The 72,089-nt window shown below is 41.8% G+C and overlaps 1 protein-coding gene across 2 annotated transcripts; it reads right to left on the bottom strand.

Annotated features, from left to right (window-relative positions):
* Positions 1–38,193: 38,193 nt before the first annotated feature.
* LOC139565644 (bromodomain-containing protein 1-like) lies at positions 38,194–64,731 on the bottom strand. Of its 2 annotated transcripts, none has more exons than XM_071386114.1 (14): positions 64,278–64,731; positions 62,415–62,980; positions 60,495–61,318; positions 58,977–59,130; positions 58,553–58,684; positions 58,229–58,357; positions 57,204–57,516; positions 56,626–56,916; positions 52,559–53,110; positions 52,131–52,269; positions 51,651–51,781; positions 50,080–50,189; positions 41,654–41,808; positions 38,194–41,411 (listed from the first exon to the last, which is right to left on the bottom strand). In XM_071386114.1, the coding sequence occupies exons 2-14, from the start codon at positions 62,961–62,963 to the stop codon at positions 41,228–41,230; spliced, it is 3,663 nt and encodes a 1,220-aa protein (XP_071242215.1). In that variant the 5' UTR covers positions 62,964–62,980; positions 64,278–64,731; the 3' UTR covers positions 38,194–41,227. The 2 variants fall into 2 exon arrangements, with proteins under 2 accessions (XP_071242215.1, XP_071242214.1); XM_071386113.1 differs by having other exon boundaries at positions 51,651–51,784; positions 64,278–64,729.
* Between the last annotated feature and the right edge of the window lie 7,358 nt (positions 64,732–72,089).

Below are 72,089 nucleotides of genomic sequence, written 5' to 3'. Positions count from 1 at the left end.
TCAGAAAAATAACAATATACTCGCATAAACTGATATAAATCGGTTTCAAATAACTTCGTTATGATGTTTCTAACACCTATATCGAATTAAATCACAGAAGGATAGATCTTTGATCAATAACGAGAGCTTTTGAGCATGCGATTCTGATGTCCTCCCTTGCGTCCTGGCGAGCGTCAAAAAGATGGGTCATCTCACTCCATTCCCTTTTATAACCTCTGAGAACCACCTAGAGACACCATTCCACTTCTCATTGGTTACTGACATCCAGGGGAAGGCGGGTGCAGTTCATTTCGATCCATAGGGCATACACAGAGCTTAAAACTGATCCGAGATCAGAGACTATTTTTCAGAGCTTCGCATGTCCTGTCATGGGTTTCGCTGTAGAAAGAGTTCTGGTTCACCCACAGACATAATTCAAACGGTTTTAGAAACTAGAGATTGTATTCTATCCAATAGTAATATTAATATGCATATTGTACGAGCAAGAATTGAGTATGAGGCAGTTTAATTTGGAGACGATATTTTCCAAAGTGGAAACAGCACCCCCTGTATTTTAAGGCAGTTCATACAATTTTAAAAACATTACAATTCATTCACAGATTTCACAACACACTGTGTGCCCTTAGACCCCTACTCCACCACTACCACTTATCTACTGCACTAAATCCGTGTGTGTGTGTGTGTATGCATTTGTCTATGCCAATGTTTGTGTTGCTTCACAGTCCCCGCTGTTCCATAACCTCTCTAGGCTACGTGAGACGGTAGCGTCCCACCTCTTCAACAGCCAGTGAAACTGCAGGGCGCCAAATTCAAAATAACAGAAATCCCATAATTAAAATTCCTTAAACATACATGTATTTTACACCATTTTAAAGATACACTTGTTGTAAATCCAGCCACAGTGTTCGATTTCAAAAAGGCTTTACGACGAAAGCAAACCAAACGATTATGTTAGGTGAGTGCCTATTCATAGAATAACACAGCCATTTTTCCAGCCAAAGAGAGGATTCACAAAAAGCAGAAATAGAGATAAAATTAATCACTAACCTTTGATCTTCATCAGATGACACCAATAGGACTTTATGTTACACAATACTTGTATGTTTTGGTTCGGTAAAGTTCATATTTATATCCAAAAACAGAGTTTACATTGGCGCTTTACGTTCAGAAGTTCCAAAACATCCTTTGATTTTGCAGAGAGCCAAATCAATTTACAGGAATACTCATAATAAACATTGCTAAAAGATACAACTGTTATGCATGGATTTTTAGATGCACTTCTCCTTAATGCAACCGCTGTGTCAGATTTCAAAAAAGCTTTACGAAAAAAGCAACCCATGCAATAATAAGACACAAATATAGCCGCCATATTATGCAGTCAACAGAAGTCAGAAGTAACATTATCAACATTCACTTACCTTTGATGATCTTCATCAGAATGCACTCCCAGGAATCCCAGTTCCACAATAAATGTTTGTTTAGTTCGATAATGTCCATTTATGTCCAAATTCCTCCTTGTTGTTTTAGCGTTCAGTACACTTTCCAAACTCACGACGCGCGGACAAGTCCAGCGGAAAGTACGGACGAAAAGTTAAAAAAGTTATATTACAGTCTGTAAAAACATGACAAACGAAGTTTTGAATCAATCTTTAGGATGTTTTTAACATAATTCTTCAATAATGTTCCAACCGGAGTATTCCTTTGTCTTCAGAAGTGCAATCGAACAGAGCTCGCTCTCACGTGAACGCGCATGGTCAGGGCATGTTCAGGTCATGATAGACCTTACTCATTCCTCTCTCCTTCGACCTCACTTCACAGTAGAGGCATCAGCCAAGGTTCTAACGACTGTTGACATCTAGTGGAAGCCTTAGGAAGTGCAACATTACCAATATCCCAATGTATCTTCAATAGGAGCTGAGTTGAAAATCGACCAACCTCAGATTTCCCACTTCCTGGTTGTATTTTTTATCAGGTTTTTGCCTGCCATATGAGTTATGTTATACTCACAGACATCATTCAAACAGTTTTAGAAACTCCAGAGTGTTTTCTATCAAAATATACTAATAATATGCATATTCTAGCTTTTATGGCTTTGTCGCAGGCCGTTTACTCTGGGCATGCTTTTCATCCGGATGTGAAAATACTGCCCCCTATCCCAAAGAAGGTGTATTTGTATCAGTTTTTTTAATCTGTATTTTACTGCTTGCATCAGTTACTTGATGTGGAATAGAGTTCCATGTAGTCACGGCTCTATGTAGTACTGTGTGCCTCCCATAGTCTGTTCTGGACTTGGGGACTGTGAAGGGACCTCTTGTGGCATGTCTTGTGGGGTATGCATGGGTGTCCAAGCTGTGTGCCAGTAGTTGAGACAGACATCTCGGTGCATTCAACATGTCAATACCTCTCATAAATAAAAGTAGTAATGAAGTCAATCTCTCCTAAACTTTCAGCCAGGAGAGATTGATAGCATATTACTAATATTAGCTCTCTGTGTACATCCAAGGGCTGTTCTGAGCAAATTGCAATTTTCCTAAGTCCTTTTTTGTGGCACCTGACCACACGACTGAACAGTAGTCAAGGTGCGACAAAACTAGGGCCTGTAGGACCTGCCTTGTTGATAGTGTTGTTAAAACCTCTACCGCTTCTCTCTCCCGGATCCGGGATCCTCCTCATCAAAAAAGCTGACTAGCATAGCCTAGCCTAACGCGACAGGGATATCATATAATATAATTTTCATGAAATCACAAGTCCAATACAGCAAATGAAAGATAAACATATTGTGAATCCAGCCATCATTTCCGATTTTTAAAATGTTTTACAGCGAAAACACAATATGTATTTCCATTAGCTAACCACAATAGCAAAAGACCGCATATTTTCACAATTTTTCTACCGCATAGGTAGCTATCACAAAACCGACAAATAGAGATATAATTAGTCACTAACCAAGAAACAACTTCATCAGATGACAGTCTTATAACATGTTATACAATAAATGTATGTTTTGTTCGAAAATGTGCATATTTGAGGTATAAATCATAGTTTTACATTGCAGCTACCATCAAAAATATCACCAAAGCAGCCAGAATAATTACAGAGAGCAACGTGAAATACCTAAATACTCATCATAAAACATTTATGAAAAATACATGGTGTACAGCAAATGAAAGATAAACATCTTGTGAATCCAGCCAATATTTCCGATTTTTTAAGTGTTTTACAGCGAAAACACAATATAGCATTATATTAGCTTACCACAATAGCCAAACACACAAATGCATTTATTAGCAGCAAAAGGTAGCGGTCGCAAAAACCAGCAATAGATATAAAATGAATCACTAACCTTGACCAACTTCATCAGATGACAGTCTTATAACATCAGGTTATACAATACACTTATGTTTTGTTCGAAAATGTGCATATTTAGAGCTGCAAACCGTGGTTATACATTGTGAATATGTAGCATCGATTCACCAGAATGTCTGGAGCTATTTTGGACACTCACCTAATCTGACCAAAGAACTCATCATAAACTTTACTAAAAAATACATGTTGGACAGCAAATGAAAGATACACTGGTTCTTCATGCAACCGCCGTGTTAGATTTTTAAAAATAACTTTACCATAACAAACAGCTTACGTTATAGCGAGACAGCGCCCGCCAAAACGGCGGATAATAGGACTCAACATTTTACACAGAAATACGAAATAACATCATAAATTGTTCTTACTTTTGCTGAGCTTCCATCAGAATCTTGTACAAGGAGTCCTTGGTCAAGAATAAATCGTTGTTTGGTTTTAGAATGTCCTTTTCTCCTGTCGAATTCGTGCCACAATGCTAGCCAATGTTGATGACGTTCCCAATTTCTCTCGACGCAGAGAAAGGAAAACTCCAAAAGTCCCAATAAACGTTAAATAATCTGATAAAACTCGGTTGAAAAAACATACTTTACGATGTTATTATCACATGTATCAAATAAAATCATAGCCGGAGATATTAGCCGTGTATACCGAACGCTTGTCATAAGACAATATGGAGGTGCTTCCCGCGCCTAGGTAGAGAAAGGAAATAGTGGTCACGTCATTCCAAAAGCTCTTGTTCGACCTCAGATCAAGCTAGACACCCCATTCCACCTTCCACTGCCTGTTGACATCTAGTGGAAGGCGTATGCAGTGCATGCATATCCATAAATATAAGGCAATTCAATAGGCAGGCCCTGAAACAGAGCCTCGTTTTCAGATTTTTCACTTCCTGTCTGGAAGTTTGCTGCCAAATGAGTTCTGTTTTACTCACAGATATAATTCAAACAGTTTTAGAAACTTGAGAGTGTTTTCTATCCAATAGTAATAATAATATGCATATTGTATGATCTAGAATAGAGTACGAGGCCGTTTAAATTGGGCACGATTTTTTCCCAAAGTGAAAACAGCGCCCCCTATTCACAAGAAGTTAAGAAGGCAGAGCATTGCTTTATTATAGACAGACTTCTCCCCATCTTAGCTACTACTGCATCAATATGTTTTGACCATGACAGTTACAATCGAGTGTTACTCCAAGCAGTTTTGTCATCTCAACTTGCTCAATTGCCACATTATTTGTAGTGTTGGGGCCAAGCTTCCTGACATCCAGGACCTATACACTAGGCGGTGACAGACGAAGGCCCAAAAAATTGTCAAAGACTCCAGTCACTCAAGTCATAGACTGTTTTCTCTGCTAACGCACGGCAAGCGGTACCGAAGCGCCAAGTCTAGGACCAAAAGGCTCCTTAACAGCTTCTTCCCCTAAGCTATAAGACTGCTGAGCAATTAATTAAATGGCCACACGGACTATTTACATTGAACCCCCCCTTTGTTTTTACACTGCTTCTACTCGCTGTTTATTATCTATGCATAGTCACTTCACAAATTACCCCAACTAACCTGTACCCCCGCACATTGACTCTGTACCGGTACCCCCTGTATATAGCCTCGCTATTGTTATGTAATTTTCTTGTTACTTTTTGATTTGATTAGATTTTTTTTAACTTTAGTTTATTTAGTAAATATTTTCTTAACTCCATTTCTTGAACTGCATTGTTGGTTAAGGCCTTGTAAGTGAGCATTTCACGGTAAGGTCCACACCTATTGTTTTCGGCGCATGTGACATAACATTTGATTTGATTTAAATGAGTTTGACACCCCTTGTGTAGGCAATCAATGCCTTTTATACTGCTGAGAACAGAGGCCCTGGGCTCTCCTCTCATCTTCTCCTCCACTCCTCTCATTGTCCTCCCCCTCCCTTCCTCTCCACTTTCCTCTACACCATCCTCTCCTCAGACCAACCACTCCTTAGACAGATCCACCACTCCCCTCTCTTCGTGTGAGAATGCATGACACATTCTCTCACCCTCTCCTGTAATTGGTCTGGTAAACGGGCTGGGCCCCAGCCAACGCCGACAGCCCAGAGATTGATGCCCACCGGCTGTCTGCAAGGAGCCGATGGGAGAATCCAGGAGATTCACGTGCCTCAGGATGTGACAAAACCACTCCTAGGCAGAAAGCATCCTGGACCGAACCACAGTGTGTGTGTGGGTGGGTGGGGATGGAGCGTGCATGCGTTTGTGTGGATAGGACAAGAGGCAGGGGCAGAATACAAAATGGTTGGCCTGGAGAATCTGTTCTAACTCTCAATCTCTCCCTCCCTACCTTCAAATGACTCAGAGATCTTCGCCTCCCGTTGGAGTCCATTCCAAACACTCTCTCTCCCACCCATTCTGCTGGCCATTTCGCCAAGGCCACAGGTTAAGAGTCCAGAATCTGTTGTAGGCGTGAATATGGTAGAGCAGAGCAGACACATACAGTGGGGAGAACAAGTATTTGATACACTGCCGATTTTGCAGGTTTTCCTACTTACAAAGCATGTAGAGGTCTGTAATTTTTATCATAGGTACACTTCAACTGTGAGAGACAGAATCTAAAACAAATATCCAGAAAATCACATTGTATGATTTTTAAGTAATTAATTTGCATTTTATTGCATGAAATAAGTATTTGATACATCAGAAAAGCAGAACTTAATATTTGGTATAGAAACCTTTGTTTGCAATTACAGAGATCATACATTTCCTGTAGTTCTTGACCAGGTTTGCACACACTGCAGCAGGGATTTTGGCCCACTCCTCCATACAGACCTTCTCCAGATCCTTCAGGTTTGGGGGCTGTCGCTGGGCAATACGGACTTTCAGCTCCCTCCAAAGATTTTCTATTGGGTTCAGGTCTGGAGACTGGCTAGGCCACTCCAGGACCTTGAGATGCTTCTTACGGAGCCACTCCTTAGTTGCCCTGGCTGTGTGTTTCGGGTCGTTGTCATGCTGGAAGACCCAGCCACGACCCATCTTCAATGCTCTTACTGAGGGAAGGAGGTTGTTGGCCAAGATCTCGCGATACATGGCCCCATCCATCCTCCCCTCAATACGGTGCATTCGCCCTGTCCCCTTTGCAGAAAAGCATCCCCAAAGAATGATGTTTCCACCTCCATGCTTCACGGTTGAGATGGTGTTCTTGGGGTTGTACTCATCCTTCTTTTTCCTCCAAACACGGCGAGTGGAGTTTAGACCAAAAAGCTATATTTTTGTCTCATCAGACCACATGACCTTCTCCCATTCCTCCTCTGGATCATCCAGATGGTCATTGGCAAACTTCAGAAGGGCCTGGACATGCGCTGGCTTGAGCAGGGGGACCTTGCGTGCGCTGCAGGATTTTAATCCATGACGGCGTAGTGTGTTACTAATGGTTTTCTTTGAGACTGTGGTCCCAGCTCTCTTCAGGTCATTGACCAGATCCTGCCGTGTAGTTCTGGGCTGATCCCTCACCTTCCTCATGATCATTGATGCCCCACGAGGTGAGATCTTGCATGGAGCCCCAGACCAAGGGTGATTGACCGTCATCTTGAACTTCTTCCATTTTCTAATAATTGCGCCAACAGTTGTTGCCTTCTCACCAAGCTGCTTGCCTATTGTCCTGTAGTCCATCCTAGCCTTGTGCAGGTCTACAATTTTATCCCTGATGTCCTTACACAGCTCTCTGGTCTTGGCCATTGTGGAGAGGTTGGAGTCTGTTTGATTGAGTGTGTGGACAGGTGTCTTTTATATAGGTATCGAGTTCAAACAGGTGCAGTTAATACAGGTAATGAGTGGAGAACAGGAGGGCTTCTTAAAGAAAAACGAACAGGTCTGTGAGAGCCGGAATTCTTACTGGTTGGTAGGTGATCAAATACTTATGTCATGCAATAAAATGCAAATTAATTACTTAAAAATCATACAATGTGATTTTCTGGATATTTGTTTTAGATTCCGTCTCTCACAGTTGAAGTGTAACTATGATAAAAATTACAGACCTCTACATGCTTTGTAAGTAGGAAAACCTGCAAAATCGGCAGTGTATCAAATACTTGTTCTCCCCACTGTACGTAGGTCAAGGGTTGAGGTAGTCTACAGGAAAGGTCTCTGCTGGTCCATCACACAGGGTTATATAGAGAGGAGCCATAGCTGAGGGAGAAATAGGAGGACGGACTCATTGTTGCTCAGCCTTTACAATGATTCCATCCTCCGATTAAAAGTGCCTTATAGAGGCAGCATGTTGACCTAAAGCACGACAGGAGACAATATTACTCTGACAATGATGCACCTTAGCGGGGGAGCACTTTGTCGTTTGAAAGCCAGTGTCATTTTGGCAGCGGAAACATTTTGTGAATTTTAGTGGGGAGTGCAAATGAGCTTTATTTGCCTTTTCTAAAGAGATGAAATATTGTGAGGCTAGGAGGAGCTAAATGGGAATATAAATGTGTCAAAGCACACTGGCACCTAGATGTTGGAAACATTTAATGGAAAATAAATTAAACTTCCATGCAGCTCGTAAATGAAAATATGTGTGACTCCTCTGACATTGAAAGAGCTGTGCCTGGCAAATGTAAAAAATATTAGCACACATATGCAAAGAATATTATTTTTGAGTACTACTTTTTTCTTCAAATCAAATGTTTTGTCACATCACCGAACACAACAGGTGTAGACCTTACAGTGAAATGATTACTTTGCAAGCCCTTAACCAACAATGCAGTTAAGAAAAATAACACAAAAAATATAAAAGTAACAAATAATTGAAGAGCAGCAGTAAAATAACAATAATGAGGCTTTATACAGGGGGTACCGGTACAGAGTCAATGTGCGGGGGCACCGGTTAGTCGAGGTAATATGTACATGTAGGTAGAGTTATTAAAGTGACTATGCATAGATAATAAACACAGAGTAGCAGCAGCGTAAGCCATTTGATTAGATGTTTAGGAGTCTTATGGCTTGGGGATAGAAGCTGTTTAGAAGCCTCTTGGACCGAGACTTGGCGTTCCGGTACATCTTGCCGTGCGGTAGCAGAGAGAACAGTCTATGACTAGGGTGGCTGGAGACTTTGACAATTTTTAGGGCCTTCCTCTGACATCGCTTGGTATAGAGGTCCTGGATGTCAGGAAGCTTGGCCCCAGTGATGTAGTGCCTTGCTGTCGGAGGCCAAGCAGTTGCCATACCAGGCAGTGATGCAACCAGTCAGGTAGAACCTTTTGAGGATCTAAGGACACATGCCAAATATTTTCAGTCTCCTCAGGGGGAATAGGTTTTGCCCTCTTCACGACTGTCTTGGTGTGCTTGGACCATGTTAGTTTGTTGGTGATGTGGACACCAAGGATAATAACTCTCAACCTGCTCCACTACAGCCCCGTCGATGAGAATGGGGGTGTGCTCGATCCTCCTTTTCCTGTAGTCCACAATCATCTCCTTTGTCTTGATAACGTTGACGGAGAGGTTGTTGTCCTGGCACCACACGGCCAGGTCTCTGACCTCCTCCTATAGGCTGTCTCGTCGTTGTCGGTGATCAGGCCCTCCACTGTTGTGTCATCTGTAAACGTAATAATGGTGTTGGAGTCGTGCCTGGCCATGCAGTCATGAGTGAACAGGGAGTACAAGAGGGGACTGAGCATGCACCCGAGGGGCCCCTGTGTTCAGGATCAGCATTGCGGGTGTGGTACCTACCCTTACTACCTGGGGGCGGCCCGTCAGGAAGTTCAGGATTCGGTTACAGAAGGTGTTTAGTCCCAGGGTCCTTAGCTTAGTGATGAGCTTTGATGACACTATGGTGTTGAACGCTGAGCTGTAGTCAATAAATAGCATTCTCACATAGGTGTTCCTTTTGTCCGGGTGTGAAAGGGCAGTGTGGAGTGCAATAGAGATTGCATCATCTGTGGATCTGTTGGGGCGTTATGCAAATTGGAGTGGGTCTAGGGTTTCTGGGATAATGGTGTTGATGTGAGCCATGACCAGCCTTTCAAAGCACTTCATGGCTACAGATGTGAGTGCTACGAGTACCCACTTGTCATTTAGACAGGTTACCTTAGTGTTCTTGGGCACAGGGTCAGTGTGAACTGGTTTTGTGTTTGCATGCAAAGGATATTCTCAAGTGTGTTCTTTAATTATTTTCTCGGAAATGTTCATGTCCTCTTTTCACACAAACATTATGCATATTATTAATTGCCAAGAGTAACATACTGAACCACTACATATAAAACAGTACAGCTACTGTATGTTAGACTACATCTAACATATGAATCTGCAATTTCGATGTTGATATCACATGAAAATCAAAACCGAATCATGTCAGGCTTGTTAACACTTTATTAATATCTTCTCTCTTGAGGGTTGATCCACATGAACACAGAGGCTCCAGGAGACCTCCAGCTGCACTAACCTAAAAAGCATCCGCTCTAATTCATTAATTAGCATTTGACGCTAACCAGGTGGCTCCTTTCCAAAGGGCCTTGGCTCATATTAAAGGGCCTACGGTGGTGTAGAGAACATAACCCCGGAGGACGCCCTGCTGGGCTGCCCACTGAGCAGAGCTATAGAAACTTTCTTTAGAGCTATTCACAAAGGCCTGAGGCATATACTGTGTGTGTGTGTGTGTGTGTGTGTGTGTGTGTGTGTGTGTGTGTGTGTGTGTGTGTGTGTGTGTGTGTGTGTGTGTGTGTGTGTGTGTGTGTGTGTACACACACACACTACGTTCAAAAGTTTGGGGTCACATAGAAATGCATGAAAACATACATGAAATGAGTTGCAAAATGAATAGGAAATATAGTCAAGACGTTGACAAGATACTAAATAATAATTTTTTATTTAAATAATAAATTTGTCCTTCAAACTTTGCTTTCGTCAAAGAATCTTCCATTTGTAGCCTTGCAGACCTTTGGCATTCTAGTTGTCAATTTGTTAAGGTAATCTGAAGAGATTTCAGCCCATGCTTCCTGAAGCACCTCCCACAAGTTGGAGTGCCTTGATGGGCAGTTCTAACATACCATAGGGTCAAGCTGCTCCCACAACAGCTCAAAAGGGTTGAGATCCGCTGACTGTGCTGGCCACTCCATTATAGACAGAATACCAGCTGACTGCTTCTTCCCTAGATAGTTATTATATAGTTTGGAGCTGTGCTTTCTGTCATTGTCCTGTTGTAGGAGGAAATTGGCTCCATTTAACTTCTTATGGCTGGGATCCCATTTACGGAATCGATATGACAACAGCCAGTGAAAGTGCAGGGTGCCAAATTCAAAACAACAGAAATCTCATTATTAAAATTCCTCAGACATACAAATATTTTACACCATTTTAAAGATAAACTTGTTGTTAATCCCACCACAGTGTGCGATTTCTAAAAAGGCTTTACGACGAAAGCACAACATATCATTATGCTAGGTCAGCACCTATTCACAGAAAAACACAGCCATTTTTCCAGCCAAAGAGAGGAGTCACAAAAAGCAGAAATAAAGATACAATTAATCACTAACCTTTGATGATCTTCATCAGATGACACTCATAGGACTTCATGTTACACAATACATGTATGTTTTGTTCGATACAGTTCATATTTATATCCAAAAATCTTAGTTTACATTGGCGCGTTATGTTCAGTAATGTTTTGCCTCCAAAACATCCGGTGATTTTGCAGAGAGCCACATCAATTTACAGAAATACTCATAATAAACATTGATAAAAGATACAAGTATTATACATGGAACTTTAGATAAAACTCTCCTTAATAACTTCTTTGGGATAGGGGGCAGTATTTTCACGTCCGGATGAAAAGCATGCCCAGAGTAAATAGCCTGCTACAAAGCCATAAAAGCTAGAATATGCATATTATTAGTAGATTTGGATAGAAAACACTCTGAAGTTTCTAAAACTGGTTGAATGATGTCTGTGAGTATAGCAGAACTCATATGGCAGGCAAAAACCTGAGAAAAAATCCAACCGGGATTTGCAAATAAATTCATTAAAAATCCTACAATGTGATTTTCTGGAAATGTTTTTCTCATTTTGTCTGTCATAGTTGAAGTGTACCTATGATGAAAATTACAGGCCTCTCTCATCTTTTTAAGTGGGAGAACTTGCACAATTGGTGGCTGACTAAATACTTTTTTGCCCCACTGTATGTATACACAAACACACACACAATTGCATGTATACACACACACACTTGTATATACACACACATACTTGTATACACACACACACACACACACACACTTGCATGTATAAACACACACACACACACACTTGCATGTATAAACACACACACACACACACACTTGTATACACACACACTTGCATGTATACACACACACACTTGTATATATACACACACACACACACACATATACGTACACACACACACACACTTGTATACACACCCACACACTTGTATACACACACACACACGTATATACACACACACACTTGTATACACACCCACACACTTGTATACACACACACACACTTGCATGTATACACACAAACACACTTGTATAAACACACACACACACACATACACACACTTGTATTTTCCCACACACAAACTTGTATATACACACACACACACACAGACACACACATGTATATATACACACACACACACACACGTATATACACACTTGTATATACACACTTGTATACACACAGACACACACACACACATACGTATATACACACACACACACACAGCCACTTGTATATACACACACTTGTATACACACAAACACTTGTATATACACACACACACACACACACACACAAACGTATATATACACACACACACACTTGTGTATATACACACACACACACTTGCATACACACACACACACACTTGTATACACACAACACTTGTATATACACACACACGCACACACACACTTGTATATATACACACACACACACATTTGTATATACACACACACAAACACACTTGCATACACACACACACTTGTATACACACACACTTGTATACACACACATAGGTGTATATACAGAAAATATATACACACACACACACTTGCATACACACACAAACGTGTATACCCACACACACACAGACACACACTTGTATACACACACACATATGTCTATATACACACAAACACAAACACACACGTGTATACATACACACACACACACACACACACATAAATACACACACACATATTTACACACACAAACTTGTATGTATATACACACACACACGTATGTATAAACACACATGTATGTATACACACACACAAACACACACACTTGCATTTATACAGACACACAGACACTTGTATATACACACACAAACTTGTATACACACACACACTTGTATACACACACACATACTTGTATATACAGACAAACACTTGTATACACACACACACACACTTGTATATACAAACACACTTGTATAAACACACATACACACACTTGTATACACACACACACACACTTTTATATACACACATACACACACTTGTATATTCACACACACAAACTTGTATATACACACACACACACACATGTATACACACACACACACACGTATATACACACTTGTATACACACACACACACACACACACGTATATACACACACACACACACACACAGACACTTGTATATACGCACACACACACACATACACACACACTTGTATACATACACACACGTGTATATATACACACACACACACAAACGTATATATACACACACACACACTTTTATATACAGTATATACCCACACACACTTGTGTATATACACACACACACACACACACTTGTATGTACACACACACTTGCATGCACACACACACACACACACACACTTGTATACACACACACATGTGTATATATACACACACACACACGTATATGCACACACACACACAAACGTATATATACACACACACACACTTTTATATATATACCCACACACACTTGTGTATATACACACACACACACTTGCATGCACACACACACACACTTGCATGCACACACACACACACACACACACACTTGCATACACACACACACACACTTGTATACACACACAACACTTTTATATATACACACACACACAGACACACACTTGCATACACTCACAAACATGTATACACACACACACTTGTATACACACACACACATACGTGTATATACAGACAAACACTTGTATACACACACACACACACGTGCATATATACACACACACACACACTTGTATATACAGTGGGGAGAACAAGTATTTGATACACTGCCGATTTTGCAGGTTTTCCTACTTACAAAGCATGTAGAGGTCTGTAATTTTTATCATAGGTACACTTCAACTGTGAGAGACGGAATCTAAAACAAAAATCCAGAAAATCACATTGTATGATTTTTAAGTAATTAATTTGCATTTTATTGCATGACATAAGTATTTGATCACCTACCAACCAGTAAGAATTCCGGCTCTCACAGACCTGTTAGTTTTTCTTTAAGAAGCCCTCCTGTTCTCCACTCATTACCTGTATTAACTGCACCTGTTTGAACTCGTTACCTGTATAAAAGACACCTGTCCACAACCTCAATCAAACAGACTCCAACCTCTCCACAATGGCCAAGACCAGAGAGCTGTGTAAGGACATCAGGGATAAAATTGTAAACCTGCACAAGGCTGGGATGGGCTACAGGACAATAGGCAAGCAGCTTGGTGAGAAGGCAACAACTGTTGGCGCAATTATTAGAAAATGGAAGAAGTTCAAGATGATGGTCAATCACCCTCGGTCTGGGGCTCCATGCAAGATCTCACCTCGTGGGGCATCAATGATCATGAGGAAGGTGAGGGATCAGCCAGAACTACACGGCAGGACCTGGTCAATGACCTGAAGAGAGCTGGGACCACAGTCTCAAAGAAAACCATTAGTAACACACTACGCCGTCATGGATAAAAATCCTGCAGCGCACGCAAGGTCCCCCTGCTCAAGCCAGCGCATGTCCAGGCCCGTCTGAAGTTTGCCAATGACCATCTGGATGATCCAGAGGAGGAATGGGAGAAGGTCATGTGGTCTGTTGAGACAAAAATAGAGCTTTTTGGTCTAAACTTCACTCGCCGTGTTTGGAGGAAGAAGAAGGATGAGTACAACCCCAAGATCACCATCCCAACCGTGAAGCATGGAGGTGGAAACATCATTCTTTTGGGATGCTTTTCTGCAAAGGGGACAGGACTACTGCACCGTATTGAGGGGAAGATGGATGGGGCCATGTATCGCGAGATCTTGGCCAACAACCTCCTTCCCTCAGTAAGAGCATTGAAGATGGGTCGTGGCTGGGTCTTCCAGCATGACAACGACCCGAAACACACAGCCAGGGCAACTAAGGAGTGGCTCCGTAAGAAGCATCTCAAGGTCCTGGAGTGGCCTAGCCAGTCTCCAGACCTGAACCCAATAGAAAATCTTTGGAGGGAGCTGAAAGTCCATATTGCCCAGCGACAGCCCCGAAACCTGAAGGATCTGGAGAAGGTCTGTATGGAGGAGTGGGCCAAAATCCCTGCTGCAGTGTGTGCAAACCTGGTCAAGAACTACAGGAAACGTATGATCTCTGTAATTGCAAACAAAGGTTTCTGTACCAAATATTAAGTTCTGCTTTTCTGATGTATCAAATACTTATGTCATGCAATAAAATGCTAATTAATTACTTAAAAATCATACAATGTGATTTTCTGGATTTTTGTTTTAGATTCCGTCTCTCACAGTTGAAGTGTACCTATGATAAAAATTACAGACCTCTACATGCTTTGTAAGTAGGAAAACCTGCAAAATCGGCAGTGTATCAAATACTTGTTCTCCCCACTGTATACACACACACACTTGCATACACACACAAACTTGTATACCCACACACACACATACACACACACTTGTATACACACACACACACAAACGTATATATACACACACACACACACTTTTATATATATACCCACACACACTTGTGTATATACACACACACACTTGTATATACACACACACTTGCATGCACACACACACACACACACTCTTGTATACACACACACACACACACTTGTATACACACACACATGTGTATCTCCTTTTTTGGCATCAACAGGAAGACCCATCTGGGGACCAAGTTCCGACCAACTAGTACCATCTGGGGACAATAGTGTAGACTATTGTTTAGGGCACAAGGGGAAGATGGATTCTGATCTAGATAGTTTTGAATTGCTAGCCTTTCAGCATATCAGTACCCACTAGAGAATGTTGCTGGGTGTTCTCTTTAGCATATGCATCACATACATATCAACCTACAAGGTGTGCAAACATGTTTGATAAATAGCTTTATAAATAGTTTATGCACTATTGTAAATGATTAATAGCATGAAGAAATAATATAAATATATTAATAAAAAAACAATAGTTATTTGTTTAGAGTCAAGGATACGTGTTGTATAATTCTACAGTCCTAGAAACACATAGGCCTATAGCCTATTTTTGTTTCCCTTACAATAAAACACTACAGTGGAATCCATTTGATTAACTTTATTTATAGGTTCAATTAGTAATAGAGTTCTAGTAATTAATAAAGTCCAGTTACAGCTTCTTACAGAAACTAAAAAGATAATAATAATAATAATACTATAACCAGCCAGGTGAATTTATTTGCTGTATTCCTGAACAAAAGCACCAGCGCATGAACAATTGTAAAGGATTAATTGCATAAAGAAATATTTGTGTAAATATATTCATGACATGATATAAAAACAGTCATTTGTTGATTGAATCAGACACTGTATTGTGCCCTAATACCCGTGCCTTTACACATGAATCAATCACGTCTTCTCTTTACGTTTCGGGTCCACAGTCAGCTTCGGGGATTTGTGTGAGCAAGCCCCACAAACAAATCAGTTGCACTGCAAACAGTTTTCATGGGCCTTGTTTCCTGTGCACCTGCCAACTTGACATTAGGTCTTATTTTTCCCAAATGGGAGCTGTGGTGCTTGGGGAAGAGGGAGAGCAGGACCTGCTGCCTGCTTGGAGCTGTAGCTTCTTTCTTGGCATTCATGTGCTTCTCATGAAGCTCACATGCCAGATCCAGTGGGATGCATGGTTTGTGCAGTATGTTGGTTTGTGCAGGGGGGGGGGCAGCTCCCGCCTTTGTTTTTTCACTATTCCCGGGAAGGCATGTCTTTTTTGTAATCAACTTGTCTGCCAGGGAAATTGATGTGAAGAAGTTGTCCATGGTCCTATATCTACCTTTATGTATGTAAGGCTCCACGAGTTTCAACACCCGTCTCTCACCCGTTGGCCTGGTTTTATCTTTCACCAGAAATGGAAAGCCATTGAGCAAGTACTTGGTTTCGACATTGGCGCAAACAAAAACTTCACTGAAATCACATGCACCGTTATGTGTTTATTTCTGGCTGCTGGCGCCCTTTCATCCATTAACAACAGAATAGCACATGTTAATGTTCCGTTTATTATGTTACTCGTTTTTGCTTAGTAGCCAGAGCAACGCTGCTGCGTGAGTGGTCATGTACTGAATGCAGGGACAGCACGAATATTCTTGGAAAAGGTGCAAATTGAAAAATGAGCTGCACCTCTTGAATTGAGTTAATTGTCAAAGGTAAGTGTCATAAAAAGTGCAGAATATGCTTTTTCAGATATTATATAGAAATCAATGTTTGACCTGCATGTGGAGGATTTGATAAAGCGATGCTCCTTTCCCTGCATCGGCCAATTACAAGATGTGCCCATCTCTTCATATACAATTTGACAAATAGGCCTAATATTGTCACTCATCAGATTTCCAATGTAATCTTGTCTATAAGCTAACTCTTAGTAAGTGTGAAATTAGTTGTGGTATAGTTTTAGGTGTAGTTTCGATGCCCCGGCTGATCAGGTTGTCTGGCATTGTTTGTTTCCCGCTCAATATGCATTATTCAGAAGGCCTAGTGCAACATTTAGCATGTTCTTATTTCCCTTACAATAAATGTGATAATTATTAAAGAGTTATAGTAAATAAAACAGTCCCATAACAGCTGATTTTTACTAAGTAAAATGTAAATGTTATGGTATCAACCCACAAGTCATGCGGTCAAATTATTTGCTGCTGATAAATAGGCATAATAAACTAATCCTTACACTTTCTAAATTAAATCAACCTCTTCACCCTCCTTATCACTCAGTTAGGCCTAAATTAAGTAAAATTGTGAAGGTGCACAATTATCGCCCATTCGTCATTCATTCAGTGAGGCGAGAGAGATGCATTAGCACCTGGCTGGGCACCAACTTCATACAGCACATTGTCTTGGGTTAAGTAGGGTTAAGTAGGGAATAGGTTTGTGAAAAAAACAGGTACAAAGGCTCTAAATACTTTTGTGATTTCAAAATTCAAAATTCTGACAAGTGTAAAATACAAAAATTCAGGAAAAGTCAGGGAAGGAGCAGGGCAGACCTTTGGGGGGGCAGATTTGTTCATTTACAAAATCAAACAAACAGGGAGGAGGAGAGACAGACGGGCCGGCAGGGGGACAGACAGACGGGCCGGCAGGGGGACAGACAGGAAGCAGGTATACAAACTAAGAAATAAGGGTACAGTATAGTTCCCTGGAGTACAAAAATATCAAAAAACACAAAGTTCCTTCAGAGATACGTAATTTCAAAGACTTTATGATGATAATATACACCTGGTTAAGGCCACAGGACTGAAAATGAACGAATTCAACAACGTGTCTCTGTCACTAACAGATACAGTCATGGGTGGTAACGTTACAATTCACTAGAAAAGTCAAGACACACTGTGAAATTATTTAGGAGGCTTAGTGGGGGCAAGGCTTTCACATTACACCAGAGTGCGAGATGTACCGTGCTACAGACAAGACCTCTTTTTGAGAGTCACAAGTACGTATCAGGCACTGAAGGAGGCAGTATCATGGTGCGTTTGTTACCAATTGGGAAGTGGGAATTTACTACATAACACTGGGAAGAATCCACTTGAATGGCCCTCCAACTGGTAATTACTAGTAGGAAACTCATCTATCATCCTGAGCTCCCACTTCTACCACATGGTGACCTCTGACGTCACCTACTAAGGAAATGGTTTCCATAACAGCATTTTTGGCAGTTATCATGCAACAGTATTTATAAAAATCGATCTGTTTTTGAACTCTATAATTTGTATACAAGCATGATAGCTGTACTTACAGTTTATGGTTGATGCAGTTGTTGGCCATTAGCCAATCGCCGTTTATCAATGAGTTCAAATCACATGAATACATCATTTTCTGGTAGTCCCTCTCACGTCCTGTAATTATTTTCTTGACATAATACTTCACTGCCCGCAAGTCCCGCTCTGCCCGACAGTACACTTTCCCTGGAGTATCTCCGGAGTGGATGAATTGTATCAATTTTTTCCCACTGCCCCTATCTCCTCCTCTTCTTAGAACCTTGGGACACAATGAAAAATGATTCCTGAGGTATTTAACAGCTGCGTGACCACAACTTCCTTTCTGCTGCTACTGCCTCACCATACCATGCTGCTACTGCCTCATCATACCATGCTGCTACTGCCTCACCATACCATGCTGCTACTGCCTCACCATACCATGCTGCGTTTCAATTCTATACATGTGTTATACTGCTGCATGCTGTTTACAAACTGGATACTAAATGCTAATTATTATTTTTACATTTTAGTAATTTAGCAGACGCTGTTATCCAGTGCGACTTACAGGAGCACTTAGAGTTAAGTCAGGCAGACGGCACACAATATTTTTTCACCTTGTCGGCCCAGATTCGAACTAGCAACCTTTTGGTTACTGGCCCAACGCTTTAATCGCTAGGCTACTTGCTGCCCATTTTGTTCTGCCGCCCCCACCTGCACCCCAGCCTCCACCTGCTTTGTGTCTGCTTTTTCTCCATGGGGAATGGAGATTATTACATTCCCTACCCATTGTTTTGTTTCATTGTGTACTTTGTTATGAATGCTTTTGCGTTAGGGAGTATTCCAAAAGGAGCAGAGACAATAATAGTGCCATTTACATTTGATTAAATTAAATTGTTAAATGGCCAAATCTTCTCAGTGAATTTCATTACAACACTTTTTGTTTCAGATCCTTTAGAGTTTTATAGAATTCAGAATAGCAGAGACCAAAGAGGTGGCAAGCTTATTAACTGATTTTCCTGCCACGGCCTCCCGTATCAGCTCTTGTATCCTATGATGTTTGCATATACAGGATCTATTAAACTGTTTACTCATATGTCTTACCTGCAAAACCGTCGTCTGTTGCAGATCTGGCTTTAGTGGGGCATTTGTCCTTCAATGCATTAAAGTCCTCTAAACTGCTCTCACTTTCTGCACCTGGCACATATTCTTCTTCTGTTATTTCTATGCTGCTGATTGAGTTGTCAGAATCATATCCAAGCATTTGTTTGTTGAAATCATAAAAACAATCAAAACATAAGCAGCACAGAAATATTTAAATACTACTAGTTCCTTTAAAGATAAGGTGCAATACAACAACAATGACCATAAAACATAATAAGTAACCAATCACAGACACACTAATTGCCAAAAACATTAACACAAATATTAAATACAACAACATACAAACAGTACACCTAAAGAATTGTGTGTGTGTAGATTGTGTGTGATAGAGTGGACATGTTTAACTATACTTGTGGGTACCTGAAGTCCACGCAAGCATGGCAAACTAACAAAGATTCGACCAACTGGGGACATTTTGCATGTACAGACTAGGAATAAGGCTATTTCTAGGGGACATAGGGTTAGAATCAGCATTAGGGTTCAAATACAATGGCTTATAAAAAACAATACAACTAAAGAATAATGTATTTGTAGATTGTGTGTGTTAGTGTGAGAGTCTGTATGTGTGTGTGTGTTATTGTGTGTCATTTTACAGTCCCTAATGTGCCATGAGATGTTGTTTTATACATTTTTTAAAGACAATTTTGCTTAACCTCTCTCCGGATTAAAATTGTGCCCAAAGTAAACTGCCTGTTACTCAGGCCCAGAAGCTAGGATATGCATATAATTTACACTCTAAAGTTTCTAAAACTGTTAAAATAATGTCTGTGAGTATAACAAAACTGATATTACAGGCGAAACTCCGAGGACAAACCATCCAAGGGGGGAAAAAATGAGGTCATAGGATTTTCCAATTGGTTTCTATGGGGATCCCTTATTATTAGGAACCTGGTTGAGGTTCCTATGGCTTCCACTGGATGTCAACAGTCTTTAGAAATTGTTCGATGTTTTTCTTTTGAGAAATGAAGAAGTAGGGCTATTCATTGTAAGTGTCACTCCAGGTGGACTCCACTGTTTTGATGCGCGTGAACTGGAGCGTGCTTCACGTTGTTTTTATCCAGTATTGGAAACAGTTTATTCCGTCTTAAATTTTATCGATTATTTACGTTTTAGGGTACCTGATGTCGGATTAGGAACGTTGTTTGAAATGTTTGGACCAAGTTTACAGGTAACTTGTTAGATACTTTGATGGCATGTTGGACGAGTTGAAACCGGTGTATTTCTGAATTAAACACGCCAAATAAATGGACATTTTTGGGACATAAAGAAGGACATTATCGAACAAAAGAAACATTTGTGATTGTTCTGGGACATTTTGGAGTGCCAACAGAAGAAGATCTTCGAAGGTAAGGCATGAATTGGTTGAAATATGATTTTCATGTGTTTGTTTGCGGGGCGCTGTCCTCAGATAATAGCATGGTTTGCTTTCGCCGTAAAGCCTTTTTGAAATCTGACACAGCGGCTGGATTAACAAGAAGTTAAGCTTTATTTTGATGTATAACACATATATTTTCAAGAATGTTAAATATTTGAATTTGGTATTTTTGAATTTCGCAATAAAATGCAAATTAATTACTTAAAAATCATACAATGTGATTTTCTGGATTTTTTAGATTCCGTCTCTCACAGTTGAAGTGTACCTATTATACAAATTACAGACCTCTACATGCTTTGTAAGTAGGAAAACCTGCAAAATCGGCAGTGTATCAAATACTTGTTCGCCCCACTGTATATGAAACAATGGGATGACCTCGGAGTTCCATGAGTAATTTTTTGTTGTTGTTTACATTTTAACTACCAGCAACGTGGGCAGGTCTCATTGCCAACAATAGCAAAGCAGGCATTGTGACGTAGAACAATGGGCTGGGAACAGAACGTTTGGAAGGCGAGTTGGTGCCACGGTGCTCAATACAATTAATAGGAGCTGGCAGGGTGAAAAATTACCCAAAGTAAGGCCTGTTTTTCTGGTGATTACTTCAAAACTAAAGCAAGCAACTGGGACATATGGTAATATTATGATACTGGGCTCCACGGCAGATGCAATGAACTCATTTTTTAGCACTTGTATACACACACACACACACACACACTTGTATATACACACACACACACACACACACACACACACACCTGTATGCACACACACACACACTTGTGTATATATATACACACACACACTTGTGTATATATATACACACACACACACACACACACACACACACACACACACACACACACACACACACACAGTTGTATATATACACACACACACACAGTTGTATATATACACACACACACACACTTGTATATATACACACACACACACGTATGTATATATACACACACACACACGTATGTATATACACACACGAACAAACACACACTTGTATGTATACACACACAAACACTTGTATGTATAAAAACACACACACACACACACACTTGTATGTACACACACACACACACACTTGTATGTACACACACACACTTGTATATATACACACGCACACACACACTTGTATGTATACACACACACACTTGTATGTATATACATACACACACACTCTTGTATGTATATATATACACACACACACACACACACACACACACACACACACACACACACACACACACTTGTATATATATACACACACACACACACTTGTATATATATATACACACACACACACTTGTATGTATATACACACACACACACTTGTATGTATACACACACACTTGTATGTATACACACACACAAGTGTCACACTTATATAGCCCTTCTTACATCAGCTGATATATCAAAGTGCTGTACAGAAACCCAGCCTTAAGCATATCCCAGTTTAGGTCACCTAACAGAACAAACTCTGAAGCTAGATGGGGGGCGATCAATTCACAAATGGTGTCCAGGGCAGAGCTGGGAGCTGAGGGGGGTCGGTAGCAGGCGACAACAGTGACAGACTTATTTCTGGAGAGATTCATTTTTAAAATTAGAAGTTTGAACTGTTTGGGTATGGACCTGGAAAGTATGACATTACTTTGCAGGCTATCTCTGCAGTAGATTGCAACTCCTCCCACTTTGGCAGTTCTATCTTGACGGAAAATGTTATAGTTGGGTATGGAAATCTCAGAATGTTTGGTGGCCTTCCTAAGCCAGGATTCAGACACGGCAAGGACATCAGGGTTGGCAGAGTGTGCTAAAGCAGTGAGTAAAACAAACTTAGGGAGGAGGCTTCTGATTTTAACATGCATGAAACCAAGGATTTTTCGATCACAGAAGTCAACAAATGAGGGTGCCTGGGGACATGCAGGGCCTGGGTTTACCACCACATCACCCGAGGAACAGAGGAGGAGTAGGATGAGGGTGCGGCTAAAGGCTATCAAAACTGGTCACCTAGAGCGTTGGGGACAAAGAATAAAAGGAGCAGATTTCAGGGAGTGGTAGAATAGATTCAGGGCATAATGTGCAGACAGGGGTATGGTGGGGTGCGGGTACAGCGGAGGTAAGCCCAGGCACCAGGTGATGATAAGAGAGATTGTATCTCTGGACATGCTGGTTATAATGGGTGAGGTCACCGCATGTGTGGGAGGTGGGACAAAGGAGGTGTCAGAGGTATGAAGAGTGGAACTAGGGGCTCCATTGTAAACTAAAACCATGATAACTAACCTGAACAACAGTATACAAGGCATATTGACATTTGAGAGAGACATACAGCGAGGCATAAAGTAATCGCAGGTATTGATTGGGAGAGCTAGCTAAGACAACAGGTGAGACAGCAACAGCTAATCAGCTAACACAACAACAGCAGGTAAAATGGCGATGACTAGGCAGAGAGGGTCAGATTAACTACACCCAGAGCCTGAGTTCGCGGCTGGGGCCGACAGATAAAAAATAAACAAAATGGAGTACCGTGAATTAATGGACAGTCCAGCAGGCATCAACTATGTAGCGAAGTGATCATAGTGTCCAGGGTGCAGCAGTAGATGGAACAGGGAAGCCGCGGAGTAGTCGCCACTACGCTAGCACGTGAGCAACACGGCGTTTTAAGTTAGTAGCCCGGGGCTAGTAGGAGCGTCTGCTCCGACGGAGGCCGGTTGAAGGCACAGCGGATTGAGTATCCGTCGGCAGACCAATCGTGGTGGTGCGGCGGGGCGCCGTGTCGACAGAGGATCTTTGCCAGATGGCGAAAGAGGAATTGTAGAATTTAGTTTATATACACACACATACACTTGTATACACACATACACACGCACTTGTATACACACAAACACTTGTATACACACACGCACGTGTATACACACACACTTGTATACACACACACACACTTGTATACACACACACACACTTGTATACACACACACAACTTGTATTCACACACATACACACTTGTATACACACACACACACTTGTATACACACACACACACTTGTATACACACACTTGTATACACACACACTTGTATACACACACACACACGATACACACACACACACACTTGTATACACACGCACACACACACACACTTGTATACACACACACACATACTTGTACACACACACACTTATATAGTCATTCACACACACAAAGCGAGAGAATTAATGGTTATAGAACCTTCAGAATATAACCGTGTTGTGTAGAATAGTATTCTGAGTTAAACATATTGAGTCATCTCTTTATTGCATTTCCACCCTTCTAAATATGCCACTGACAAATACAACACTAGAACATGTCACAGATGTTGCTAGGCAGATTAAATCATAAGTGACATGTAAAAGGTAAACACGTGCAGGAAGACACCAGGAGAAAGGGGGAGGGAGAGGCGATGGAGGGTGTGAGAGAAATAGTAAAGAGAAAAAAAAAGAGTAGAGAGAGAACTGCAGCCAGAACCAAGTCATTATTCTGCATCCCTTAGTAATTTGTAGGGCAATGTCCCATCCCTCCATCCATTTGTTCTCCAATCAATAGTCTCCTCTCAGAGAGGAGAGGAGAGCAGCGAGGCAACAGCCTTTATTCAACATTAATCATTTAACACTTTGGGCTGGTGGAAACTGCAGCTTATTAAAACACTATCACTTAAAATACTCAGAAGCAACATGCAGGGAAATAAAGCATCTGGCAGCAGCATTTAGGCTTTAGTACAACAGGTTCATTCTGGTCTAGAGACCTTCTAGCTAACAAAGGGATAGAAATGTGGGAGGGAGGAAGGGAGAGAAAGAAAGACTCGGAAGGAGAGAACTAATTATAGTTATGTCATCAGCTAGGTTATTGAGAGAGGAGAACACATTCTCTTTTATGGTAACGACCTGCCTATAGTACAGCAGCAGACATATAATTCTCTCTCTCTCTCAGCAGCTAGGGAGAACTCCTCCTAAAAGTACTTTGGTTTTAGTGAACAGTATTGTTGTTTAATGCAGTTCATGTTTTCTCCACATCTGGAGGGACTAGGACAGAATTATTTCTAGAGGATGTCTTAAGGAAATACTGTTCAAGTCATTTAAAAGGAAACAAACAGAAAAGCACAGAGGTGAAGTTGGATTGTTCTGGACATTGTAATTGATGTGTACAGTGTTACACTAAATTACACATTTAATAGCTTTATATTTTCATTGTAGAAGTGTGCTATTTAAAAAATGGTATGCATCAATGAACAAATTCTAAAAAATAACCATGTCAACAGTAGCCGTCTGTCACGTTCCTGACCTTATTTCCTTTGTTTAGCCTTGTTTGGTTGGTCAGGACGTGAGCTGGGTGGGCATTCTATGTTATGTGTTTCTATGTTGGGTTCATTGTATTAGCCTGATATGGTTCTCAATCAGGGGCAGGTGTTTTACGTTTCCTCTGATTGAGAACCATATTAAGGTAGGCTGTTCTCACTGTTTGTTTGTGGGTGATTGTTGCTGTGTCTGTGTTTGTTTCACCACACGGTACTGTTTCGTTTCGTTCGTTCGTTTGTTCCTACCTGTTCGTGCGTTCATGTTTTATGTTCTCAAGTTCAGGTCTGTTCACGTCGTTTTGTTATTTTGTATTTTGTCAGTGTTCTGTTTTGTTGGATATCATTAAAATTCGACATCATGAACATTCACCACGCTGCGCCTTGGTCCTCCTCTCTTCCACCTAAAGACGAGCGTTACACCGTCATTGTAAATAAGAACTTGTTCTTAATTGACTTGCCTAGCTAAATAAAGGTAAAAACTGTAAACAGGAGCATTCCATTTGATGAGCATTCCATCTTGCATGGAGCCCCAGACCGAGGGTGATTGACCGTCATCTTGAACTTCTTCCATTTTCTAATAATTGGGCCAACAGTTGTTGCCTTCTCACCAAGCTGCTTGCCTATTGTCCTGTAGCCCATCCCAGCCTTGTGCAGGTCTACAATTTTATCCCTGATGTCCTTACTTATGTCATGCAATAAAATGCAAATTACTTACTTAAAAATCATACAATGTGATTTTCTGGATTTTTGTTTTAGATTCCGTCTCTCACAGTTGAAGTGTACCTATGATAAAATGACAGACCTCTACATGCTTCGTAAGTCGGAAAACCTGCAAAATCGGCAGTGTATCAAATATTTCTTCTCCCCACTGTAACTTGTAGATTTGGATAGAAAACACTCTAAAGTTTCCAAAACTGTTAAAATAGTGTCTGTGAGTATAACATAACTGATTAGGCAGGCGAAAACCTGAGAAAAATCCATTCGGGAAGTAGTTTGGTTTTTTGGTTTTGTAGTTTTCTATTCAATGCGATTACAGTATCCATTGACTTAGGACTCACATTGCAGTTCCTATGCCTTCCACTAGATGTTAATAGTCTTTAGAAATTGTTTCAGGCTTGTATTTTCGAAAAATGAGGAAGTAAGAGCAGTCTGAATGAGTGGACCCTAAAGTGTCACAGAGCTTTTTCATACGCACGACCGAGAGAGTGCCTTTCTTGTTTACCTTTTTTATTGACGACGTTATTGTTCGGTTGAAATATTATCGATTATGTATGTTAAAAACAACCTGAGGATTGATTAAAAAAAAAACTTTGACATGTTTCTACGAACATTACGGATACTTTTTGGAATGTTTGTCTGCCTTTCAGGACCGGAACGAGCCTGTGGTTTTCTGAACATAACGCGCAAACCAAATGGCGGTTTTTGGTTATAAAACTAATCTTTATGAACAAAAATAACTGGGAGTCTCGTGAGTGTAACTGGGAGTCTCGTGAGTGCAAACATCCGAAGATTATCAAAGGTAAGCGATTAATTTCATTGCTTTTCTGACTTTCATGACCAAGCTAATTTGCGGCTAGCTGTTCTTACTGTTTTGTCTAGGGATTGATAAACTCACAAATGCTTGGATTGCTTTCGCTGTAAAGCATATTTTCCAAATCTGACACGATAGGTGGATTAACAACATACTAAGCTTTGTTTTGGTATATTTCACTTGTGATTTCATGATTATAAATAATTTTAGTATATATTTTTTTATTTGGCGCTCTGCAATTCAGCGGTTGTTTACGAAAATGATCCCGCTAAAGGGATCCGGGCGTCAAGAAGTTAAACAATGTATCTGTGTAGTGGAAAAACCCAGATTGTCTAAGCAAGGCGTAGTTTAAGATTTGAACTTGTTTGTGTGTGTTATAAAGACTGGGCTTGCATTTTTGATGTTCACGTTCTCGTGAATAAACACTTTGATTTTTGTAAATTGTAAATCTGTATCATTCAACCAGAATCTTACAAACTCTGGGTCGCAGACTGAGTAGATTAATTGAAGTTAATGAACATTGATAACAAAATTCTCATAACAGTGTATGTGACCAATCAAATTTGATTTGATGCAAAACAAACAAGACATTTAAATTGAGATGGTAGAGATGGAGATTAAATGTCACTAATGTCCAATTCACAACTACTTGGTCAGCCAGATCTGAACACAATCCGACGACAATGCGTCTTTTCAATGCAATCTTTGTATTCTGATAGCAGAAGTCGCATGTAAGTGTCAAGTGTAGACACAGCCAAAGAGCGCTTCATCAGTGCACCACATCTGCTTCTCTGACGGTCAGTTGCTCCGTAGGTATTGGTCTTCCACTGCCGAACATGTAGCACCCACCTGGGTGATGATACGGCTGCTGAAATGCATAAAACATTCCCTGAGCCATCTCTGGACAACATGTAGTACTTGTTGTGATTCTTCCCAACAGAAGAAACAAAGCCGGGGTTGCATTATTTGAATCCAAAACAGTTCTATTAGGCCTAAGCCAAAAATAGACTTTTCATCCCAATTCTGCAACTGAGGGTCAAGACTAAGTGATCAACCCCCAGAGCAGTCAAACACCCATTTTTTATGCAACCAAAAACACAATTACAAAATTATGTACAGTAATATTATAATTATGAACAATATTCCTTAATTGGAGACAAGAATACAATCTGTGACATTCTCTTCTATACAGAGCATACTACTGCTTGGTATTCTGACGCATTTATGCACTTTTACCATGCCAGAAAGAGAGGAATCACTAATGATCGACAGATCTTGGTATTTGAAGAACAGAAGCCTGATAATGGACACTTCACCATTATCACCTACAACAATGTCACCTTAATGATTCAAGGCCTATAAGCTGCACTTATCCTCTTTTTACATGAGTTTACATCACTGAAAGAGCTAGCAGACACCTTGAAAGAGAATGGCACTCTGCTACACTTCAATCAGAAGACTGACCTGATAGGGAATCAGTTCATTCCAAAAGTCCCCCCACCCTCATTACTAACCAAGCCACCATAGCAGACATGGTGAATGACAACCTGTACAAGCTGTCCCAGGCCTTTGGCATCATCTCCCTACTGGAGGTAAAGGTGTTGAGGTGACAGTTCTGAGGCAGGATAAGGAGGAGCTGAGAGAGAAACTGGTAACAGTCAAGAGCATCATTAGTAGAGAGATAGCTGACATCAGGGAGGAGCTACAGAGGGAGTTGCCTACCACAACCCTCACTACCACACCCTCACATCCCCTCACCGGCAGTACCATAGCCAGCGTAGCCATGCTAGGACTCTAAGGAGAAAGGAAGACAACAAAAAGCCACCTGTGGTCTCCAGCTCACTCCATCCAAAGAACATAACTTCAGACACCACAGCCCACAACAGCAGCACTCAGACAGAGGACCCCAAGTCCTTCATTTTTAAATTCTCCAATGGGACACTTCTCAGAGAGAAACCTGCTAATCCATGTCATGTCAGTCAGAAAGCTATTATGTCTAACAACAGCAAGTGCCTTAAATTCTGTCAAGCAACAAATGAAATGGGACCAACCACATAATTCACACAGGTATTAATGATTTGATGACAGGGGACATGTAGCTCCTGCAATGCAGCAGGTAGCAGCCAGAGCTGCAGAGAGATTTCCTAACACCAAAATCACTAAGTCCACCCTGTTGCCATGTGCCCTTCCACATTATTCAGAGCAACAACACTGAGCTGTCTAGTGGCTATCGTCTCTTAGACAATGTTTACCTAGCGAACCACCGTGACATTAACCCCCAGCTGATGCACAACTTAGTTCACTTGAACAAACAGTGTGTCAAGGTGTTTGCTAGGAAACTGAAAGAGACTGCTCTGGGACAAAGCAAAAACCAATATAAGAGGAAATCTGCCATACATCTTCCAATGTCACAATCACCAGGCCCCAGCCAGAGTGAGGTTGTAATCGCTGCCAAAGGTGCTTCAACAAAGTACTGAGTAAAGGGTCTGAATACTTATGTAAACATAAGTGTTTTTTTGTTATACATTTGCAAAAAAATATTAACCTGTTTTTGCTTTGTCATTATGGGGTATTGTTTGTAGAAAAATAACAATTTAATACATTTTTGAATAAGGCTGTAACTTAACAAAATGGGTAAAAAGTCAAGGGGTCTGAATTCTCTCTCTCTCTCTGCCTCTGCCTCATCTGAAGACTTCTTCTATAGGGTGTTGCTATAGGCCACTGTTAGAAATGTATGTTACTCTTCAATAACACAAACCCCAAAGCAAATCAGGGGGAGCCTGTTGTTGACCTATTAGAATTCATTGCAATAAAACTAGCTAATGGCCAAATAACAGGTATGCTATTTCAGAAGACATATTCCTCCAATGTCTCTGAACCATTTATCAATAATTCCCGATTACAGAAAAAAACACTTTCTATTGATCGTTAGTTCTATTCTCGTACTCTGTCTCTGCGTTGTGTATTTATCTTCCAAATGTTATTACGCCAACAAGTGCTAACTATCTATATCTGGAGAATATGTGTATGATGTTCTCTGATGCTAACAGAGAAAGAATATACTACATGACCAAAAGTCATCGAACATCTCATTCCAAAATAATGGGCATTAATATGGAGTTGGTCCTCCCCTTTGCTGCTATAACAGCCTCCACTCTTCTGGGAATGCTTTCCACGAGATGTTGGAACACTAGATGTTGGCCTTTCTCAAACTGCTGCCACAAAGTTTGAAGCAGAGAATCGTCTTGAATATTAGTTTATAATGTAGTGTTGAGATTTCATTTCACTGGAACTAAGGGGGCTAGCTTGAACCATGAAAAACAGCCCCAGACCATTATTCCTCCTCCACCAAACTTTACAGTTGGCACCATGCATTGGGGCATGTAGCGTACCTCTGGCATACGCCAAACTCAGAGTCGTCCGTCGGACTGCCAGATGGTGAAGCGTGAATAATCACTCCGAAGAACGCTTTTCCACTGCTCCAGAATCCAATGGTGGCAAGCTTTTACACCACTCCAGCTGAAGCTCGGCATTGCGCATGGTGATCTTAGGCTTGCGTGCGGATGCTCAGCCATGAAAACCCATTTCATGAAGCTCCCGATGACCAGTTAATTTGCCGACGTTGCTTCCAGAGGCAGTTTGGAACTCAGTAGTGAGTGTTGCAACCGAGGACAGATGATTTTTACCCACGACGCACTTCAGTACTCGCCGGTCCCATTCTGTTAGCTGGTGTGGCCTACCACTTCGTGGCTGAGACATTTCCATTTCACAATAACAGCACTTACAATTGACCTGGGAAGCTCTAGCAGGGCAGAAATTTGACAAACTGACGTGTTGGAAAGGTGGCATCCATGATGGTGCCATGTTGAAAGTCACTGAGATCCTCAGTAAGGCCATTCTACTGCCAATGTTTTTTTCTATGAAGATTGCATGGCTATGTGCTCGATTTTATACACCTTTAGCTGAAATAGCCGAATCCACTAATTTGAAAGGGTGTCCACATACTTTTGTATTTGTAGTGTATATCGGTGGCCTGAACATTGACTGATTATAATCTAGTTGTCCTCTCAAGAGGAAGGTGTTTAGTGTGACTAATTCCTGCAACATGACCCAGGTTATCACTCAACCAACTAGAGTGTATTCCAATAGTGTTGCATCTGTGACATCCACTTGTATTGATCATATCTTCACTAATGCTGCAGAGCTTTGCTCTAAAGCAATATCAGTTCCCATTGGCCGTATTGACCATAACATAACGGCAATAACAAGGGCACCCAAAGTACCAGAGGCAGGTCCTACAGAGATCATATGTTTTTTCATGAATCTTTTGTTGAAGACGTAATTTTTTTTATGTTGGTCTGTGTAGAAGGAAGAGACTCCAGATGCAGCACTTGGAGTATTTGTATAATAATTATTGCCAATTGTTGACAAACATGCAGCTGTTAAGAAACTAATCTGTTAGAGCCCCCTAGATCGATCGATGAATTGAAAAATGGTATGGTTCAAAGAAATGATTGGCTGACATACTGTTAATTGAGAAATTGTGACTAAACGTAACAAAAACAAGATAAATTACAAACTTTACAAAAAGACTTGAACACTTTAAATTATACCTGAAATTAGCTGTGTAGCGACGCTCCCCATACAACCTGACAGAGCTTGAGAGGATCTGTAGAGAATGGGAGAAACTCCCCAAATACAGGTGTGCCAAGCTTGTAGCGTCATACCCATGAAGACTCTAGGCTGTAATCGCTGGCAATGGTCCTTCAACAAAGTACTGAGTAAAGGGTCTGAATATTTATGTAAATGTGATATTTCATTTTTTTCCCCAAGAAATTTGTAGAAATTTCTAAAAAAAAAAAAGTTTTTTGCTTTTTAATTATGGGTTATTGTGTCTAGATTGTTGAGGATAAACACAATTTAATACATTTTAGAATAAGGCTGTACCTTAACAAAATGTGGAAAAAGTCAACGGGTCTAAGTACTTTCCGAAAGCCCTGTATATTGACATGATCCCATATAAAAGGTGATTGTAGAGAAGGTTGGTGCCTTCATATTGGACTTCAATCAAACCCACCATAGCAATGTTTATGCAGTGTCTATGTTTACAAACTTCAAACTGCACTTCCGAGGATGATTGAACAGATAGAATTTAGCTCTTAGAAAAGTTGTGAATGAACTCATGCTGTAGTTTACCACCAGGGAACCACATATCATCGTTTTATTTAATTTGTTCACTCCTTTGAAGCAAGAAAAATTTGTGGCGAAGCCAGATTACTTTGGAAAAAGCAAGCAGTGATGATGAAAATGATGATGGCTCAGTGACTGCAGGTGCATCACTGTCTATAATCGCCTCTGCTCTGCATCCATGGGTATAAACAGGCAATCGATGCCACACACAGATAAATGCAGGTATAGACACACGCTAACCGGTAGTGCACACAAACACACACACGGCATATATTACATAAGCACACATAAGCACATGAATACACAAAGACATGCAAAGACATTCGCAGATCTCCGCAAAGACACCTCACACTGTGACACAGATCTAGAGAGAGACATCCTACACTATTCATGCTCTCAGAGAGGTAATTCTGTTTCTGTTTGTTAGAAAGAGAAGAGGGGGGGGGATAGAAAAGAAAAGTGTAAATCTAATAATTTTTACAGAACAGGGCCTCGGGCAAAGCCCTATAGGATCAATTCCAATTGTGGCTAGATGCACATTAAGCCCCGTCACTCAGTAGCAGCACTACACTGGCTGCCCTTGGAACAGAGAGACAAATGTTGATGAGACTACTGGTGATGGTGGTAGAGTGGGAGTTACTCTCTTAGAAGCAAGAGATGAGGAGTGTAAACTCACGCGCGCACACATGTGCATGTATGGACAAACACGCGAACGCATACGCAAACAAATGTGCGCACGCGCATACACACACAAGGGATGAAGCATGCATAAACGCGAGTACACACACAACACACTTTGACGCCCCGGCACCAGGCACCGTACCTCAGCCAATCGAACACTGGAAACAAGATTACGCCACACTGAGAGCACTACTGCATGCCAAATCCAACACATTTGTGGACACACACTACAAACACACAGATACATGATTCACACTCGCATACCTGCTCGCTTTCTCGCCCTGCAGAAAGCGAGTGAAATCGCATCAGACTCTTCCCATCAACTCCACCCCGAATTCCATCCTCTCTGGCCGCAGGTACAGCCAGCCAAAAGTAATTACCAACAGCACCAGAAATGATTTTATTACAAGTGCAATACTTCAGATGTACAATATAGACTTTGAGCACGAAGCACTTTGACATGCAAATATAGGCCCACCCTTACTTCGACATTTTTAGACCCTTGCACTAACCTGCCAACTTTTTTGTAAATATCAGATTTTTTTTCTGTTGTGTTTTATATTTTAATATGTGATCTTGTCTGTATATACTTTGACTGCTGCAAAATGAATTGACTCGAGGACATTAACGTTTGTTCTGAACAACCATGCTGTTTGTCAGGGCAACATCCAAGCCGTTACACCAGAGGTCCAAACCTCTCAACGAGGCGTCTTCTGTTCAGATGCAGATTATGGATCGCTACAATATGACAAAAAAAGAGAGCCAATGGCTCATTTTATTAAAACACCATGATGTGTTATGATTCAAGACAGTTAACTCCTTTCATTTCATGACCTGATCTAATCACAGTTGACTCAAAATGCAGTTGTTTGACTGAAGCATGTGGATCCAGAGTGGGCATGATATCAGGCCAACAGCAGTGTGTCTGAATTGATTTACTCACCTGCCTATAATTCTCTGCTGTCCTCTGACATTCAGAGACAGAGGCAGCATTCCAAAAGGCACCCTATTCCCCATATAGTGCACTACTAACCTATGGGCACCGGTCAAAAGTAGAGCACTTTAAAGGGAATAGGGTTCCATTTGGAACACAGTCAGACAGACCATAGTAATCAGGTCATCAAGTAAAGTGTTCATTAGCTAGCTACTAGCAGCAGCCAATTCCAACATGCATGGCCGCATAGAAATGTAATGTATGATGAATGAAATTATAAGACTTGCATTTATATTCTTTTGAAGTTGTTTGTTTTGCTTACCTTGGAAACACTCAATTCCTATTTCCCCTCTGTGGTATGTTAAAGCGCTGTGCATAAATATTTATATTAATCTACCTAGGGCCCCTATCCTGCCGAGCTAGTGTTTTCACCATAGCAACTGGAGAACGGGCCTATTGGGGGGGAGGAGGAATATATGGGGATAATGCTAAATATTTGCCAGAGTTTGCATGTTTCTCAGTTGAAAGTTGGACTGTTTGTGTGTAAATGTTTATGAAAGAGATGCGTTTTTTAAATATACATTCATTTAAAATGTGCTACCTCATACCCTTTTCTTCTTGTCACAAATGTTCCTGAGGAGAGATTCCTTTCATCAATGAGTGTATTGGAACTGCATAATTTTGACATAAACCAAAAAGTGTGTGTGTGTGTGCTTCATATGCGTGTGCACTCACGCTCCAGAACGCATCAATGTAAAATGCATAAAACCACTGACATTTCCTATTCCTTCCTAACCCAGGTTGGTGACACATATGTATGTTGGTGAGATTATGCATTCATCCCATCCCCTCCCTCTCTAGTTGTCACTATGGTCTCACCTGCTGGCTGCCTCCATGCCATCCTATCAACGTATCAGGCAGGGTGATGTCACGCACGTCGAGCCCCAGGCCTTGCCAAGCTTGGCTGCCAGCTGCATGTTGTGTGTGTGCGTGTGTATGAGTGCTTCTCTCTCGGTGTGTGTGTGTGTGTATGTGTGTGTATGCGGCGCCACATGCCACTAGGCTAATTAGAGGGCTCTTAACTCTGTCAAAGTCATTTGATGACACTGATGTGGGAGATTGATATTCACGCTTGACTCTCCCGTCCTCTCTCTCCACCTGAGTGCTTGCTGTTGTGTTGTTTACTTCCCTACACAATTAGCATCTGATTGTTGATGGTTGGGGACTGGGTGAAGGGGTCTCACTGTGCAACCTGATGATTAGGAGGTTGGAGGAATATGCATCTGGCCTCTATGTCACCGGCAACTTATTTGTCATATTGCAAAAAAATACAGGTTAACTGTGCTCTTTCATTCTGTGGTGAAAAACGATTTTCTCTGAACATGTGGTCCTCAGTTGGTGGAGCAAGGCGCTTGTAACGCCAGGGTAGTGGGTTCGATTCCGGGACCACCCATAAGTAAAATGTATGCACGCATGACTATATGTCGCGTTCGGATAAAAGCATCTGCTAAATAGTATATATTGTATTATGTAAAATCCATGCAAGCCATTGCAGTGTCTTCATGAAAATATACATATCATAACGCTATATAATGGTTTCTATATAATACGCTATGATCACACCTGGCTTCATCTGTGTAGTATGATGTGAGAGTAGAGTAAATGGCACCCTATACCCTATGTTGTCCTGTTGTATCCTGTACACGTGACAAATACATTTGGACTTGATGTAGGGAATAGGGTGCCATTTGGGATGAAACCCCAGTTATAGTTGTGTTGTAATTAATTAATTAATTTGTGATACACAACAATACAGATAAAAACTAATTAAAATAGGGATCATTAATAAACAATTATTTGTAATGGGTGGGTTTACCATGCGTTGACATGATGTCTGGTATGGGTACAAGACGCACGTTAAACAAGCTGATTCTCCAACACGCCTAACATAGATGATTAATGAAGGAAGCACCAGTGACTCGGTCAATAAAAAAGTGGTCAGATGAAGCAGATACTACGCTACAGGACTGTTTTGTTAACACAGACTGGAATATGTTTCCGGAATTCTTCTGATGGCATTGAGGAGTACACCACATCAGTCACTCATTTCATCAATAAGTGCATCGATCAAGTTGTCCCCACAGTGACTGTACGTACATACCCCAACCAGAAGCCATGGATTACAGGCAACATCCGCACTGAGCTAAAGGATAGAGCTGCCGCTTTCAAGGAGCGGGTCTCTAACCCGGAAGCTTATAAGCAATACTGCTATGCCTACCGACGAACCATCAAATAGGCAAAGCGTCAATACAGGACGAAGATCGAATCGTACTACACCGGCTTTGACGCTCGTCGGATGTGGCAGGGCTTGCAAACTATTACAGACTACAAAAGGAAAGCACAGCCGAGAGCTGCCCAGTGACACAAGCCTACCAGACGAGCTAAATTACTTCTATGCTCGCTTCGAGGCAAGTAACACTGAAACATGCAGGAGAGCATCAGCTGTTCTGGACGACTGTGTGATCACTCTCTCCGCAGCTGATGTGAGTAAGACCTTTAAATAGGTCAACATTCACAAGGCCAGACGGATTACCAGGACATGTACTCAGAGCTTGCGCTGACCAACTGGCAAGTGTCTTCACTGGCATTTTCAACCTCTCCCTGTCTGAGTCTGTAATACCCAAAAAATTCTAGCAGACCACCATAGTCCCTGTGCCCAAGAACACTAAAGTAACCTGCATAAATGACTACCGACCCGTAGCACTCACGTCTGTTGCCATGGAGTGCTTTGAACGTTGGTTCATGGCTCACATCAACACCATTAAACAGAAACCCTAGACCCACTCCAATTTTCATACCGCCCAACAGATCCACAGATGATGCATGCTCAGTCCCCTCCTGTACTCCCTGTTCACTCATGACTGCACGGCCAGGCACGTCTCCAACACCATCATTAAGTTTGCTGATGACAACAGTGGTAGGCCTGATCACGACAACGACAAGACAGCCTATAGGAGGAGGTCAAAGAACTGACTGTGTGGTGCAAGGACAACAACCTCTTCCTCAATGTGATCAAGACAAAGGAGGTGATTGTGGACTACAGGAAAAGGAGGACCGAGCACGCCCCCATTCTCATCAACGGGGCTGTAGTAGAGCAGGTTGAACGCTTCAAGTTCTTTCGTGTCCACATCACCAACAAACTAACATTGTCCAAGCACACCAAGGCAGTCGTGAAGAGGGCACGACAAAACCTATTCACCCTCAGGAGACTGAAAATATTTGTCATGGGTCCTCAGATCCTCAAAAGGTTCTACAGCTGCACCATCGAGAGCATCCTGACGGGTTGTGTCACTGCCTGGTAGGGCAACTACTCGGCCTCCGACCGCAAAGCACTATAGATTGTCAAAGACTCCAGCCACCTTAGTCAGACTGTTCTCTCTGCTACCGCACGGCAGGAGGTAACAGAGCGCCAAGCCTAAGTCCAAGAGGCTTCTAAACAGCTTCTAAGACTCCTGAACATCTAACATCTGTTATTTTCTAGGCATAGTCACTTTAATAACTCTACCTACATGTACATATTACCTAAATTACCTTGACTAACCGGTACCCCCTGTGTATAGCCTCGCTATTGTTATTTTACTGCTGCTCTTTAACTATGTTACTTTTATTTCCTACTTTTTTTGTATTTTTCTTAAAACTGCATTGTTGGTTCAGGGCTTGTAAGTAAGCATTACACTGTAAGGTCTACATATGTTGTATACTGCGCATGTGAAACATAAAATTTGATTTCAGGGATATGCCTATGCCAGTTGTCATTTTCTGTAGAGCCACAGCGCCCCTATGTGAACAGTCTTAGAATGACACCCCATTTGAATAAAATGATTGACCCTTGGAAATCCCCAATATCCCATGCCTCCACAAATACATCAAATACATTTTAGATTTGCGGGAAGTAGTGAACGAGTGCACACTTCAGGTGATATTATTGGGAGAAAACAGTCTGTTTGAATGAGCATCCTGCCTCCCTTCTTCCTTGAAGTTATCACTGATCTCCAAATAATTGGATTTGTGAAAGCAAGTATAGCCATTGCCTCCACCTACTATATGTACTCACCTGACTTCTTTGAAGTCAAAACAATATTGATTTGGGTGCATTAATAAAGCACTGGGGGAGCTGCAATATTCTGCATAAGGGCCGCTCATTCCTTTTACTCCCCCTACTGTATTAGATAGTATAATAGTCAAGTAGGCAAGCATCGACTTGTCTTCCAGAGCTGCCTGTCTATTGCAGACGCAATCTCATCCTTCTTCAGTTCGATGTCGCTCCTGAGCTGTTCCTTATGTGATCTCTGAGCGTCAATACTGCTGAAAGAGGCATGGCATGAGAAGTGTGTACAGTACTGTTGAAATATAGATTGTATCATATTAAGAGATGACTTTGCTCATAGTGATTTTACATCCTTTTTATTATCTGTGTCTTGATAAAAAGGAAGGACAGTCCCAGCAATAGACCTGATAATAAAAAAAGAAATCAACTAAGAATGAAATTATCCAAAACTACCCAATGCTACCCAGAAAAAGAACTTACTATAAAAGAATGTTGTGAAGTCTACAGCTAAACCATCAAATTAACCAGAAGTAAAAACGCAACCCAAGGATTCACCTCAAAATGAGCCAATAACCACTAGAAACTCTTACATGATTCTCCAAATATAAAGTAATACAAATACTTTACAATAAATAACAGGCACATCTTCCTAAGTCTACAATAAAGGTCCTAGAAGTAAGTAACAGTCAAAATCCTGTTGTAAAAAAATAAACTTTTAACCATTTTTTTTCAATAAACTTCCAAAACACAGGCACAAACAAATCCAAGTATAAAATAATCTGGGCAGCAAGTTTTTTGGTTTCTTGAGAACGCACTTTCGGTTTCCATAACAACAAAATAATTCCCAACATGTGAGCATCTGAATTATACAGATATCTCTCTCTCATAATATATATATATATACACACACACATACATTGCCTGCGGAAAGCATTCAGACCCCTTGACTTTTTCACATTACAGCCTTACTCTAAAATGGATTTAAAAAAATACTCATCTACATACAATACCCCATAATTACAAAGTGAACAGGTTTTTAGAAATGCTGAAAATGTATTAGAAATAAAAAACAAATACCTTATTTACATAAGTATTCAGACCTTTTGCTATGAGACTCAAAATTGAGCTCAGGTGCATCCTGTTTCCATTGACCATCCTTGAGATGTTTCTACAACTTGATTGCTAGTCCACCTGTGGTAAATTAAATTGTTTGGACATGATTTGGAAAGGCACACACCTGTCTATATAAGGTCCCACAGTCGACAGTGCATGTCAGAGCAAAAACCAAGCCATGAGGTGGAAGGGACTGTCCGTAGAGCTCCGAGACAGGATTGTGTTGAGGCCCGGATCTGGGTACCAAAAAATGGCTGCAGCATTGAAGGTCCCCAAGAACACAGTGGCCTCCATCATTCTTAAATGGAATAAGTTTGGAACAACCAAGACTCTTCCTAGAGCTGGCCACCCAGCCAAACTGAGCAAAAAAGGGGAAGGGCCTTGGTCAGGAAGGTTACCAAGAACCCGATGGTCACTCTTACAGAGCTCCAGAGTTCCTCTGTGGAGATCGGAGAACCTACCAGAAGGACAACCATCTCTGCAGCACTCCACCAAATCAGGCCTTTATGGTAGAGTGACCAGACGGAAGCCACTCCTCAGTAAAAGGCACATGCAAACTCCTAACAGGCTGTCCAAAAGGCACCTAAAGACTCTCAGACCATGTGAAACAAGATTCTCTGGTCTGATGAAACCAAGATTGAACTCTTTGGCCTGAATGCCAAGTGTCACATCTGGAGGAAACCTTGCACCATCCCTACAGTGAAGCATGGTGGTAGCAGCATTATGCTGTGGGGATGTTTTTCAGTGGCAGGGCCTGGGAGACTAGTCAGGATCAAGGCAAAGATTAACAGAGCAGAACAGAGAGATCCTTGATGAAGAGCGCTCTGGAGTGCTCAGGACCTCAGACTGGAGTGAAGGCTCACATCCCAACGACCCTAAGCACACAGCCAACGCAGGAGTGGCTTTGGGAGAAGTCTCTGAATGTCATTGAGTGGCCCAGCCAGAGCCCGGACTTGTACCCGATCGAACAACTCCGGAGAGACCTGAAAATAGCTGTGCAGCAACGCTCCCCATCCAACCTGACAGAGCTGGAGAGGACCTGCAGAGAAGAACAGGAGAAACTCCCCAAATACAGGTGTGCCAAGCTTGTAGCGTCATACCCAAGAAGACTCGCGGCTGTAATCGCTGACAAAGGTGCTTCAACAAAGTACTGAGTAAAGGGTCTGAATACTTAGGTAAATGTGATATCAGTTTATTTTTTATAAATTAGCAAACATTTCTAAAAACCTGTTTTTGCCTTGTCATTATGGGGTATTGTGTGTAGATGAGGTGGAAAAAACAATTTAATACATTTTAGAATAAGGCTGTAACCTCACAAAATGTGGAAAAAGTCAAGGGGTCTGAATACTTTCCGAAGGCACTCAATCATAAATATGTACGAACAAAATATACGAAAACTATTGTTAAAAAACAATATTACAAAAGGACTAATGCCAAAGGGAAGCTTATATTTAGAAACTTCAATAACTTAAAAGAAAATACAAAAAAGAAAAGAGAAAAAAAAATTAAGAAAAATTACACTGCTAAGGATTTTTACACTTGTCTTATATTCACAGCACTTGGAAATACCACACCGTAGTGCTTACATAATTCACCGAAAAGTATAAATACTAGTAAGAAAAGCCATTGTACAGTACCAATTTCTTTCAATCTACACAATAAGTTAGTGTGTCAGACAAATATTGCAGATATTTACAGTTAACTTTAAAACATAGTAGGTAGTTTTGGGTGGAAATAAATGGCATAAGGTGAGATGAGTGAGGTGAGGAAGAAGCAGCCCATCTTGGCAGTGGCATGGTCATAGGGCATAGAGAAGGATCATGGCAGCAGTCTTGCAGTCATGGGGTCATGTTCCTTATGGAACACAGCAGGAAACATATCAAAATGGTTTTGAAAGAAAACGGCAATGAGCGTTTCTTTTTTGGGCAAGTCCATTAAACCCACCCTGTTTCAATTCGTTTTCAATTAGAACACGACCTTTGGAGAAAGGTAGATAGGAGGGGAACTCGGGCACATTCATTAAAGCAGCAGCCGTCAGACCAGCGGGCGGGGGCTGACGAGGAAGGAGGCACCATATCAAGCCAGGGGGGGTAGGCAGGCACCTGGTAAACACAGTCAGCATAGAACTCTGGAAAGACTGACGAAGAGGAGAAGGAAGGAGAGTATGCCAGACTCAGGTACAGGACAAGGCCATGAGCAGTAATTCAGGGGGGTTGGTTGTCTGTGTGTAATGGAGAGTAGGTGTGTGTGTGTGTGTGTGTTAGTCCACGTCGCTCATGTCGCTGACAGGTTCATCCTGAACGATGCTAAGATGGTTCATGGCACGTTTGAAGGCCGTCTGAACAGCCTTACGGATGCTGGACGTTCTGCCCTCCATCATCTTGATCTTGTCGATGGTCTTGTCAATCCCCAGAGGGACCATCTTAGACTTAGGAAGCCATTGCCTGAGAAGTGTGAAGAATGATATCAAATTCAGTTACATTTCTTCTGATACAAATCTGCAAAGAATTTAAACTTCTAATACAAGTTCGAGTTCTCTGTGTTGTCTGTTGGTTGTGTATTCACAGCATGTATTGAAATAACACTTAATATTGCAAATGTGGATTATGAAATGGTGTATCCATGCATGTAATGATTTTTTTTAAAGTCCCTTTCATCGCATTTAATATTGGAGAAGAAGTCTCACCAGCTGCGTTTGTTGTCAAAGAAAAGGACGAGGAAGAGTTTTTCTTCGTTCTTGTACTGCATCCGTTCTCCGACACGGAGGACATCAAGGGGGGGCATGGGGATAGACACCCCGTTGTGCTGGCACCCCACCCGGGGCATGTGGGGGTCGACGATCTAACGTGGTGGAAGAGGTGTACCATGGTTAATAGGGAGTGGTGTCTGGAGTGTTATGACACAGTATACTTGCATACACACAGACATGCATTGCACACACATGCGCAAACACACATGCTCAAATACATAGCTGGTGCTTGTGATGAATAGGTGCATTCCTCTCAAACTAAGGTAAAATCAGACCTGTTTATTTGACCATGGCGCCATCTAGAGGACTTGAAAGATGTGGACCTAGGTTTTACTCTACCATGAAAGGCAAAACAACATTGTAGGGTGTGTGGGTTGGTGTGTTACCTTACAAACATCTAGGTTGTGTTACCTTACAAACATCTAGGGTGTGTGAACATCCCTCACTCACAATTTGAGCGGGGCCTAAAATTAACACCCACCAAATGCTTGTAGATTTTGGCATTGACGGGCCTGAATTTCTAATTCACCAACCACATTGGTCAAAAAGTGAAGTATTGGCACATGCGCGAGTAGTGATTTATAGCATTGGGCATTTACATCGCTTTGTTCACAAATGAGGTTGTTTTTTCAATGTTTGAGCTTGCTTCCACTGCAAGCGAAGAAGAGACAGTCAGCCTCAACTAGTCAGATTCTCACAGGCACACTAGAATCGATTCCTCGACTCCTTGCCCATCGACTCCCGTTGCAGACTCCCATTTAGCGGAATCGACTCCACGACTCCTAAGAATCAGTATTTTTTAAGGGAGGAAACAAGTTGCCGTAGACTACTTCCGAGAACAAACTCTTGCATCTATCACAGCAAAGAAAGAGCGAGCTAACGAGGGAGGGAGAGAGAGGGGATGGGCACAAATTAAATCAAATCTATTTATATAGCCCTTCTTACATCAGCTGATATAGCCTGCGGCTATGGAACCCTGACCTGTTCACCGGACGTGCTACCTGTCCCAGACCTGCTGTTTTCAACTCTCTAGAGACAGCAGGAGCGGTAGAGATACTCTTAATGATCGGCTATGAAAAGCCAACTGACATTTACTCCTGAGGTGCTGACTTGCTGCACCCTCGACAACTACTGTGATTATTATTATTTGACCATGCTGGTCATTTATGAACATCTTGGCCATGTTCTGTTATAATCTCCACCCGGCACAGCCAGAAGAGGACTGGCCACCCCTCATAGCCTGGTTCCTCTCTAGGTATCTTCCTAGGTTTTGGCCTTTCTAGGGAGTTTTTCCTAGCCACTATGCTTCTACACCTGCATTGCTTGCTGTTTGGGGTTTTAGGCTGGGTTTCTGTACAGCACTTTGGGATGGGCAGTCAGGCACATGTCGGCCACCAGGCATAGTCAGAACCATGCATCGGTAATCAAAAGATGTACAGGCTATCAGTGGTGACCCGTCATTCAGGGCAGGTTTTGTGCCAGTTTTGCATGTTATTCTGGCATTTATATATCAGTTTGCAAACAATGAAAAAAAGTGTATATATATATATATATATATATATACATACATACATACATACATACATACATACATACATACATACATACATACATACATACATACACACAAACGTCGACTCTTTTTTGCTTTCTTGAGTAATGCAGCGCCAAAATGCAGGTGTTTCAGCCTAGCTCAGTGCTTTCTGTGGTGTTGGGGCAGCCAGTGGAAAATACGGAGCGTAGGGGTTGGTAATGTTCTCGTTGCGCCGTGATTGGCTCAGTGTTCTGTCACTCATAGGGACACTACGTCACCGCAACATCTATGGGGAGAGCTCAAAAATTCAAGTCCCTTGGATGCTGCCATAGTTACATTAGAAGTGCCCATCCAAGAAGGTCACATATAAAAGTACGTCAAATCACATATCTACAGTAGCTTTGATTGGAATGATATCAAAATCTTATCTAGCAGTCATCATCATGAATCACGTCGACAAACTACTGGCAAATCCTTTTCAATCCTTGTCATATAAAGAGAAATTATAGATAAAACGTATCGGTGCTCATTGGCCATTAACCAACAAGTTGGAAATCGCAAATTCAACAATGAGTGGTTTGGAAGGTATCAGTGGCTAACTGCAAGCATTGCAAAGCAATAACTAGCCTGCTATTCAGTGGAACAGATGTGTGGTCCAAGTCTGGGTTTAAGGGTCTCTTTTCAAGCTTAAAAAGGATAAACAGTCAACATTGGCCATGCTGTCAATCCACCATGACTTCTACCATAAATCCAGAGAATGCCAGACTTTGATGACAAAATTTGCCCACAAGAAGGACCGCCGCACCACCTTCCTGTTCAAGTGAGCACAGCACAAGGTGAGTCCAAAAATGTATTGTTTACTGCTGCATAAATAATGTAATATGCCAGTGAGATATGTATACTGTAGCTAAGAAAGTAATACTAAGTGTATGTTGTGTAGTAAGCTGTTAGTAGCCCATGTTCCTCACCCTGATAATTTGGCCCCTTTTCCCCCCTCATAATATAGCCTACTGTTATCACTTGGTGGTGCACACACCTATAGCCTGTTTTAGCGAAATGTCATAAAATATTGTAAGTAGAGGTCGACCGATAATTGGAATGGCCGATTAATTAGGGCCGATATCAAGTTTTCATAACAATCGGTAATCGGTATTTTTGGACACAGATTTGCCGATATTTTTTTACACCTTTAACTAGGCAAGTCAGTTAAGAATACATTCCTATTTTCAATGACGGCCTAGGAACGGTGGGTTAACTGCCTTGTTCAGGGGCAGAACGACAGATTTTTACCTTGTCAGCTCGGGGATTCGTTTTTGCAACCTTCCGGTTACTAGTCCAACGCTCTAACCACCTGCCTTACATTGCACTCCACGAGGAGCCTGCGTGGCAGGCTGACTACCTGTTATGCGAGGGCAGCAAGAAGCCAAGGTAAGTTGTTAGCTTGCATTAAACGTATCTTATAAAAAACGTATTATCTTAACATAATCACTAGTTAACTACACATGGTTGATGATATTACTAGTTTAACTAGCTTGTCCTGCATTGCATATAAATCGATGCGGTGCCTGTTCATTTCTCATCGAATCACAGCCTACTTCGACAAACGAGTGATGATTTAACAAGCACATTTGCGAAAAAAGCACTGTCGTAGCACCAATGTGCCTAACCATAAACATCAATGCCTTTCTTGAAAATCAATATACAAGTTTATTTTTAAACCTGCATATTTAGTTAATATTGCCTGCTAACATTACTTTCTTATAACTAGGGAAATTGTGTCACTTCTCTTGCGTTCCGTGCAAGCAGTCAGGGTATTTGCAGCAGTTTGGGCCGCCTGGCTCATTGCAAACTGTGTGAAGTCCATTTATTCCTAACAAAGGCCGTAATTCATTTGCCAAAATTTTACATAATTATGACATAACATTGAAGGTTGTGCATTGTAACAGCAATATTTAGACTTAGGGATGCCACCCGTTAGATAAAATACGGAACGGTTCCGTATTTCACTGAAAGAATAAACGTTTTGTTTTCGAAATGATAGTTTCCGGATTCAACCATATTAATGACCTAAGGCTCCTTTTTCTGTGTGTTATTATGTTATAATTAAGTCTATGATTTGATAGAGCAGTCTGACTGAGCGATGGTAGGCACCAGCATCCTCGTAAGCGTTCATTCAAACAGCACTTTCGTGCGTTTGCCAGCAGCTCTTCGCAATTCTTCAAGCATTGCGCTGTTTATGACTTCAAGCCTATCAACTCCCGAGATTAGGCTGGTGTAACCGATGTGAAATGGCTAGCTAGTTAGCGGGGTGCGCGCTTATAGCGTTTCAAATGTCACTCGCTCTGAGACTTGGAGTGGTTGTTCCCCTTGCTCTGCATGGGTAACGCTGCTTCGAGGGTGGCTGTTGTCGATGTGTTCCTGGTTCGAGTCCAGGTAGGAGCGAGGAGAGGGACGGAAGCTATACTGTTACACTGGCAATACTAAAGTGCCTATAAGAACATCCAATAGTCAAAGGTATATGAAATAGATATCGTATATAATAACTACAACCCAAAACTTCTTACCTGGGAATATTGAAGAATCATGTTAAAAGGAACCACCAGCTTTCATATGTTCTCATGTTCTGAGCAAGGAACTTAAACATTAGCTTTTTTACATGGCACATATTGCACTTTAACTTTCTTCTCCAACACTTTGTTTTTGCATTATTTAAACCAAATTGAACATGTTTCATTATTTATTTGAGGCTAAATTGATATTATTGATGAATTATATTAAGTTAAAAATAAGTGTTCATTCAGTATTGTTGTAATTGTCATTATTACAAATATATATATATATATATATATATATATATTATTTTTTTTTCGACATCTGCTTTTTTTGGTCCTCCAATAATCGGTATCGGCATTGAAAAATCAGAATCAGTCAACCTCTAATTGTAAGAGCTTTCATTGTCTGCTTGTATGCCCACTTTAATTTATCCTACGGTTCTGACTTGGTGTACAGGGAGAATTCTGTCGCTGTACATTTCAAAAGTGCTGAACAAATAGTTATATTGACTACGTCTGTCCTACCTCGCTCATTAAATTGCCTCTTATCCGCTCGTCATCCCCTTATGCCATAGTTTGTACATCTCAATTGTCAGCAGAAACCACATTTGTTCAAGCAATTAAACCATATCAGCTCAGTTTTTTTTTCAGGCAGTAAATGAGGCTGAATGGACAGTTTCACTGCAGACAAGGATCCTCTGATACACCTAGCTAACAAGTGGTAAGGTGTTGGGACTCAGCTATTGGGACAGTTTAATGTAGGCCCTAACAGTATGTGGGCACCGTTTGTTACCATTATAGTCCAATTAATGTATAGTTTAGTGTTGTGTTGTAGCTTTGCTGGCATGCATCTAAAACATTTTTGGGAGTTTGCCCCACCAACATTTACATACTAAAAATCGCCACTGATCGCAATGCTGTGTCTTGCAATGTCTCGCGCAAATTCACTAGTAGGGGCTATAAAGGAGTAGACTGAGCTAAACAGACCGAACACCAAACACACTTGCATTTTTCATAGCGAAGAGAAAGACCAGGCGAGCCAGCGAGGGAGAGAGAGGATCGAGGCAGGCAGACAACCGTGCGCATAGGCTAAATTTTGGTAATCTGTATCTCGCAATGTCTTGTCTTGCAATGCCTCATAAATTCACCAAAAAGTACATTAAAGCATATATTAGGCTATCAATGGCTAAGCTATTCTTCATAGTACCAGTGAATTGAAGTTAAACATCGCCAAATGCATCAGTTTAATTAGGCCTAAATGTGCCTATACCTTACTTAATAAAATCCTGGCTGGCTGTTGATGTCCAAAGTCAGGGCTCTCCAACACTGTTCCTGGAGAGTTTCGCGCCAACACCAGTTGTAACTAACCTGATTCAGCTTATCAACCAGCAAATTATTGAATCAGATGCGATAGATTAGGGTTGGAGTGAACACCTATAGGACAGTATCTAGCCAGGAACAAGGTTGGAGAACCCTGTCCTTGGCAATAGATCGCAAAGCAGGGCATCCCCACTAAACGTGTTGGAAATGGCAAGTTCACTTTCTCATCCATAAAATGCATCTCAAGTGCAAATACGGTTAAGCAGCTTAAATCATCGTGATGGGGGGGCATTGTTATTAGGAAGGACACTTACCATGGATCGCTAAAATAATGATTATGATCACACTTAATACATTTACATATTATGAGGACACCTACAGTGCCTTCAGAAAGTATTCATACCCATTGACTTATTCCACATTGTGTTACAGCCTGAATTCAAAATGGATGAAATAGATTTTTCCTCACCCATCAACACACCATATTGATAAAGTGAAAACACGTTTTTAGAAATGTTTGCAAATGAAATACATAAATCTCATTAACATAAGTATTCACACCCCTTAGTCAATACTTTGTAGAAGAACCTTTGACAGTGATTACAGCGGAGTCTTTGTGGGTAAGTTCTTTACTACACCTGGATTGTACAACATTTGGCCATTATTATTTATATATAAACATTATTTAAGCTCTGTCAAATTGGTTGTTGATCATTGCTAGACAACCATTTTTCAGGTCTTTCCAAAGATTTTCAAGTAGATTTGAGTCAAACCTGTAACTCGTCCAATCCGGAACATTCATTGTTTTCTTGATAAGCAGCTCCTGTGTAGATTTGGCCTTGTGTTTTAGGTTATTGTCCTGCTGAAAGGTGATTTCATCTCCCAGTGTCTGGTGGAAAGCAGACTGAACCAGGTTTTCCTCTAATATTTTACCTGTGCTTAGCTACATTCCATGTATTTTTATCTTGAAAAACTCGTCGGTACTGTGGTGACTACAAGCATAACATGATGCAGTCACCACTATACTTGAAAATATGGAGTGGTACTCAGTAATGTGTTGTATTGCATGTGGCACAAACATAACACTTTGTATTCAAGTGTTGTGTTTAATATTGTGTTTAATAAAAAGTTAGTTTCTTTGCCACATTTTTTGCAGTATTACTTTAGTGCCTTTTTGCAAACAGGACGCATGTTTAGGAATATTGTTATTCTGCACAGGCTTCCTTCTTTTCACTGTGAATTAAATCAATATTGTGGAGTAACTACAATGTTGATCCATCCTCCGTTTTGTGCTATCACAGCCACTGTTTTCAAAAGTCACCATTGGCCTCATGTTGAAATCGCTGAGCTCTTTGGCAAATGAGTTAGGAAGGATGCCTGTATCTTTGTGCTTGGTGAAATTATTCAGTACACTTTGGATAGTGTATCAATACACCCAGTCACTACAAAGGGATATTCAATGTCAGCTATTTTTATTTGTACCAACCTACCAGTATGTAGCCTTCTTTGCAAAGCATTGGAAAACCTACCTGGTCTTTGTGGTTGAATCTGTGTTTAGAATTCACTGCACAACCTTACAGATAATTGTATGTTTGGGGTACAGAGATGAACATGATTTTTTTAATGAATACCTAAAAACACGCCATACAACTTATGTGACTTGTTCAGATTTTTTTTTACTGTTGAACCTATTTAGGCTCGCCATAACAAAAGGGGTTGAATACTTATTGACTCAAGACATTTCAGCTTTTCAAAACATAATTCCACTTGGACATTATGGGTTATTGTGTGTAGGCCAGTGCCCAACAAATCTCAATTTAACCCATTTTAAATTCAGGCTGAAACACAACAAAATGTGGAAAAGGTCAAAGGGTGTGAATACTTTCTGAAGGCACTGTATACATTTGGCAGCCAAGCATGAGTTAAGTGTAGCCTATTATAGTCTAGACATGACGATGAAATATCTTTATGCCTAGAATAAAAACCTCCAGGCTTCCGTCATGAGTCAATTAAATCTGAAAAAATAAAGACCTACGGGGGGCAGTTTGGAATAATCCTGTGTGAATCGCCTTCTGGAATAACGCACATGCTTGGATAATAATTACATAACCAGCGACTCCGGTAATACCCGTCCGAATAGCGCTATAAACATGGCAAAGAATGGCCTTATCAGCGTAGGATGAGCAGCATCATCACATGGGATCTGTTAAGGCTGCGCACAGCAGAACTATCACTGAAATATTCTAGTTCGTACACATCACCTTCTATATTCAAACAAAATAGGACTTTTACAGGCTAAGTTCATGAACAAATGGGCAGCATCGTGTTCATGACAGTCCTCTAGAACGCAAATGTAGTCTTACTAGTAGGACGCTGCAATAATGTGGTGTGTACGTCTGTTTCAGTTCCTTTTGGGAGTCTAACAGTTCGTGCATATATTATGACGACATTGTGAGATTTTTGTTCATTTTGGACTTCGGCAAGGGTTCTTTCGGCTGTTCGAGCACACACATTTTTCATGGGGCAACTAACCTAGTTTTTCAAGCGACGGTCTTTTATGGAAGTATGCGAGCACACTCGTTCGGTTCGCCTAGCATGCTGATGACTTATGGCACATGTGACGACTTGAGCGGCTCCGTTACCACGGTAAGCTTAAAGGGGCAGCTGAACACTTGTCTCATCTGTGATATTTTGGTTAAAAGACTCGGGTCACAAAATATTAAATTGAGCAATATACCACATGACTTCTTATTAGTAATAGATTCCTTGATATAGAAACATTACTAAGCATGCTCATCCATTTAGATGTGTTTTTGTTGTAATTAAAACAACAAAAAACAGTTGACTCCTAAGAAATCTGAGTGGCTGGTAGACAAAGTTAGTTGTAGGCCCTGGTAGAAAGCACAGAAGTGAGAATGAGATAGTCAGGTGTCATACATTTGCTCACTGTCACTCACCAAGGCAGGATAGGAAGGGTATCCGCTACATTTTGCCCAAACTAGCTTTAAAGGTTCCAGAACAACAGTTGCAGCACTAGCGGGCATCCAAATATTGCTGTTGCCAACTTCTATGGATGCAAGAATAACAACAATCAAGTTAGGAGGGGGTTCACTGTAAATAGAGCAAAACACTTCCAGAGCCATGCTAATAGTGACAGCATCAACACACAGGATAAACACATCACAACTCACTGAAAAACATGATATTAAGGCCTCCCGGGTGGCACTGCATCGCAGTGCTAGCTGTGCCACCAGAGACTCTGGATTCGAGCCCAGGCTCTGTCGCAGCCGGCCGCGACCGGGAGGTCCATGGGGCAATGCACAATTGGCCTAGCGTCGTTCGTGTTCGGGAGGGTTTGGCAGGTAGAGATATCTTTGTTTCATCTAGCGACTCCTGTGGCAGGCCGGGCGCAGTGCACGCTGACCAGGTCGCTAGGTGTACGGTGTTTCCTCCGACACATTGGTGCGGCTGGCTTCCGTGTTGGATGCGCGCTGTGTTAAGAAGCAGTGTGGCTTGGTTGGGTTGGGTTGGGTTGTGTTTCGGAGGACGCATGGCTCTCGACCTTCGTCTCTCCCGAGCCCGTACGGGAGTTGTAGCGATGAGACAAGACAGTAACTACTAACAATTGGATACCACGAAATTGAGGAGAAGGGGGTTAAAAAATATATATTTTTTAAACGTGATATTACAAAAATAATACAACTTGTGGACTGTAAATCATGAATATAATTGCTTTAAGTTATGTTTATATAGCCAGCATCGTAGCATACTACTGAGGAAAACTCTGGGTTCTGGTTATATCCTTATGCTAGAGCCAAGAGTTTTGGGGCACATTGAGGTACTGTGCTTTACCGGTATTTCCAGCATTGTCCACTAATGTTGCTGGAGGAAGGAAATCCTAGGAAATGTTCTGTAAATGACATAAGCTGTCTCCAATCAATCAATCAATGTCTGTTTGTGCGTGTGTGTGTTTGGCAGGAGGGATTGCTTAAGCCAGGGGAGGAGTAGCTCTGCGAAACTAAAAATCGCACAAAACCTATTATTTTGCAGAGAATACTATTTGTAGAGCAGTGATTCTACACCTCACTTCGCTCAAGCTGATCCTCTCCAACAAACTTGGAAGTTGTAGCTAAAAAAGGGTCAATTAGGGGCAGTAAAGGGGAGAGTCAATTAAACCAACCATGGAAGTATATTGTTGAAAATTTGGGGTGTAGCCCACACCGGGACTCGAACCTGGATCCAGCGACTGTCAATGGCTTCCCATGGCTTAGGCGACCCCCACCCACCAAACACACATGCACAACAAGACATTGATTGGAGACAGTTTGTGTCAATTAAATAACACTTTCTAGGATGATCTACCTGCAGCAACCCTAGTGGATCATGCTAGAAATACCAGTAAAGGAACAGTACCTCAAAAGCTGCCCCAAAACTCCTGGCCCTATAGCAATACATCTACTCCACTGACTCCCAGCCAGACCTCATCTGATACAATACTGTATGATGAACATCAAGACAGAAAACTTACCGGCGGCAATCCTAGCAGCTCTGGCAAAGTTCCCGGTTTCTATGCAGGCAATGAGGTCGTTCTTATCATCCACAGTGTTTCTTCGGACCAAGGCCGGTTTGCCTTTACCACATGTTGGAAGACTGAGGGTGCTGCTGAAATCAGGAAGACATCCACACTGTATGTGAGTCAGACTGTCATATACATGAAACACTATAGAGAAATGACTACAGACTACAAAGTTGAACTACCAAGTACCACCAACCATGTTCAGCAGTGAAAAGTGCACCAGCTAGAGATTTGTTTGTTGTTAACCTTTAACTACACAAATCAGATAGAACAAATTCTTATTTACAATGACGGCCTACGTTTGATTGAGCCTGCCTGTGTTTCCACAGTTGGGACTATTCTAGTGGTTCCATTGAGCCAAGCTGGCTCAATCCAAGCTCAGTCTAAATTCTATTTGAACGCAGGTCTGTTGAGGTATATGCATGTACCTACCTGGTGCTGCCCAGCAGACTACCACTAGATGAGATGCTGGACTCAGAGGCACACCGTCTCCTGGTTTCTAGAGGCCTGCTGGCACTTAGCTCCTTCTCTTCATCAATTACCTCCTCCATCGCAAAGCCATTGGACAGGCCTGAGGCGAGTAACACAGAGCAGTACAGTAGTCAGTATACTATACATAAACCAACTATAGCATAGACCTACAATATTATGACCTTTAATCATAAAGAGTCTCAGAGTAGGTGTGCTGATCTAGGATCAGTTTAGTCTTTTAGATTATAATTAATAAGACTACATGGACAAGGGGAACCTGATCTCTTAATTCACAAGTCTGAAGATAATTTTCTACTTCATGCTCTATTTAAGAGTCCCAGTAAGATGAGTACTTTATTTTCTGACAAGTGAGAAGAACCCTTATTTACCTGTGTTAATGTGTTTGACAGGGGACTCGTCCTCCCTGTCTACACCCCCCTCGCTGTACCCCCCACGGAGACTGTGGCTCCTCTTCCTAGTCCTTGGGTGGAGGAGGGTTTCCAGCCTGGGGATCATCACCGACAGGAAGGTCTTGGTGCCCAGCTGAGTGCACCCTGTCTGGGCCTCGCTACCTCCTCTCCCCCCCTGGTTCTTCCCAGGGCTAGAGGTCTTTGACTTCCTGAAGAGCACAGCAGTGCGGCGGTTGACAGTCGCTCCCGAGGGTTGGGCCAGGGTGGAGGTGGCCACCACACTCACGTCCCCCTTTGAAAGAAGCAGGGGGTTCTGGGAGTCGGAGTGGCCATTGAGAAGGGTCTTGGTAGTGGTGGAGGAGGCGTTGTTGGGTTTCTCCCGGTCAAATTTGACCTGTTCGTGGGTCTTGCTGTCCGGGGTGTGGTTGGGGTGGATGGGTTTGAGGGTAGGGGGTTCTGAGTTACTCTCGAAGTGCAGGAGAGGAGTTAGGGAGTCAGAGGGTTCCAATTTGGGAGGTAATGATTTGTCCCCTGTTGAAGAATACAGTTAGAAAATACATAGAAAGCATAACATTATATAGATCACAACGTAATATGAAAAGAGGGAATTGTACATTAATTAAAACACCAGAACCATTCCTAAAGCACATCATCCTCAGGGTGAAGACGTATCCCGTATTACAAGAATTCAATACAAATGATCTTGCCTTCTATAATCCATAGCTAAATAACCAATGAGACAGCAAAATATATTTAAAATCACATCACGCAAAGTATTCTGCTTTCTAGAAGGCAATCTAATAGTTACTGAGTTAGTGTAGGTTTACTGTGAATCAATTCAGGCTCCTAGCATATCAACTCCACTCTACCATGGCCATGTTAAAGAGAAAGCCATGCTACCGTGCAGATACAGTTGGAAGAAAAAGTATGTGAAACCTTTGGAATTACCTGGATTTCTGCATAAATTGGTCATCAAATTTGATCTGATCCTCATCCAAGTCACAACAACAGACAAACCGTGTGCTTAAACTAATAACACACAAATTATTGTATTTTTACTATATTGAATACATAATTTAAACATAACATTTAAACAGTAGGTTGTAAAAAGTTTGTGAACCCCTAGGCTAATGACTTCTCCATTAGCTAATTGGCATCAGGAGTCCGCTAACCTGGAGTCCAATCAATGAGACGAGATTGGAGATGTTGGTTAGAGCTGCCTTGCCCTATAAAAAAGACATAAGAATTGTTGACTTGCATAAAGCTGGAAAGGGTTACAAAAGTATCTCTAAAAGCCTTGATGTTCATCAGTCCACGGTAATACAAATTGCCTATAATTGGAGAAAGTTCAGCACTGTTGCTACTCTCCCTAGGAGTGGCCGTCCTGCAAAGATGACTGCAAGAGCACAGCGCAGAATGCTCAACGAGGTTAAGAAGAATCCTATAGTGTCAGCCAAAGACTTACAGAAATCTCTGGAACATGCTAACATCTCTGTTGATGAGTCTACGATACATGAAACACTACACAATAATGGTGTTCATGGGAGGACACCACGGAAGAGGCCACTGCTGTCCAAAAAAAACATTGCTGCACATCTAAAGTTTGCAAAAGTGCACCCGGATGTTCCAAAATATTCTGAGTTGTTTGGAAAGCATACACAACACTGTGTGGAGAAGAAAATGGCACAGCACACCAACATCAAAACTTCATCCCAACTGTTAAGTATGTTGGAGGGAGCATCATGGTTTGTGGCTGCTTTGCTGCCTCGGCAAGCTGTCCAGGCCCCATCTTCACCGGAAAAGTTAATTCCCAAGTTTATCAAGACATTTTGCAGGAGAATGTCAGACTATCTGCCAATTGAAGCGCAACAGAAGTTGGGTGATGCAACAGGACAACAACCCAAAACAGAAGTAAATCAACAACAGAATGGCTTCAACAGAAGAAAATACAAGTCCTGAAATCAACCCGATTGAGATGCTATGGCATGACACCAGACATCCCACGAATAAGTGAAACAGTTTTGTAAAGAGGAATGGTCCAAAATTCCTCCTGACCATTGGGCAGGTCTGATCCTCAACTACAGAAAACATTTTGTTGACGTTATTGCTGACAAAGGACGGTCAACCAGTTATTAAATCCAAAGGTTCACATACTTTTTCCACCCTGCACCTTGAATGTTTACGCAGTGTGTTCAATAAAGACATGAACATGTATAATTGTTTGTGTGTTATTAGTTTAAGCAGACTGTGTTCGTCTATTGTTGTGACCCAGATGAAGATCAGATCAGATTTTATGACCAATTTATGCAGAAATCCAGTAATTTTTAAAGGGTTCACATACTTTTTCTTGCCACTGTATAACTACAATAGTATCCCACTTCAGCAGGCACACTCATCAACCAGGCAAAGGGATGTCCTGAGGCAAGGGATATCGTCGAACCCAGCATGACTACGTGGTAGCAGGTTAGCAGGACTAAGCACACTATATGGTATGATGGTTTAACTAACTAGGGGTTAGAGGTTACAGTTCATTCCTGATCTAGCTTGAGTTTATATCTAGTTTCCGCCAATAAAACAAAGGACTGAGAAGCACATGACATCCTGAGACCAGGTCACTGGGGATATCTGAGTGCTTGGCCAAAGTCAGGTCCTCCCTCTCCCATCCTGACACTGAAAACCTCATACATGCATTAATCTCCTCCAGTCTTGACTACTGCAACTCACTACTCTCCGGCATCAACTCAATCTCCCTCCATAAGCTCCAAATGGCTCAAAACTCAGCAGCCTGACTTCTCACCCACACTAAGTCCTGGCAGCACATCACCCATGTCCCCCGTGAACTACACTGTCTCCCTACAAATGAATTACAAGATCCTCCTCCTGACCTACAAAGCCCTTCACCACCCTGCCCCCCCTTACCTCTCAGACCTTCTTCTCCACTACCAAACTACACACGGAATCCATTCCACCACAGCAGGCCACCTTGCCATTCCAGTTCAAAACTCCAGCTTCCAAGATAACGCCTTCTCTCCTAAAGGCACACCCCCCTCCTTTATGGGCAAATATTATATATTAAACCATTATGTCAAAGTAAACTTGGGAGTCACGCGATGATATGCTACATCGTACTACCACCATGACATGGAAAAGCACAGGTAGATATTGGATGTTGATGAGCTTGATGCAAAATTCCAACAAATAGAGGGTTTTATTTGAACGCTGGTGACATGATGATCGATGCATGCGCCAAAACCAGATTGCGCAAGTTTGCTATATCAATCGCAACAGTTTTAGTGACAAAACCCATCAGTCAATTTTAAAATGCGATGGAAACACATTGAACTTTCGATTTTTATTCGGTAGATGAAAAGTGCAGATTTTCTTTATACAGATTTTAGAAGATTTGCATGACAATCTGTCACACATTGAATGGAAACCTAGCTACTGTCTGACTTGGTCATCCTTTTAGAAAGAGCTACCCTGCCGGAAGCCATAGATATCACAACAGAGGCTCCAAGTAATCCAGAACAGTGCTGCCAGGGTCCTGACCAGGACCAAGAAGTCAGACCAAATCACACCGATCCTGGCCCAAGTTCACTGGCTTACCGGGCAACTACAGGATCAACTTCAAAATCCTCATTATTATATTTAAAGCCTTGAATGGATTAAGCCCCACCTACATCAGCGACCTCATCTCAGTCAACGAGACACCTCGGATTCTCCGCTTAAGCCACTCCGTACTACTTAAAAACCCCAAGAAACATCTCAGAACTATGGGGGACCGAGCCTTCTGCTCCCATGCCCCTCTATGGAATACTCTCCCTGACCATCTGAGAGCCGCTTCATCAATTAGAACATTTAAAAACGGGCCTTAAAATATGTTGTACATTTTAAATGTATATAATGTAAAATAAAAAAAATCATTCGTAGAGCTTTGACATAACTATGTAACGAAAAGCGCTATACAAATTAAATGTACTAGGATAATAATAACAACATATTGGGTTCCCCAATGCAGATAAAGTAACAACGTGAAAAAAACCTACCCTCATTATCAGGACGCTGTCCATTGGTCTTCACGCCCTCTGCCTCCCCAGCGTCACTCCTTTCTGGGTGGGAGGAAGAAGAGTGCGAATGGGAGTGGTGGGACGCCCTCCTCAGGCCGAAGCTCATCTCGCTGCGCACGTCGTTGATGGTCTTCTTGAGCAGCTTGAGGCGTTTGGAGCGTGACGGGCTGGACTTCATGGAGAATGTCAGGTCCAGTTTCTCCAGCAGCTCTTTCAGCTGCTCCTCCAGAGGCATGTGCTGCCGGTTGGCTGGGACCAATAACTGGTCCACTGGAAAAGGACACCAAGATAACACTGTCATTGGGAGACATTTGCTTGATGTTAACTTAAACAATGAGTAGCCTAGGTAAGTAGAATTATATTGAGGATCCAGATTAAGCAAACAGCTAGACAAAAAATTCTCAAAAGAGCATCTCAATTTAAAAGTGCTTCTTAGACCAGGAATATGCTTTATTAATTTGGATCTTTGCAAACACTGCCGTCTGTTTCAGTATTCTGTATTGACTGATTTATCCATTATATATTTCTACAAACTCTTCGTATCGCTAGGCCTTTACCATCCTCCCAGGAAAACGGTGGAGGCGTTTCGATCTTGGGCGGTTCGGGCAGGTGCATCCCGCTGTCCTTCTCGAAGCCGATTCGTTCCACATCCCTCCGCGTCTTCCTGATCAAAGCCCCACCCTGGTCTCGGAGACGAGCGGCCGCCCGGTGGAAGAAGGTATCCTTACAGTTGTACTTCATGCAGTTGAAGATGATGAGATTGAAGTCAGACTCAAAGTCATCCAGGTTGCTGTAGGCCTGGTCGTCAATGCGTTTCCTCATAGTGGAGAAATCCATGGGGTTCTTGATGTGGTCAAGGTAGTCAGGCACCTACAGGTTTAATGATAGACAGAGATACAAAAACATCTGATAGTCGGCACCTACAGGGCATTGAGATGTAAATGTTAAATCCAGTAAGAGATTTTTTGGGAAATACTTTTTGAAGATTTAAAAAAAAAAATCTGCCCAAATAAGATGGGCCAGATGCTATGCTAGGAGGAGTATGAAGAATTGAGATATAAATCTACTATAGTAAACTAAATAAAATCATTAAAGTTAAAAAAAATTATAATAATTAAATTAAAAACGTGAAAGGGCATAAGCAGCATCTCAACTCTAGTCTGGCTGACACCAGACTCCTGACTTCAAAGACTGTTTGATGTTAGGGTTAATGAAGTTGATAATGATGGGGGCTGTGCTTTTACTGCTTGGTTCTCTGTGTCTTTATGCCTCAAACACCCACATGTGCAGCCCAAAAGCACCGCCCCCTTACATTATAACTATTGGATTTATAAATCCTAACAACAAGAGGTTTAAACTTGCTGGGGGGGGGGGGGGTGGTTAGAGAGAACCAATAAAAACTTTATAAATTTATGGCCGAATATTACATTAACAAATGGACTCCTGTCCAGACCAATGGCTCTCCCTCGCTGTGTACCACGCGAATCACGTCAGCAAGAATACCTCAACTCTCCAACATCTCAGGGCGTATGTAGATGTTATAGTAAGAGCTGCTCTCCTAACCATGGTAAGTAAGCCTTACCTCCTTGATGTCGACAGGATGGGCAAAGATCAAGGACTGGTCTCTCTCCTGTAGCTGTTCCAGCACAGACCTGAGCAGGATACTGAAGGGAGTCAGCTGGACCTCTAACAGGCTCTGCTGCAGCTTCATCTGAGGACACACAGGGGACCGTTAGCATCATGATATACTGTATATGGCTGCTGAACCATGGAGAGGAAGAGAGGGGGGGGGGGGGGACACCTGCAGCTCCAATTTATACTATACTACTAATTGTCTTATAGTTGGCTTGTGTGCTATATTTATGTATTGTTGGCTTGCAGGGACAGCTACAGTTATCTAACCTACCTCTTCTCTCTTGAGTTTCTCCCTCTTGCGTATGAGCTCCAGCAATAGCCTGGCTCTCTCCAGGTCATGTCTTAGACGATGCCACTCCTTGAGCTGCTCCTTCAGAGCCCGGGTCTCCTCCTCACTCTCCTTCTGTGGTGGGAAACACACAAATCAGGACTTATAAAACATTGCAGACATGTAAAGTTAAAAAAACAATATCACCAACATTAGGGTTAGAAAACAGTGGAATTGTAATCAGTGGATCTCTCATTTATACAAACACTCTGGGCAGTTTTGGCCTGTTCTCTTTGACATTGCTATGGTAATAAGGAGAGGGGTATCTTATAATGATAGGAGTGTGAGAGGGAATTGAATGTACCAGCCAGGGGATGAGAATTGTGTCAGAAACAGGGGGACAAGAGTGCTTGACCGTCTAACTGACCGGCTGTGCAGCATGGGTCTTCTGGTGGGACTGTAGTCGTCTGATGAGGGGTACTCCGTTCCTCGCCTGTCTCTTTAGAGTCCAGTAGTTTAGAGCCAGCTCCACAAACACCTTCTTTTTCTGCATAGACACCCGGTTGAGGATGGTGTTTAACCTGGGAACAGATGGAGAAGATATTAACGATTAAAAAAATGTTGCTTATTGAAGTAATGTCCATGTCTGAAATTGAATAACATGTTTTTTCACTTTAAGTCCTGACCTCTTTTTCTATACAGTGTCGTGAAAATGGCCTGAAACTAACTTTTTGGTCCACCAGCCACTGTGGCAGGTAGATTAAAAAATATACCAGCCCCTCAGATTTTTTCTTACCAGACAAATATATATTTCTTTCCATAATTACACAAAAAGCGATGAGCATGCTTTGTAATGTTTCTAAAACAATACATTTCTTACTAGTAAGAGGTGATGTGGTATATTGCTCAATGTTATTTCATTATTTGTGACCCGAGTCTTTCAACCAAAATATCACAGATGAGACAAAAATGTTAATCTATCCCCTCAAGGGTGAGAGGTTACCATGGCAACAAGAACGCTGTTTGAGTCCAGAGTCCCTGTGAGAGAGAATCTGACTAGTAGCTGATGTGCCGTTGCTAGCAGTTGAAACAAACTCAAACATTGAAAAACAACTTAACTTGTGAACAAGGTGAGAAGGATTATATAAGATACTGTTTGAAGAGGTAGGGTTTCAGATGTTTTCAGGAAGATGGGCAGGGACTCTGCTGTCCTAGCTTCAGAGGGAAGCTGGTTCAACCATCGGGGTACCAGGTCAGAGAAGAGAATGGACTGGGCTGAGCGGGACCTGCCCTCCCCTTAGGGGTGGGAGGGCCAAGAGACCCGAGTTGGTAGAATGGAGTGCTTGGGTTGGGGTGTAGGGTTTGAGCATAGCCTGAGGATTGGGAGGGGCAGTTCCTCTTGCTGTTCCATAGCTAAGCACCATGGTCTTTTAGTGGATGTGAGCTTCAACTGGAAGCCAGTGGAGTGTGCAGAGGAGCGGGGTGACATGAGTGAACTTGGGAAGGTTGAAAACTAGGCAGGCTGCTGCGTTCTGGATAAGTTGCAGGGGTTTGATGGCACAAGCGGGGAGCCCAGCCAACAGCGAGTTTCCCCCTGTCTGATTCTCTATTTTTGCATATTTTTTTACACTGAATTATCAGTTCTTCATCCAAAACCTAATATTAATATCAACTGCAGGCATTTGGTTGCAGTCATTGCAGCTAAAGGTGGCACAACCAGTTGAGTGGAAGAGGGTAATACATTTTTCAAAAAGGGACATTGGGTTTTGCAAAATTTTGTTAATTAAATAAATGAAATAATTAACAACATTTTGATATTTCATATTAGGTTTTGGTTGAAAATCTAATTTGACAGAGAAAATCAGAATGGGGGAAAATATATTTCGCGGCAATGTATGTTGTGTATTGTCACATTTACTGATAGATGAATGGTGAGTGAATCTACCTTTGGGGAGGAAAGCTAGGCACGGCCAAGGGTGGGACCTCTTCCTCTGGCGCCACCTTCTTGCTCTTCCTTTTCCTGCCTTTCGTCAGTGCATTGGCGCCCCTCATCTTCTCCCCTTTCAGAGGGGAACACAATCCATTTTTGGGTTTGGCGTCCTCGTAGATGGTGAGGGGTCTTTTGACCGAACTGTTGGGGGTGTGAGCCCCACAGTAAGCAGTCTTCTTCACCGAAAACGTTGGTTCGCCGGTCTCTGTAAACTCCTTGATTGGTTCCATCTTCATAAAGAGTCCTGCTTTCTGAGCACAGCTGACGTGGAAGGCGGTGTAGCAGTTAGCCTTGTGACACTGGATACAGGCCCCCACCCCCTTCTCCTTACAGAGGTAGCAGGTGAGCTTCCAGCGGGCGGACGGTATGTTGCTGACTCCGTCGATGGGCTCGATGAAGACTGTGTTGGAAAACCCTACCTCCGGCACCCACAGGGCGCACACCACATGACCCCAGCGGTCATCGTCAGTCTTTTTCACTGCTCCACCTTTATTAGGACACAGTATGCAGCCTGCAGGCTGGGTGGGCGACTGGAGGCAATGCCGGCATAGCCACTGTCCCTCTGGGATGTAAGGGACACCGTAACACTCTTGGTGCACGGCCAAGTTGCACATGTCACAGAAGAGGATGACGTTGCTGTCCTGGCCGTCTCCGTCCATGCAGATGCAGCAGACAGCGTCCTCGTCTATGGTCAGCTTGTCCTGGCCCTGGCTCACCTTCTCCATCTGTGTCTCTTTCTCAAAGCGGTCCACCAGGAACTCAAACACGTTGTGGGACACCTGGTGGTTGGAGGGAGAACAGTAAACATTTGCACATGTATTGTAGTATTAATTCTACACTGTTGACTTTTGTTGTGTTGTATTATTTTCTTAGCCTGTGATCCATTTGTTTTTGTTTCTTTGGGGGGAGGGGGGAGCTAGCCTGAGTGTCAGTGTTTCTGCTCTCTTGTCTAGTTGGCAAAAGAATAGAAACAGACAGAAATCAAATCCAAGATTAGTCACGTACACAGTTTAGCAGATATTACAGTGGCTGCAGCGAAACACTTATGTTACTAGCTCCTAACAATGCAGTACAATGTCAAAGTTCACAAATAATAAAAAATGTATGCATAAATAAAATTTAAAAAAGAAATACCAGAATTAGTCCAATTAACCCTAATACTACTCTAACAGTAATCCAAATGCAATCTATGCGTATATACACCAGATGAAATTGACAAGATAGCATTCTTAGTATATATGTACAGCGGTAGCTATACACTGAGTGTAGAAAACATCAGGAACATCTTTTCATAATATTGAGTTGCACCCCCTTTTGCCCTCAGAACAGCCTCAATTCGTTGGGGAATGGACTCCACAAGGTGTAGAAAGCATTCCACAGGTTGCTGTCCTATTTTGCGCCTGGCACCTACTACCATAACCAGTTCAAAAGCACGTAAATATTTTGTCTTGCCCATTCACCCTTAATGACACACATAAACAATCCATGTCTCAAGGCTTAAAAATCGTTCTTTAAATCTTTCTCCTCCCCTTCATCTACACTGATTGAAGTGGATTTAACAGGTGACATCAATAATGGATCATAGTTTTCACCTGAATACACCTGGTCAGTCTCATGGAAAGAGCAGGTGTTCCTAATGTTTTGTGCACCGAGTATCAGAGCGAGCTATGTCAAGAATCCAGTATAAAAATAAATATGCAGTGTATAAAGAGTAACAAAAATGCAATGTACAGCAGTAGAAATATAATAATATGCTGTTGAGAATACAGTATTTAAATACACAGTACAAAACCCCATGGAAAAAATGATTGACTGGCACCCAGGCTATAGGGGAACAGCCTCACCATGAAGTTGTGTAATTAAGAAAAGGCCTACCTGACTGACACCCTCACTCCTCCTCTTATCGTTAACTACTTCCAGCCAGGCGTAGTCCTCCTCATCCATATCATACTCCACCTCCTCATCTAACTCCTCTGACGTCTTCTCCACATACTTATAGTACACTGGGGGCCTCCTGGGGACAGCTGGTAGGTTATACTCCACAGTCCGGATCTTGGCCTCTGGAAGTGTCTGTACTGGTGCTGCTGTAGCTCCATGTGTTGTGTGGTTCTGTGCGACAGCAGCTGCACTTCTCTTCTCCTGGTTGTTTTTTAACCGGACGGAGCGCATTAACGTCTGCTGAGGCTTCTCCATGTTCTCCTTGTTGCTGGTGCACTCCATAATCTCCTGAGCCGTAGGGTCATCATCCGAGATCACGTCCAGCTTGTCGTAGATGCTGATCCGGTGCATCCGGCCATCAATCTCCATGTCCACCATGCGCTGGGCTTGGGCATAGGTCAGAGTCTGTTTGTTGGGGGATGGCTGGATGGGGGAGGGCGGCCTCTGGGGCTCGGGGACCCTGTGGTGCCGAGCCTTCTTCCTCATCCTCGACACCTGAACAGCTGCAAGGAGAAGAGAAGCAGGTACATAGAGGAGTCTATATCACAACACAATAAAGTAAACAAGCATGGGGATGACAACAGAAGCAGACAGATTACCATCACAACACATTAAGTAAAAAATAAAAAAATAAACTATTTGATTATTTTTGACTGGTTTTACCTCCTAAGGGTGTGGTAACAGAGACAAACACCAGGACAATGTAAACAAGCATCAATTGGTGAAGGTATTTGAATAGATAGCTGGAAGCTGGCCTATCTGTTGATCGACAATGTGTGATATCAGTTTGAGGATTTAAATTTCCATAGCATTGTTGAATTTTAATTTGTTTACATTAGAAACTATAATGTATACTCATGAGTGGAAATGGGGACTGGGTGAGTAGGGCATCTGCTAAGACATATGAATAAGAAAGTGTGTCACTAAAAAGCGTAGTAGTGATATTTGAGGGAAAGGGCATGGCTTGTGTTCAAAAGAAACTCAGGTTTCCCATGACAGCAAAAGTATGAGATAACTGCTAATGTTATCACCACCACTGCAGTGCAGGCAGCTGATGACAAGATAAGAGTTAAATTAAAAGTTTGAACAAGAAAAATCTCTGCATGGGTTTGTATGGAGAATGTGGTCCGTTTTGGAGTGGATGGATAGATGTATAAAAACTGTCTGGTTATTCTTAAGAATCATTCAAGATTTGAGACTGCAAGATTCCGCCGTAAATCACACAGGGCCTAAACATTACAACAAGATAGACACGGGAAATGTTTTGGGACAATCTAAAATGTCTAATCAAAAACGTTTGCTATGCCAGAGAGGACAAATTGTTCACACAGCCTGCGTAAAACAAGGGGGGTGTTAACTTGAGCCTTTTAAAATTGTGCTAACTTTGTTGCGCCTAGGAGTGGCAGGCAACTGAGCCAAGTACCCCACCCACCAAACTATAAACTGCACCACGATAAATTGCACCATTTAGTTGACCGCGTTCCGAGGATATTATGGTTCTTTCTAGCAAACTAGCAGCTGGCTGAAGAGAGAGAACAGCGATACCAACGAATAGCGCAAAAAGATTAAGCCAGTGTGGGCTAGTAGCTAACAATAACATTACTGTAGCTACTAATGCTAGTTAGTTAGCTAACAACCTAACGTTAGCAAATGGCGTCAAACAAAACAGGACAACGGAGCCCTTTAAACGTGTATTGCGCTTCCTACAACACATGCAGAATTAATCAGTTACTGACCGACTATGCTCTTCATAATCCATGATAAAATGCATTGGAAAAATAACCCAAAAGAAGCACATACCTTAGAACTAGAAACAGCTTTGCTGGTTGTAGATAGTAGCTTGTCAACAGCCTTTGAAAGCAATGGCGATGTGGCCTGCTCAGTAAGTGTAATTCCGTACACAATGTTCTCATCCAGCGGTAGATGCTTAGGCTTTTTCAGTAATAAAGGAGAATAATGCAGTTGGGAGCCCTCTGCGTCTTGTTAAATACTAGACTGGGTTCTATCATGAGCATAAAAGCATTTGCTCAAGGATCTGAATTGGCCTCTTCCCTATAGCCTGGAACCGTTTTGAGGCTGCAACTGCAAGCTCGAGCTCTCCCCCCACAACAATGCAGTGCACGAGCGTTGTCCCACCCGCTACGCACGACGCAACGACGTACACTATAGGTCATGTTGTAGCGTAGATACACAGATTATACACACAGATAGAACAATGAGCCCGATATTTCATCGGATGTATAACTGTGACGCATCCGGTTGGTGTTTAACACTACCAAATATGGTGATGAGAGGAAGCCCGATGGGCAGTGGGAGAAGATGGAGCGACATTCTGCAAATTTGCTCATCGATGAAACATTTGATCTCCATACAGTTGTCTGTTTCCAAGAATCTGTAACAAACAGATTAGACTGCGCTTTGTAGACTTTAGCCTTTGCCAAATGTACAAAAAAATGCATTGTTTATGCGTGCAATGGGGAATAGAGTAATTGCACACGCGCACTTCAGTGTAGGCGTCCCCTAATGGAAATATGCAAATAAATGCTAGAACGAGCCAATAGGATTTCACTAGCTCGTGCTTGGCTCTGCCCAACTCCTTGCTTGTTCTGCCCACTATGAGTAATTTGCTCCCATTGGCAACGACAGGCTCTGGTCTATCTTTGGTTAGTTATAAAAATCTTTGTTATCCATGCCAGAAAAGAAGGTCGTCACCAGTTACCACATTCTCAAAATCAGAAGGCCCGCCCAGTCGACCAATCAAATGGAGTGTGATCGGTCATCTGATTGGTCGATTAGGCGGGTCTTCTGACTTTGTGGCTATGGTATCTAGTGACGACCAAAAAGTTCAGCGAGACACTTGGCCCCCTCATTTTTTCTGATCGTGGCCACTCTGGTCTATTTATTGCCCCCGCCCCGCGGAGGGGGTGTCCCAAAGCGAGATTGTATTTTAAAATATTGAGATATGCCTGACTGGGTCTCTAACTCTAACTCAAACATCTATTTGGTATTTGCAGTGCGTGCTGCCCAAATTGCTAGCCTCTCCGACTTAAAAAAAAAGCTAATGATCCTCTGTGGCTAAATCATGCTTTATGGTGTAATAGCCTATTTTTTATGATTTTATTTATTTCTCTATAGACAGGAGTAAGATAATAAGTCTAGGCCTGTATAATTTTGGCAATTTAATATAATTTACTTCAGGGAAGGCTTATTTTTATTTTTTTTCACCTTTATTTAACCAAGTAGGCTAGTTGAGAACAAGTTCTCATTTACAACTGCGACCTGGCCAAGATAAAGCATAGCAGTGTGAACAGACAACAACACAGAGTTACACATGGAGTAAACAATAAACAAGTCAATAACACAGTAGGAAAAAACCAAAATGAGTCTATATACATTGTGTGCAAAAGGCATGAGGTAGGCAATAAATAGGCCATAGGAGCGAATAATTACAATTTAGCAGATTAACACTGGAGTGATAAATCATCAGATGATCATGAGCAAGTAGAGATATTGGTGTGCAAAGGAGCAGAAAAATAAATAAATAAAAACAGTAAGGGGATGAGGTAGGTATATTGGGTGGGTTGTTTACAGATGGACTATGTGTAACGGATGTGAAATGGCTAGCTAGTTAGCGGGTACGCGCTAATAGCGTTTCAATCAGTTACGTCACTTGCTCTGAAAACTAGAAGTAGTGTTTCCCCTTGCTCTGCAAGAGCTGTGGCCTTTGTGGAGCGATGGGTAACGATGCTTCGTGGGCGACCGTTGTTGATGTGTGCAGAGGGTCCCTGGTTCGCGCCCGTGTCGGGGTGAGGGGACGACGTAAAGTTATACTGTTACATTGATGCTGTTGACCCGGATCACTGGTTGCTGCGGAAAAGGAGGAGGTTGAAAGGGGGGTGAGTGTAACGGATGTGAAATGGTTAGCGGGTACGCGCTAATAGCGTTTCAATCAGTTACGTCACTTGCTCTGAAACCTAGAAGTAGTGTTTCCCCTTGCTCTGCAAGGGCAGCGGCTTTTGTGGAGCGATGGGTAACGACGCTTCGTGGGTGACTGTTGTTGATGTGTGCAGAAGGTCCCTGGTTCGCGCCCGAGGTCGGGGCGAGGGGACTTACTAAAGTTATACTGTTACATATGTACAGCTGCAGCGATCGGTTAGCTGCTCAGATAGCAGATGTTTAAAGTTAGTGAGGGAAATAAAAGTCTCAAACTTCAGCGATTTTTGCAATTCGTTCCAGTCACAGGCAACAGAGAACTGGAAGGACAGGCGGCCAAATGAGGTGTTGGCTTTTGGGATGATCAGTGAGATATACCTGCTGGAGCGCGTGCTACAGGTGGGTGTTGATATCGTGACCAGTGAACTGAGATAAGGCGGAGCTTTACCTAGCATGGACTTATAGATGACCTTATGCCTTTTAATGTGGCAGAAACACAACCAGTCATGATGTTTTCATCTAATTGTTAAACAATCACTTAACTAAGGTGTTTTGTGAAAATTTGGTCACTGTGTACAGCCACACCTGTTTTGAGACCCACATTTAAAAAAAATATTACAAATAAAAATAATATATATACACAATACTGTTCAAAAGTTTAGGGTCACTTATGTAACGGATGTGAAATGGCTAGCTAGTTAGCGGGTACGCGCTAGTAGCGTTTCAATCAGTTACGTCACTTGCTCTGAAACCTATAAGTAGTGTTGCCCCTTGCTCTGCAAGGGCCGCGGCTTTTGTGGAGCGATGGGTAACGACGCTTCGTGGGTGACTGTTGTCGATGTGTGCAGAAGGTCCCTGGTTCGCGCCCGTGTCGGGGCGAGGGGACGGTACTAATGTTATACTGTTACACTTAGAAATCTCCCTGTTTTTGAAAGAAAAGCATATTTCTTGACCATTAAAATAACATCAAATTGATCAGAGATACAGTGTAGATGTTGTTAATGTTGTAAATGACTATTGTAGTTGGAAACGCCAGATTTTTAATGGAATATCTACATATGCGTACAGAGGCCTATTATCAGCAACCATCACTCCTGTGTTCCAATGGCACATTGTGTTAGTTAATCCAAGTTTATCATTTTAAAAGGCTAATTGATCATGAGAAAACCCTTTTTTAATTATGTTAGTGTAACAGTACTCTTCTTGCGTTGTGTACAATCAATCATCAACACAAACTCCAACATGTAGCACCAGTCATGGAGATTTATTCTGATAGAAACAGCACAAAATTGCACGTCATGCAATGCACGGCTCACCCCCAGCTCTGCACTTACGCACTGTACAAAATATACAACCCCCCCACCAGACACAGTAAGTTGCTAGCTAGTATTAGCTGGAATTCTCTAAATGAAATCACAATAAATTCTCTAAACTAAATGCACAACAAATATGCACCAAAAAACGCTGCATCTTATGTGTGGTGTTCTAATAACATTTACAAACAAATTGATATAAATTGTACATTCAAATCTTCACTTGGGAGTATAAAAATCACTTTCGACGTACAGTGCTTTGCAACCAACAACTTACTGTTGGTTTGGTGCTTGTTCACTGGGACGATTCTAACTGAAACATCCTCCCTTGTAAGCAAGCTACGCAAACCAGCCAATAAGATGCCATGTTGAGTAGGTGAAGGCAAGACAAAACTAAAAACCAAAAACCCATTGGCTTAACAATAAAGTTGCAAGGGGAATCATCAATATAACCCTGTTACATTAGCACAGCTGAAAACGGTTATGCTCATTAAAGAAGCAATAAAACTGGCCTTCGGTAGACTAGTTGAGTATCTGGAGCATCAGCATTTGTGGGTTCGATTACAGGCTCAAAATGGTCAGAAACAAATCACTTTCTTCTGAAACTCGTCAGTCTATCCGTCAGTCTATAAGATCTTGTACAACGCTGTGTACTACTCCCTTCACAGAACAGTGCAAACTGGCTCTAACCAGAATAGAAAGAGGAGTGGGAGGCCCCGGTGCACAACTGAGCAAGAGGAACAGTACATTAGAGTGTCTAGTTTGAGAAACCTCACAAGCCTCACAAGTCCTCAACTGGCAGCTTCTTAAATAGTACCCGCAAAACACCAGTCTCAACGTCAACAGTGAAGAGGCGACTCTGGGATGCTGGCCCTTCTAGGCAGAGTTGCAAAGAAAAAGCCATATCTCAGACTGGCCAATAAAAGTAAAAGATTAAGATGGGCAAATGAACACAGACACTGGACAGAGGAAGATTGGAAAAAAGTTAAATGGACAGACAAATCTAGGTTTGAGGTGTTCGAATCACAAAAAAAGAACATTCGTTAGAGGCAGAAAAAATGAAAAGATGCCGGAGGAGTGCTTGACGCCATTTGTCAAGCATGGTGGAGACAATGTGATGGTCTGGGTGTGCTTTGGTGGAGGTAAAGTGGGAGATTTGTACAGGGTAAAAGGGATCTTGAAGAAGGAAGGCTACCACTCCATTTTGCAACGCCATGCCATACCCTGTAAACGGGGCTTAATTAATTGGAGCCAATTTCCTCCTACAACAGGACAATGACCCAAAGCACAGCTCCAAACTATGCAAGAACTATTTAGGGAAGAAGCAGTCAGCTGGAATTCTGTCTATAATGGAGTGGCCAGCACAGTCACCGGATCTCAACCCTATTGAGCTGTTGTGGGAGCAGCTTTACCGTATGGTACGTAAGAAGTGCCTGTCAAGTCAATCCAATTTGTGGGAGGTGCTTCAGGAAGCATGGGGTGAAATCTCTTCAGATTACCTCAACAAATTGACAACAAGAATGCCAAAGGTCTGCAAGGCTGTAATTGCTGCAAATGGAGGATTCTTTGACGAAAGCAAAGTTTGAAGGACACAATCATTATTTCAATTAAACATTTTTATTTATAACCCTGTCAACATTGTCTTGACTAGATTTCCTATTCATTTTGCAACTTATTTAATGTATGTTTTCACGGAAAACAAAGATATTTCTAAGTGACCCCAAACTTTTGAACGGTAGTGTATATTTTTGGGGGGCTTAACTGTTTTGCATGTTATTTTGGCATTAATACGAGTCACATATCAGTTTTCAAACAATGTAAAAAAATATTTAAAAAACTCTTGTTTGGGCAAACTCCCCAATTTTTGGCGGGATGAATGCCAGCAAAGCCACTACATAACACAACACTAAACAATACATTAGTTGTACTATAACGGTGACAAGCGGTGCCCACAAACTGTTAGGGCCTACATAAAGATGTCCCAACAGCAGAGCTTTCTTTCCAGCACCATGGAGTGAATCCTTACCACTGCTACACCTGGCTATCAGCAGAGCCTTGTCTGGCAGCGAAACAATTCATTAATGCCCTTTTAAAAACATAGCTGAAATGGCTGACTTGCTTAAACAAATGTGGTTTCTACTGACAATTGAGATATACATACTATGGCATAAGGGAATGATGAGCGGATAAGAGGCATTCCGTAATTTTGATTAATAAGACATGAATGAGCGAGCTAAGACTGACGTAGTCAATATACGTATGTGTTCAGCACTTTTTCAACACCGGGAAACAGGAACAAATCGAGAGACAGGAACAGAGGGGAAAACCGCTGATAGGTTTGAGGAAACAAAACGAACTGGCAACAGACAAATAGAGAACACAGGTATAAATACACAGGGGATAATGGGGAAGATGGGTGACACCTGGAGGAGGGTGGAGACAATCACAAAGACAGGTGAAACAGATCAGGGTGTGACAATGATGACATTTCTCAAAAACAAGTTATAGGCTACATGTGCACCACTGTGTCAGAACAGTAATATTAGCTGGAAATTAAGAGGTGAAAATAAACCAAATTATTACGGTGAGGCACATGGGCTAGTAACAGCTTACTACACAACATACACCTAGTATTACTTTCTTAGGTAGAGTATACATATCTCCCTGGCATATTACATCATGGACTCGTCTGGTTGTGATGTGCTCACTTGAACAGGAAGGTGGCGCGGCTGTCCTTCGTGGGCAATTTTGTCATCAAAGAAAGAAAAAGATTTACAATTCCAAGTTGGATGACCGCTAAAAACGTATTTTCTCAGCCCGATATCGTTTATTCCCAACTTCTCAGTTGCAATGTTTGCAGTTAGCCAAGTCACCAATTCCTTCCAAATCACTCATTGTTGAATTTGTGATTTCCAACTTGTGTAATGTTTATGTCCAATGGCCAATAAGCACTGATACGTTTTATCTATAATTTATCTTAATTATTTCTCTTCATATGACCAGGATTAAATGGATTTGCCAGTAGATTGTCGACTTGATTCATGATGATGACTGCAAACTAAGATTTTGAATGTAAGATTTTGACATGATCAGTCCAATCAAAGTTACTGTACATATAACGTGATTTGAAGTAATTTTATCTGTGGCCAATGACCTTGAGCCTTCTTGGAAGGGCACTACTAATGTAACTATATGGCAGGATGCAGAGGGATAGAATTTTCGATGTCTACCCTTACTAAGTTTTCCCATGAGTGACAGAACCCTGAGCCAATCACGGCACAGCGCTCCTATTTTCTGCTGGCTAACCCCACCACCACAGAAAGCACTGAGCTAGGCTGAAACACCTACATTTTGGAGCAGCCTTACTCAAGAAAACAATAAAGACACCATATTTGTATGTGGCTTTATTAACTCAATGATATATATATAATGTTTTTACATTGTTTGCAAACGGATATGTGACTCATATTAATGCCAAAATAACATGCAAAACAGGCAAGCCCACCCCCCCAAAAAAATATATTATTAGTTATTAGATTTTTTTTGCTGTAAATGTGGGTCTCAAAAGATCCCCACCTCCCCTGAATAACAGGTTGCCACTGGTTCTGTCACTCATGGGGAAACTACCTCACCAGTCCTGCCTCACAAATCCATTCATGAAGCTCCTGACAAATAGTTGTTGTGTAGACGTTGCCTCCAGAGACAGTTTGGAACTCAGTAGTGAGGACAGGCGATATTTATGCGCTACGCGCTTCAGTAGTCAGCGGTCCCGTTCTGTGAGATTGTGTGGCTCTATCACTTCGCGGCTGAGCTGTTTGTTGCTCCTAGACGTTTCCACTTCACAATAACAGCACTAACAGTTGACCAGAGCAGCTTTAGCAGGACAGAAATTTGATGAACTGACTTGTTGGAAAGGTGGCATCTTATGACGGTACCACGTTGAAAGTCAGTGAGCTCTTCAGTAAGGCAATTCTACTGCCAATGTTTGTCTATGGAGATTGCATGTCTGTGTGCTCAATTGTATACACCTGTCGGCAATGGGTATGGCTAAAATAGCTGAATCCACTAATTTGAAGGGGTGTCCACATACTTTTGTATATAGTCTATTTTAGTCCTTTCTTCCTGTGGATTCTAGTGGCTGCCGTTTTACGGGCTCTCAACCAATTGTGCTATTGTGTGTGTTTTTTCGCATTATTTGTAACCTATTTTGTACATAATGTTTCTGCCACCGTCTTATGACCGAAAAGAGCTTCTGGATATCAGGATAGCGGTTACTCACCTCGTACTGGACAAAGATTTTTTTATTAAACAAGTCGGACGTGAAGGATTTACTTCAGACACCAGACAAGGCCCACATCCCCATCAT

Source organism: Salvelinus alpinus, chromosome 37 (assembly GCF_045679555.1).
Source record: "Salvelinus alpinus chromosome 37, SLU_Salpinus.1, whole genome shotgun sequence".
In the NCBI taxonomy this organism is placed as follows: Eukaryota; Metazoa; Chordata; class Actinopteri; order Salmoniformes; family Salmonidae; genus Salvelinus; species Salvelinus alpinus.
Note: the sequence above shows the minus strand (reverse complement) of the source record. Positions and strands in the feature narration are given on the sequence as shown.

Excerpts from the sequence above, each read along its gene's own strand:
- LOC139565644 (XM_071386113.1), bottom strand. The coding sequence starts at position 62,963 with ATGAGGAAGAAGGCTCGGCACCACAGGGTCCCCGAGCCCCAGAGGCCG. Across the intron at positions 51,785-52,130 it reads AGTCTGCTGGGCAGCACCAG|CAGCACCCTCAGTCTTCCAA; the intron begins GTAGGTACATGC and ends TCCTGATTTCAG. Across the intron at positions 41,412-41,653 it reads TTTGACAACAAACGCAGCTG|GCAATGGCTTCCTAAGTCTA; the intron begins GTGAGACTTCTT and ends CACACTTCTCAG.